This window comes from Typha angustifolia, chromosome 15 (genome assembly GCF_048772165.1).
Source record: "Typha angustifolia cultivar Huaian chromosome 15, ASM4877216v1, whole genome shotgun sequence".
Taxonomy (NCBI): Eukaryota; Viridiplantae; Streptophyta; class Magnoliopsida; order Poales; family Typhaceae; genus Typha; species Typha angustifolia.
In genome coordinates, this window is record NC_133253.1 from 10,714,849 (window position 1) to 10,786,937 (window position 72,089).

Consider the following 72,089-nt stretch of genomic DNA (forward strand, 5'->3'; position numbering starts at 1 on the left):
AATGGTCTTTAGATTATGTGAATACCTTCTAAGGACTTGTGGGACGTCCTAAGAGGATCTAAAAGACATAACTTGGGAAGATCCATTTTATTTAGAGATTTACTCAGCTCTAACTTGAACTTGGCATGTGTAAGCTAGAAAGACAATGGAATTTGAAGATAATTTTCTTGAAAAAGATCCTTTTGTTTTCCATGATATGATTATATACAGTGAAAATTGACAATATCCTATAGATAATAACATAGACTTTTGTGGGTGTGAGAGCTGAAGCTGAGAATATTGGCTTGTTCTTGTTAGATCTCAGTTGTGTGCCTTCATTTGTACGAAGAAGATCTGTTAGAGATCAATGGTCTGAATCTTTCGATTGAAATCTGGTAAGAGTTAATCATGTCATTCTTCTAGCAGTTTGTTATATTCTGGCTAATGTTCGAGTACTAGCAGTGGTCTTGATGAGTGCGATGCCTTGATGGCATCCTGCCCCTAATCCAAATAACACTCGTGCACAATTGCGGACAGAGAAACACATATGCATGAATCAGGAATCTTTTCACAGATTTCATTAATTGTTCACCAGTTCTGTGCTTTCAAAAGTAATGTATCTTCATAAGAAAAGCCTCAAACTTTTCTTTGAATTTTCATTTTCCCGAATTTGGAGATTGAAATATGTTGGTCTATTAAAGTTTGTTTCCTTTTGATGGAACAATGTTGTGAAAAAGCATGTGACTGCATAGCACCTCAGGTGCATATGCAGTTTAGCAATAAGAACATTAGAAATAATTTATATACAATTTATATATATTTGATGGAAAACTCAAATTGGGTGCTAACAGGTAGACAATCTTTATTTATTAAATACCAGTGATGAAACATGCAACTCTGCATGTCTGAAAGTACTGATTGCTATCAGCCTTCACCCTCTGTCCGGATCCAAACTTCAGCTTCATTAATTAGTAATTCACTCTAGTTCTTCCATATTATAGGACATCTTTTGGTTCTCTAGGATGCAAGGAGGAATGGATGATCCTTTTTTTTTAATCTCTGTAGTAACACTGGTTACTTATCTTTCAGTGTTCATCTCTATTTGTTGTTTCATCATGGTTGACTTCACTCTTCAGTACTTAAGGAGGCTGTTTATACTTTGGCAGCTAATAGTTAAGCTAAATGCAGCTTCTATCCAACAAAAAGTGAAAGTGCAGCTTGAATGGTTCGAAATTGAATAAATAGAAACTTAGTTTTTTCTTTTTAGTTGCATATTATTTTTAGTTGATGTTTTACCTCAGAATACTGTTGGTTGTGGACTCTGATATTCCCAGCTGTCTTTAATTTAATGCGCTTTTCTTTATCTCTGTTAGGTGTATTTAGTTATGCTCTTAATCTCAAATATTGGTAAAGGATGATAAATCTCAATCTATAGTTGACTTGGATACTTTTTATGAAAATCAGTTCCCTTTTATTTCTCTATTATGGACCCATTTATCTGTATTTATGCAATCATGATCTACAAGTTATGTCCTGATTTTAGTTAGATTTTCTTGTTTCAATGGAAGTATTGTTTCTTCCAAATCAAATTTCTCTGGTTAGGCAGGTCTCTTTACTATCAGTTTTTACTACTGTGCTATATCCATTTAGACTCAGAAGTTGTTGCACTGTCTTGTTTTCAGTCGGTTCTTGCAATGCAGAGGACCATTTGCTCATAGAAGACATCCTCTAGTGGATGCCACTGTAATTGCTGAAATAAGAAGATGCTTGGATGAAGGGATTGAGTTCAAAGGTGATCTGTTAAATTTTAAGAAGGATGGCTCTCCATTGATGAACAGACTTCAGCTAAACCCAATATATGGGGATGATGGGGCAACAACTCATGTTATGGGTATCCAGTTCTTCAGTGATGCAAAAGTTGAATTGGGGCCATTGCCTGGCTCCGCGATGAAGGAATCTCTGAGATCTACTCATTTCACTGCTGACAACTCTTATCGACCTATTTCAGCAGGCCACGGCCTTATTTGTCGTGAATTTTCTAGCATTTTGCAACTGAGTGATGAAGTGCTGTCGCAGAAGATCTTGTCAAGGTTGTCGCCTAGAGATATTGCATCTGTTGGTTCTGTGAGCAAGAGATTGTATATGCTAACAAAGAATGAGGATCTCTGGAGAATGGTATGTCAGAACGCATGGGGCAGTGAAACTACTCGAGCTTTAGAAACTGTTCCTGGAGCAAAAAGGTTAGGATGGGGAAGGCTAGCGAGAGAGCTAACAACCCTTGAAGCTGCTGCATGGAGGAAATTAACTGTTGGAGGATCGGTTGAGCCATCCCGTTGTAATTTTAGTGCTTGTGCTGTCGGTAATCGGGTTGTTCTTTTTGGTGGGGAAGGCGTTAACATGCAGCCGATGAATGATACCTTTGTATTGGATCTGAATGCAAGCAAACCAGAGTGGAGGTATGTCAATGTAAGTTCTGCACCTCCTGGTCGATGGGGCCACACACTTTCCTGCTTAAACGGATCCTGGCTGGTTGTCTTTGGTGGCTGCGGGAGGCAAGGATTGCTCAATGATGTCTTTATATTGGATCTGGATGCACAACACCCAACATGGCGTGAGATATCTGGACTTGCACCTCCACTTCCCAGGTCATGGCACAGCTCTTGCACTCTTGATGGCACCAAGTTGGTGGTTTCTGGTGGCTGTGCTGACTCAGGTGTACTTCTCAGTGATACTTATCTGTTGGATGTCACCATGGATAAACCAGTGTGGAGGGAGATACCTGCATCTTGGTCCCCGCCTTCTAGATTGGGTCACTCGCTATCAGTCTATGATGGCAGGAAAATACTAATGTTTGGTGGTCTGGCCAAAAGTGGGCCTCTAAGGCTACGGTCAAGTGATGTCTTCACAATGGATCTAAGTGAAGAAGAACCTTGTTGGAGGTGTATTACTGGGAGTGGAATGCCAGGTGCTGGAAATCCTGCAGGGATTGGACCACCACCTCGACTTGATCATGTGGCTGTGAGCCTTCCTGGTGGTAGAATTTTGATATTTGGTGGGTCAGTGGCTGGTCTTCACTCAGCGTCCCAGCTTTATCTCTTGGATCCAACTGAAGAGAAACCAACCTGGAGGGTACTGAATGTACCTGGTCGTCCCCCACGATTTGCTTGGGGACACAGCACTTGTGTTGTCGGAGGATCAAGAGCTATAGTTCTTGGAGGCCAAACTGGAGAAGAGTGGATGTTAAGTGAACTACATGAGCTGTCTCTGGCAAGTTCTTTCATTTGAATTGCTGACCCCATATTCTTTGTCAAAGGTTTATGGATCTTAAAAAAGGCCTCTTGTCATGATTACGAAGTAGAAAATTTTGACATCAACAGCTTTGGAGCTAATAATGGTCTTAACACAATGTTGGAATGGCTTATGGAGGTCTGTCATATATTATGTTGCAACCGATGGTTGTCCTCAGTAGGTTTATAGCTAATTCAAAGTCCCGATATTTCTTCAATTCACCTTTCCCTGCCTTGGTAGGAACAGTTTCCATTTATATATCTTTGGATTTGATGTCAGATAAGAAAAAAACAAACATTAATGTAATGCAGATCATATGGTATGTAATTTCTTCTGCTTCTGGTATGTAGTATTATAGCAAAGAATGTTTCAAGTGTTTTTGAGTACTTTTCTCCATCTCATTGATGTTCATTATGATGTTCTGATTGGCTATTCCATCTTTCTTCTTGTCATTTGTTTTTTTTTTTATTTTCCCAATTTCTATTTGCATAAGTACATATCTGAAAACTTGGTTTTTATTTTTGGGTGTTTGCAAGCATTAGCTACTTTGTACAAATAAACTGAAGTACTGATTTGCTTTGGTTTCATTTTCTTTTTGTCTTGGTTTTTTTTTTTTGAATCTGGTGCAATTTTTGGAACGCAGATGTTAATGATGAAGGAGAGGCGTTAGCTATTTTGAATATGGTTTATTTTGCTTACTCTAGCTAGCAAGGATAGGTTTATCAAGGTCTTGTTCCAATTTTAAGAGGCCAAAGCATTAGCTTGATCAGAAGTAAGCAAAGTTCTTTTGATGTAAGTATTCAGGGTCCTGACGAGTACTTATGTACAGCTACAGAAGCTCCAGATAGTGGGAAGGTTAATAGTGAATTATGTAAAGAATATCACGATGCAAGAGGTATATGTATTTCTTTTATGATATTTCCTTCCTTTTTTCTTTCTTTTATCTTTTCCACTCTTGTACTTGTGGCCTTTGGACTTGTACAAATAATTTTATTTCCTATGGTTCTTTAAGGCCAGTGCGATTACAAATATTACAATCTAAAGGTGTATAAATTGAAAATTCAGGGGATATAAAGATTCCTAAATTTGATTAGATTTGCAGATATGGAAAATAAAAGAGTAAGTCAAAAGTCAAAGATCATATCCAAATTGATTTAGGAAAAATTAAATTCTACGAGCTTTAGAAAATTGATTAAGAATTAAACTTTAAATCGTAGGAGTTAGAAATCAGAATACTATTCTAATAATGAAAATTGAACTCAAGTCGATTATTGAAAATCCGAGTAAGAGTACAAAATAAAAAAGCTAAGAAAAAATAATAATAGGAAATAAACATAACAAACACGTGATTACGATAAAGTAGACATAGCAAACACACGACCACGATTTTTTTCACATAGAAAAACTCTTATTCTGTTAAGAAGAAAAACACCATGAATTTACCAAAATCAGATCAATTTATATTATATTATTCATAGATATAAGTACTTGCAATCCTTAGACAGTCCGTCGTCAAAATTTTGAAATTTGTGTCTCTTGCTTGAAGCCCATGTCAATTAACTATTCTATAATTAATTTGTCTTCATATCTTGTTCGCAATATATCACTATGATTCATACTTCAAACTTTTCATATGAGTAGGTTTAACTCTTTCGGTGTGTTAAAATCATCTTTTATTGAAGCTATCACTTAGACATATATAGAAGCTCTCATCATTATAGGTAGGAATTTAACTTTATAAGAAAACAAAGAAAGTTTTAAATTGAGACTAAAAATTTCTAGAGTTAGCATTAGATAAATATCTCAACCTCTAAATCTCAGCCCCTTAAAAGATGTGAGAAACATTTATACTTCGTGCTAGAACAAGCCACCAAAAGAATATCCAAAGCTATTTTTAAATCTAAACTTTTTTTACTTTTGGTTTTCTTGCACACTTTGTCTGAACACCACTTACCTTATACGGACGTCATTTAAGTTTCCTTAATTTATGTATTTTGACCATCCCAACGCTCTTAATCTCGTTTAGACAAGATGCTAAAACTTTGTTTTCTAAATTCAATTCTACATTGATTGATTTAAATTTTTTGCACATTCCGACATTACATAAGTTATATAAAATTTGGTCATACACTTAAATCTAATTTGTACAATTTAATTAAATGTTATTTTGTTTACTAATTTGTCATTACAAAATATTGCCCTTATAGTCTCCCACTTTGTGATTTCATAACAAAACATAATTCTTAAACAATTCTCTAAAACACACTAGCTTACTTCATATATTTGTAATTAATCACTACAAAGACCACAAACACTAAAACAAATTCTAGCAAATCAATTTTAAACAAATTAATATTCTTCACATCATATACGTGACTAAGTCAAAAGATGTAACAAAATAATCCTAACAAATATACATATAAAGTTGTTTAAAAAAACTAAAAAGTAAGCAAGTAAATTTCAAACTTGATGAATCATATCGATGACCAATCACTTATGGAATAAGGCTAATTTTAGAAAAATTATTCTAATTTTTAAAATCAAAAGAAGAGACGTAACATAAGTATAAACTATTCTAATGTTTAATTAAATACTAATATAATAAGTATAGCTACATCTGATCTGATATAAAATTAATATTAAAATACCAAAGAATAGTAAATTTATATTAGGAATCGCTCATAGTTCTTACAAGATGACAAAAATATCTTTAATTGGAAGTAAAGTAATAGTAGTAATATATTTTTGTCTAAAATTATAATATTGTTTATTACAACTACAAACTTAAAATACTCCATATATCAGCACTACATTGTATTTAATCGCTTCCCCACATTGTAAACAAAAATATATAAATGTTCAAATTTTCCCACACTAGTGTAGTAAATTGGCACTTATCCTTACAAACATCCCAGCACTACCTTCACTTTTCTACATTTCTAAGTATCTATAATAAAAATATTTTTTACACTTTCCCTATCCTTAAAAATAAAAATTTACAAGTACACATCAACAAGCTCAGTTCTCCGCATCAGCCATTTTCCTATATCATCCCCAACTCGCATGACAACCTTGTTTGATGATATTTTATTCGAATGATAAAAATACCCTTAATTGAATTTAAAGTAATACTAATATTTAAATTTATTTGTTATTATTAAAATGAAGAGAAATAATTATGCAGTGCATATTAATCCCTACACTATATATATATAACCATAAATGCTGATACATAACTCTTTATTGTGAATATATAATCTAGCGCATTTGTTACGATTCAACTAGTTCTAACTTTTGTTTACTTTTATTTTAGAAATAACTTTTGTTTACTTTTATTTTAGAAATAACTTTTGTTTTGGAAGAATAAGATTTCTGACAGTCACGTTCAAATGCTAGGAATTGCGTTCAAATGTGACTATCGAACGCCTGTACACGTTTGCAAAAATAGAGAATGTGTTTAGTGTGTTCGAACACATTCGAATACGTCGTTCCAATGCATGCGTATGTTTGCAATGATAGAGAACGCGAAATTCGCATTCAAACGCAATCAGTGAACTGTATTATCCTAAGGTTATCTTTTAATTATTTTTTTTTGATAGGTTAGCCTCTAAATATGTGGAATCCTACCTAATTAAGGATTATTGATGAAATATTGGAGTTATCCTTCCCAACCCTCTCTCTTTTCTCCAACGGCATCCAATCTTGGACGTCGTCTTTTTCCTCCCTCAATTTGACCGTTCCCCCTTTGTCTCTCAAGGATCAGTCCACTCTCTCCCCCTTCATCTAGCTCAATGCTCTACCTCCCCGCAGTCACCATTTTTCACAAAACCTAACCATGAATTCCTTATTCCATTACTCACGTCCCCCACGCCACTATCTAACCCATAGTCAGTATTTTCCCTATAACTTTTGATCTACAAGTTCGATCGAGGTCATCTTAGTTGTATTGAATTCCTTACTTCAAGAAGAACAATCTTCTAAGTTACAGATCTATTGGACGATTAGATCTCCCACAAATCTCCTCGAAAATTATGCTCGAAGAAGAATTTGGACAGATCTTCAGATTGTTGCAACCCCATTGCTCCTGATCCTATCAAGTTGTATCAGAGCCAAGTTGTCCTCAAATGTATCATTGATGATGATGACTCAAATAATGGCTTCTAGAAGGCAAACGAAAGATCTAAACATAACGAAGGAAGGTGCAAACATCGAAACCCCAAGGCCTGAAGCACGGAGAATGGATCTTTCTTTGGAAAGTCTAATGACTAGAAAGGCCTCGTGTTAGCATTGATGGTTGCCTTGGCACCAACCAACATGATCTTAGAAAATTTGTTGAAGGCTAGTGACGAGAACAAGGAAGATCACCGTGCCACTCGCGAAGCGATTCATGGATTGATGTTGGAATGTGACTAGACCTCAACACATCGACGTCAAACATCGGGTCTAGCTAGCCCTATCAACGAACATGTCATCCACCACCACGAGCTGATTGTTCCACACCCATGGTACAAGAGGCCCTGGTTATTCCTAGACCGGTGCAACCAGAGGAGAACCCTAGGGCTCGAGTGCAAACTTTACATGAAGATGATGAGGGGTGGGTGGAATATGACGTGGTAGAACACCAACGTGATTTCATATAGCGGAGAAGGGATGCATACTGACAACAACAACACTCTCCCACGGCTAGGCCGGGTCAAGGCTACGATCCTAACAATGATTTTGGTGTACAGGGTTGATCGATACATCTTGATTTTCTAAAATTTCAAAGCGGTGGTCCTCTTGATTGAATATACAAGGCCAAGCAATTTTTTGAGTTTCAAAGGACGCCAGAAGACTCCAAAGTGATGCTAGCAAGCTTCTATTTTGAAAGAACAGCCCTTCATTAGTATCGAGGCACCGTAAGGAACAGGCAGCTTGAGACATGGGTTGACCTTACAAGGGGCATTGTGAAAAGGTTTGTGGCTGCTAGATATAAAGATTTTGATTCTCTTCTTACCAAGACGGTACAACAAACTACAATCATAGCGTCCAAGAAGAGTTCGATTGGATTAGTGCACGTTGTGATCCACCATGGCCGGACGTCTTGCTAAAATCTAACATTTTAGTTGGGCTGCGATGTGAATTGCGAGCGGATGTTGAAGCCTCGCATCCAAGAACCTTAGAGGAAACATATGAGGACGCCATCATTATGGAGAGGAAACATCAGGGCTTGAGGAACCAAGGTAAAAACTCACAGTCCACCCGAGAACCACGACAGCCTTACCGGCCCGTTGAAGTAATTGGTACTGCAACAATGACTCCAAGGTTGGCTGCTAGAAATTCAGGACCGAGAACTCCATTTTGGCCCTCCGCTGATGTGAAAACTATAGAACTCCTGTTCAAACTCTCACACCTGCCTAGGTAGAAAAGCGGAGGGCAAAAGCTCTATACTTTAGATGCGATGAACGTTTCAACCCCGGTTATCTAAATTCCGCTCTTCCACCTATACTTTAGGTGGAAGAGAAGAGTAGGTGTGCTAAAGCGACAAGAAGCATTATGTTGATTGATGGTCAAGACGATCCAGAGGAGGAATTGGCCAAGGAAGAGCTCCTTGAGGAGGCCCCGGAGGCGTATGAAGAGAAGGATATGCAAGCTAAAATTTTAATGCACACCTACTCCGGAATCGTTGCACCAAAGACGTTTTGGGTAGATGGGTTGGTTAAGAAGTACTGCATGCACATCCTTATTGATTTGGGGAGCACCCATAACTTCTTAGATGAGCACTTGTTGAGGAGGATTGGGTTGAAAGCTGAACCAACCAATGTATTTGATGTAGCAATTGGTGATAGAACAAAATTGAAGGCTGATAGTTTATGTCGTCGAGTGGAAATTCAGGTCTAAGGACACAAATTGATTATTGATTTGTATCCACTTGCCTTGTAGAGTGTTGATCTTGTCCTAGGTACTTCGTGGTTACAAAGCCTAGAGTCGGTGATGTTCAATTTTCGCGACATGTGGATGACATTTCGAAGAAATGGCAAGGTGGTGCGGCTAAATTGGGTGAAAACACAATCTAACCCCACATTGCAACCTATAGCGGGGCTACCACAGCCAAAGGAGTTGGCCTATCTTTTTCAGATATCTCCAGCAGAAACGAAGCCTCCCTTAAGCTCGTGTAAACCCCAAGAATTGTTACAAATATTATCTAAATTCTCTATGTTATTTGAAGAGCCATAAGGACTGTCGCCATGCAGAAATTCAGACCAAAAGATAACCATTGTACCAAGAGTTGAGCCGGCTAATGTACGTCCTTATCGATATCCTCATATACAAACAGAAGAAATAACAAAGCTGGTTTCCGAGATGCTTGAATAAGGAATCATTCAACCAAGTAATAGTGCTTACTCCTCATCGATTTTGCTTGTGCGCAAGAAGGATGGTTCATGATATTTTTGTGTCAACTACCAAGCATTTAATGTCATAACCGTTAAGGACCGGTACTCAATACTGGTGATAGAAGAATTAGTGGATGAATTGATAGGGCTTCTTATTATAGCAAACTAGACCTTAGAACTAGATCTCACCAAATCCGAGTTCATCGCGAAGACGTGCACAAGATAGCTTTTCGAACCCATGACGGCCATTATGAGTTTCAGGTCATGCCTTTTGGATTGACCAATTCTCCCGCAACCTTTCGAAGTTTAATGAATGATATATTCAGGCCACTCTTGCGCTGATATGTGTTGGTGTTCTTCGATGATATCTTGGTGTATAACATCCCATACCATTTTTAAAATAATAATAATAATAAATTTATTCAAAAAAATTACATGTGAGGGGCACATGCGCTACCTTAACCACTGCCATAACCTTCCCTCTCTCTCTCTCTCTCTCGTCGTGCCGGAGAGCCGCCAGAGTTTTTCTCCCATGTTTCCTTCCTCTCGGTTTTGTCGAAAATCTAGTCTACCCGCGGCCTCGTGCCTTCCGCCACCAATCCCAATTGTTCCCTCTCGCCGCCTTCTTGCCGGTGATGCCCTTCTTAGTGGGCTGTTTCATTCCTAATGGAGGCTACACGTGGTAGCCTCCCCTCGTCAGTTTTGAGCCATTCTTTCCGACCATCGCCACCGATTTCTCCTCTCCTTGGCCGTTCGGGAAGCTTTCCTTCCACAAGAGGAAGCCGATGGCACATTGCTTCGGCGCCCTCGTTGCCCGAGTAATGGTGTAGGCCAACTCCATGGCCGTCGGCCGTGGAGGAGCTTCCTCCCTCGTCGCCAGCCATCTTGGCCTGCTACATGTGGGCTATGCACACTCCCCCGACCTAAGAGAAGGGGACGGTAATGTGTTGGTCAGCTATTAGCGGTGGTGTTCACCGGCAGCCACTCCCTTCCTCCTCAACCTAATTTGGGTGAGGAAGGGGGTGTTGCATGGTTGGGTTGGGCTAAGTGCGGCCTAGCTTAGCTCGGGTTTGGTTGGGTTGGGCTGTAGGCAGCCCACCCTAAGTTGTGGGTTGGGCTGCGACCCAGCCCAATTCCTTGGTTGGGTTGGGTTGCAGACAGCTCCCAATTCTATTGTGAGTTGGGCTATGGCCCAGCCCATATCTGATTTTGGTTGGGCTATAGCCCAGCTTAAGTGGTAATTTTAGCTAGTTTAGGCTTGGGGCCCAACCTCTATGTTAGTTATAGTCCAACTCATCACTTTGGGCCTTGGGCTAGTCAAATAGATTAGTTGATCTTAAACTTATTTTAATATAATTTATTTATTGTATTTAATTATCTTTGTCAATCTAAATCTCAATCATTAATCATTTTTTAGAGGATAGTTTTGATTAGTTATAATAATTGTATAAATCAATATTAATAAATGATAATCATATTTATTATGCTTTAATATTCAATAAGTAAGTTAACTAAATGAGGTCTATTTTTAATTTACTTTCAATTAACAATTATTAGAGAATAATGATCATGATGATAATTGTATTTAATAACCCTTAATAGCGCGCCATACTATCAAAAATTAACATACTAACTCTACCTGATTAATAAATGTAAAGATTCTTAGGTGAACATACCTCAAAACCGTAATAGATATCTAGATTAATTAATTAATTAATTTAGGTAGTCTTGTGCTTATGTATATTATTTTTATTATTGAGGTAGATTCATTATCTCACGAGGATGATCTGTGAGACAGTTAGAGTTAATTAACTTGGAAGCAATGATAGGTAAGTTAATTCTCTATAGTCTAGGAATAGTGTAATATTGAAGTGATGTTTTATTTTATGAGTTCATTGCATTCATATTATACATAGGTAAATATTTATTCACTATTCAGAATAATTATTCATGGATTATTAGAGTATTTCTTATTATGATATCTTCAATGTGCATGCCTTATGATTGATGATATTAATCACTACACCATCTGCACGTATCATCCTGTGATTAAGTTTCGTCTTGGTAGTGCTTGTTTACCCGCTCAGCCCAGAGTTAGGGGGCATAGTGTATATTTATTATCTATATTTATATCGACCAATACCTAAAGTCATTGGGTTAGGAGGGGACTATCAGGCACTGCGTGCGCCGATTTGAGCAGGCATAACACTGTCAAGTATTGAGACTAGATACTAAGTGATCTGAAATTATGATTGAGAGGTAGGGGTTGTAGACCTAGTAGTACCCGATGACGAAGGGTCAGGGTGTTTATTGAGCTATGAGCTCTTTTCCGCTGTATACGATGATTTTGCTTTATACAATGATTTAAGTAATGATTCTACTATATCCGATGATTTACTAGAGCGGTGATGATATTGATAATGATAGGCCTACGATTAGGGTCCTTAGTCTAGTGGCCATAGATAACCAGTCATATGCAGCATCGCTAGGCATATATAGGCGGAATTACTGCTAGTTGTCTACCCTTTCTTGATGTTTGAGATGATATGTGAGCCTATATTTATTATGTGGTAGATAGCTCTTTGAGCATGTTATAATAATTATGGCTATGGCTCAATGTGAACTTGGTATAAATGATTTGTGAGCTTGATATAAATATTTTAATAGCTTAAATGATACATATCATATGAATATGTTGCATGGATACATTACAATAATCATGTTGCATACATATGTATCATTGGACATCCTTCGTTATCCTATTTTTAGATTGTAGAGATATATACTTGCTGAGCTTTATGCTCACCATCTTTTGGTGAAAATATTATAAATTGTAACCCTTACGTGGGCATTGTCTCGATGACGTGTATGGATACGTATTTTAGAGCTTGTTACGGCCTGTAGTAATACAAACTCCATTTAGATTATTTTTATTTATAAAAATATTGGATTTATCATGTATATTATGTATAAACATTGACCATCAGGTCACATGGAGACCACATGGGATCTGCCCACATGAGGAGCACGTGTATTTGGAGGTGGGTGTTACAAGGTGTATAGTAGAAGTCTTGAAGATCATATGTGTTAGGTTTTTTAATTGTTGGCAATTGTGTACAAAATATTCTAAGTGTATTTTTATATGTATATGAGCTTTATACAAGTCTTAAAAATCTCTGGTTTGAAGAATTGCAAAATTATTGAAGCAAAGTTGATGAGATCAAGTCATACCAACGAAGTTTGAAAATCTTGGACTTTCATGAGTACGGATAAGACTCGGATTTGGCTCTATCTTGAAGATCATGAGTACGGATAAGACTCAGATTTGGCTCTATTTTGAATATCATATATAAGGATTGTGAAACCCTATCTCTAGGGTGGTTGAAGAAATATTATTAAAGAAGACTTCTTGAGGCTACATCGGTTCTTCAACTAACAAGGTTTCACTCATCTATAAGAATTTAATCTTTCATCTTAAGGGCTATCTAGACGAAAGATCAATCTCAAGGGCTACTGAGATTTGACTTCAATCACGAGAAGTAGTGAATCGTGGGTTCTAGCGATCAAGACTGAGAGGAACAAAGTCGTTTGGATCGACGGGTTGTTTTGTAAGTCAGTCTTGTAACTGCTTCTATCATAGTGATTGGTTTTGATCCGAGTTTGGATCTGTGGTTTTTTTCCCGTTTGGGTTTTTCCATGTTAAAATCTTGGTGTTCATCTCTACTTTTATTTTTAATATTTCTTCTGACTTTTACTTAAGTGAACGAACGATATCATTGCCTAAATGTTAGATACATACGTGTGTCTAGGGATTTTTTCAATATGAAACATTTACATGAAGTACTAAAGCTAATTGAAGAAAACTCTTTGAAAGTCAAAATGTCTAAATATTTGTGGTGTGATCATTTCAGTAAAAGGTGTTGCAGCTGATCCAAGCAAGGTGAAGAGTATGACCGATTGGCCAATTCTGAGGAATATCCGTGAGCTGCTTGGGTTCCTTGGGTTAACAGTTACTACTGCAGATTTGTTGTTGGATATGATAAAATTGCAACACCACTTACCGCCTTTTTGAGGAAGAATTTCTTTGTGTGGAGCCACAAGGTGATAGTGACCTTTGAAGAATTAAAATCTGCTATGATTTGAGCCCTAGTTTTGGCATTGCCAGATTTTCAAAGGGAGTTTGTTGTTGAATGCGATGCATCCGGAGTGGGAATAGGTACTATTCTAATGCAAGAGGGCAGACCTATAGCATTCTTGAGTAAAGCTTTGTCCGATAGATCACAATAGCTCTCAACTTACAAGAGAGAGAGATTGATTCTTTACATCGTGACCATGACAAAGTGGAGGCCGTATTTGGTGGGACATCACTTCATCATCCGCACTAACTCGAGAAGTTTGCCATATTTTATGAGTTAGTGGATACACACATCGGAGCAACAGCGGTGGGTGACAAAGCTTTTGGGGTATGACTATAAGATACAATACAGAAAAGGAACGAAGAATCGAGCGGGGGATGCTCTTTCACGCCAGTCGATTGGAGCTGAATTGGCGGCTTTTTCCATGCCTTTTTTTTCCTTACTCGAGGAGTTAAGGAGCGCAAGTGCCGCTAACCCGTGCATAAGGGGTTATTGCAGGACATTCGAGCTGATCTGGAGCACCATCCCAAGATGGAGGACAGAGACAGTTTATTACTTGTATCTAAGTGCCCGCGGATGCATCATTGCGATCCAAACTGCTGGAACACTTCCACAACACTCTTGAAGCAGGTCATGAAGGTGTTCCAAGGACTTATAAGAGGCTATCTTATAGTTATACCTGGGCCGAAATGAAGAAGGACGTCAAGGCACACGTGAGGGCGTGCGAGACATGTTAACGAGCAAAGACGGAGACCTTGAAGCCGGCTAGATTTCTATAATCTTTGTTGGTATCGAATCGTGTTTGGGATGACATCTCTATGAATTTCATAGAGGGGTTACCACTGGTACGTGGGTAATCGGTTATCTTTATGGTGGTGGATAGGTTGAGTAAATACACACATTTTTTAACCTTGGCGCACCTTTTTTCCGCCAAATCGGCAACTGAATGTTTCATCCGAAATGTCGCCAAACTGCATAGAATGCATTGCTCAATTATTTCGAATCATGATCATATATTCATTAGCAAGTTTTGGATTGAATACTTCATGTTGCAGGGAACAAAATTGAACTTGAGCTTGGCATACCACCCATAAACCGACGGGCAAATGGAGGTGGTTAATCAGGGAATTGAACAATACCTTCGGTGTTTTGTCAGTTATCATCCTAAACGTTGGTTGGAGTATCTTCCATGGGCTGAGTGATCGTATAACACTTCTTATTCGAGTAGCACCGGCATGACCCTATTCGAGGTAGTATACGGACAGACAGTACCGGCGTTACGAGGGTATGATTTGGGGGCTTCGTCAAAACGGACTGAGGTTGATATGGCATTGATGGATCGTGATGCTACTCTTAGGAGGTTGCAAATGCATATGAGAGTAGCCCAGAATTGGATGAAACAAATATATGATCAGCATCATCATGAGAAAGAGTTTAGTGTGGGCGACATGGTGTTTGTACGAGCTCAGCCCTATCGTTAAATCACCTTACGCTTGATCCAAAATCAGAAATTGGCATTCAAATTTTTTAGTCCATTTCAAGTTTGTGAGCGTATTGGACCAATCGCTTACAAGCTTGAGCTACCAGAGAAGTCTAGAGTACACCTAGTGTTCCATGTTTCGTTGCTGAAGACGAGGATTGGCCAGATCAAGTGGCGGGGTCTGTTCTACCCGAACTCGAGGAGGATTAGCATTAGGTGGAGTCGATACGGGTACTAGCACGATGATGGAGGCGACATGGCTCAAGGCTAGAGATGGAGATCTTAGTTGAATGGTTAGGCAAACCATCCGATAAGCCGTCATAAGAGCTTGAGTCCGAGATTGTCAATCGATTTTTTTGACTACACACCTTGTGGGCAAGGTGAAGGAAGTGTGGTGGGTTGTTACGATTTAGCTAGTTATGATTTATATTAACTTTTATTTTGGAAATAACTTTTATTTTGGAAGAATAAGATTTCTGGCAATCGCATTCAAACTCTAGGAATCGCGTTCAAACGCGACTATTGAACGCCTACACACATTCACAAAATTAGAGAACGCGTTTAGTGCATTCAAATGCGTTCGACCATATTTGAATGCATGCATACGTTCGCAACAGCAGAGAACGCGAAATCCACGTTCAAACGCAACCGGCGAACTGTATTATCCTAGGGTTATCTTTTAATTATTTTGTTTGATATACTAGCCTCTAAATACGTGGAAGGCAACCTAACTGAGAATTATTGATGAAATATTGGAGTTATCCTTCCCAACCCTCTCTTTTCTCCAATGGTAACCAATCTTGGATGTCGTCTTCTTCCTCCCTTAATTTGACCATGACCCCTTTGCCTCTCAAGGATCGGTCCACTCTTTCCCCCTTCGTCTAGCTTAATGCTCTACCCCACCCTGTAGTCACCATCTTCTACAAAACCTAACCATTAATTCCTTATTCCATTACTCACGTCTCCTACGCCACCATCTGACCCATAGTCAGTATTTTTCTTATAACTTTTGATCTACAAGTCTGATTAACGTGGTCTCGGTTGCGTTGAATTTTTTACTTCAAGAGGAAGAATCTGTCAAGTTCAAATCTATTGGACGCTTAGATCTTCCATATATCTCCTCAAGAATTTTGCCCTAAGAAGAATTTGGGCAGATCTTCAGATTGTTGCAACTCCATTATTCCTGATCGTATCAACATTACACTACAGGGAAATAACCTCACAATGTGATGTTATCTATCAGTAGTATAAGGTTATATATCTACAATGCAGAGTGTAATATGCCTGCGAGGTTACCTATTAGTGATGCGATGTTATATATCTATAGTGTAGGTTTATAAACTCGTATTGCGATGTTATTTTTCTACATTGTGATAAAAAGTCTGTATAGCCTTATTTTGCAAATTTACATAAAATATCTTGTACTACTGGGAGGTTGTGATAGTAGATCTATTTCTAGAACAAAAAAAATTTAGTGGAGAAAGCAAAAGGTGGGAGGGTTGAGCTCTTGTGCTTTGGGCATCGCAAGTTGTTCGTCGATCTGAAAAGATGCCTTCATTACTTCTTCTTACTTGCTCGGAGAGGTTGGAGAGCTATCTTATTAAAATGAATGTCATCCAGTGGGTAAAGAGATTGAAGTAGTAAGGGTCATGTTCACTCATACTTATGGCTAGAGAGAGAGAGAGAGAGAGAGAGAGAGAGAGAGAGAGAGAGAGAGAGAGAGAGAGAGAGAGAGAGAGAGAGAGAGAGAGAGAGAGAGAGAGAGAGAGAGAGAGAGAGAGAGAATTTAAATATAGATAAAGTGATTGATTATTAAGTATTGCCTTCTCAAGAGACAAAGTAGTCTTCTTACTTTTCTTCCTATTCTATCTCTTAAATTAGAGATAGTGGTGAGATAATTATGATTAGATTTTAATTTAACACCCTAACATTATTTTGGCTAACTAATGTCAACCAAATTACTAAAATACCCTCATCATTCTTTCTCAATTTTTATATCCCTTCATCATCTTCCCTACCTATCTCGTCTATCGTTGTCGCCGCCGGTACCATTTTTCCTTATCTTCTCCCCTCCCCCTCCTTCTCCTCCTCCTCCTCATCTTCTCCTCCTTTCGTTCTTCTTCTTTTTTTTTGGGAAGAAAAAAATAGGATGAGAAAGATAAATGTAATTTAGGTATTTATAAATTATTTTATATATTATAACTGAATATTTTTTCTCTAGTACCATCTAAGTTAACTTAGGGTGTTAAATGAGAATTATAGGAAAAAAAAGGGGCTGGGTTATAAAATTCTCAAAGACGAGATGCGAATAATAAAATAGGTAAAATATAGGGTATGATTTATAAAAGTCTCTTAACTTTATTATAATTATCTCACAATTATCTCTAATTAATATATTACTTTATTAATTAAAGAGTGATTAAATAGACTTGTATAGAAAAAATAGAGAACGATTACAAGATAAAACAAGAAGAAGAAAAAGTAGATTAAGAAGAAGCAACAGAGAAGAAAAAAAAAGAATAAGAATAAATATTAACAACCTTCACAAATATAATAATAACTTTTATTATTTTTTTTATACGCTTTTTATACACTACAGAATCTACGCATTTCACTATTATAATTTACATATAAATAAATAATAATTATGCAAAGTCATGTTTTTGTTATTTAACTAATCTTAATTGCTCACAATTATGTCCGATTAATTTCTTAATTTAATAATTAAATAGTGATTAGAGAGACTTGTATACAAAAAATAGAGAAGGATTAAGAGATTAAAATATTGAGCAATGAAAGAAAAAGAAGAAAAACAACAACAACAACAACAACAACAACAACAATAATAATAATAATAATAATAATAATAAATAGCATCAACATATAAGTAGAAGATGAAGATGGAGATGAAAGAAGATGGTGATGATGATGATGATGATGACGACGAGTATAATGTCATTTCTCTCTTTTATAATATCCCATCACCGTTTAATGAGGCATTAAATAACAGAAGTGCAAAATTAAAAGTAAGGTGACCGAAAATGGATATAATTGACAAAGTTGAAAACTATATTAGTTTTTCTACAAAACAAACCCCTTGTTTTTAAACACAATTATTTGTGTTGTCTATAATTTATATTCTGGTTGCTTGTTTTTTGACACAATTATCTTTGTTACTTATAATTTATATTTTGGTTGCTTATTTTCTGACACAATTATTTTTGTTACTTGTAATTTATATTTTAATTTTTATAATTATCTTTGTTACTTATAATTTATATTTTAGTAATATTTATATCTTTATAGTTAAATTAAACTTTATTTTAAGCTATATTCAAACCTAAATCAATTCAAGCTTACTCACGCTCGAAAATGGCTTGAATTGATAAGGTTTGAAATTGCTAATCCAACCATGGCTCCATATTTGGAGCTAAAAATGGAGCAAGAGCCCGGTGCACTCCAACACACCGGACTTCATATTTATTAAAATAATAATATAATATATATTATTATATTAGCTATTTTAAATTACTTAATAGGTCATCTTAGCGTTATTATTTTTTAATAAAAATTATATGGTTAGAAAACTCTCATCGAGATCTTTAAAATAAGACTAATATTCAATAGTTTTAGAAGTAATTTTAAATTACTAATTTTTTAATTAAACGCATCAAAATTATATTACACGAAATAAGCATTATATGTTATTAACTAAAAATATCAAAATTACATTACATAAAATAAGCAGAAATTAACCAAACATAATAAAAATAATAGATGTTTAATAGTCCAGTAAGTTATCTCTGTAGCCACCAGTTCCAGTTCCGTAGCCACCTTCTCTTTCTTGACTGTATCCACTTTCTTGCAATAAACTTTTGACTTGAAAATGAATATTATTTCTTTTACAAATTTCCTATCTTTTTCTTTGAAAGAAAGCACGTTCATCCGGGAATGAAGGAATATAAATTTTAATATAATTTTTATTTGATGTATTTCATATTTAATGTATTTTATGTTTGATGTATTTCATATCTAATGTATTTTAATATTTAATATTTACATTGGGAATAATTTTGAGTAATTATATTTTGGGACACATAATTTATTAGACTCATATTTATAAATAATAAAAAATTTAAAATTTAAATTAACTCAAAAATTATTTAATAATAGACTCATTTTAAAGGTCTCGATGAGCCCTTTCCAATGGTATTATTTTTATTAAATACCGATTAGTAAAACTAATTATATACTCAGTTTAACTATTTATATTATTTAATAAAGGATACAAATGGAATTAAAATTATTGAATGTAATAATTATTGGGCAATTTTGGTATTTTCAAAGGGTTGAAATGACAAATGGAGTCGGGCTCCATTTTCATGGTGGGGCTCCAAATTTGGAGCCCCACTATTGCTAGCTCCAAATTTGGAGCTAGCTTTAGAGGTTTGGAGCCCCACTAGAGCTAGCTTTAGAGCCCGGTTGGAGCTCAATCGGATTCTAAATTTAAAATTTGGAACCCGATTAGAATTACTCTTAAGTAGCTCATTTAAACTCGAGCTTAGCTTGAATTTGAAATGGCTCGAAATTGGTTTGAATTTAAAAAAATATTAGAAATAATATAACATTATTTTAGCAATAGCTATCATTCTAGATTAATGATTCAAAGTACATTTTGTGGAATTTTAATACAACAAATTTATTACTATGTTCAAAATATTTCTAAAATTTTAAATGTGACACCTTCAACTATTTTATGTAAAGTTTCAAATGATACTGAAGATAGCAACTCTATGATGAAGTTACTTTATTACCATTAGTATGTCCTAATAATTTTTTTTAATGTTCTTTATATATTTAGAATAATAATATTTTATTATGTACGAGTGATACGATTCGGACTCCATCGACGTTGTCTCGAGCATGGATTCACTTTAAGAGTGTTTTTATTTCATGTTTTAGTGTTTAATTTCTATTAAAATAAGTTTTATGTAAGTCGCGTTCGAACGCGGATGGAGTGAGTTCGAACGCGGTTTATGAATGGGGTTGTGAACGTGGGTGAAGAGAGTGCACTATGCGTTCGAACACATTATGAACGCCTGCATCGCGTTCACAAATACTGAGAAGCACGTTTGATCGTGCATTCGAACGCGGTCGGGCGAGTTTGAACGCGGTCGGCGAAAATTATGTTTTTAGGGTTAAATTGAGTTGTTGGTTAGCCTATAAAAGGATGTGGAAGGCAACCAAAGTCATTATTGATTATTGAATATTGAGATTGAGTTTTGCCTTACCTCCTTCGTCTTCTTCGCTCCCGTTCTCTCAATCCCCGGCGACGCCACTTCTAACTTCCCTCGACCGGCCAATCATCCTAGTCCCTTAGGGGTGGCCCTTTCCTCCCCCTTCTTCCAATCTATCCAACACTTGCCCTAACCCTTCTATCAACCATAACCCTTCCACCACCACTTTTTTACCGGTGCCACCCCATTAACGCCAGTCCTCCACAATCCACCATTACCTAGAATCACATGTCTCCATCGACGGATCCAAAACAGATCATCCTGACATTCGTCCACTAAACGGACGATATCTCGAGATCCCCATATCCGATTCGTCTAAAACTAGATTTGTTGGAAAGCTCTTTTCTGGGTCTACAACATATCAAAGTTTCATATCGATCCGACGGCAGCATATTTTGGGATCTTATTTCTAAGTTCCGTGCCAAATCTAGTCCAGATCAGAAAATTGGAAGAGATCGAACCTTAGCCTAAGGGGAGATCGTACCAATTTGGTATCAGAGCTCCATAGCCCGAGGTGTGATCATATCAACGAGTTTGATTCATTTGAGAGTTTTGAGTTTGTAACTAAATCACAAAAGTGGCAATTAGAATTGTATTTAGAAGAGCCTCAAATTGATCGAAATTATAAATTGGACATTCTTAATTATTGAAAATTCAATCAATTTCGATATCTAAATCTTTCTCTCATGGTATAGACTTTGGAAGTTTTAATTTGTACTTGAGATTAGTTGTTTCATAGTAGAGGTAAGCATATTTTATTATTTTCTTATATAAATATTTAAAAAGTTTAGTCTACTGACTATTTTATTATATTATGGCAAAAATTTGGTAGCATTGGAGGAACTAATAGAAGATATTATAAATTTGGACTCAATGACTAATGCAAGTAAAGTCGTAGAATTCGATGAATGCTCAATGACTAATGCAATTGAAGTTTTTTTTCTCTATCTTATATCTTAGTTATTAACATTCTCTTTTATTTATTTTGATAGGGTAATAATCTTTAGACAATAAAATGGAGAGCTTAATATTACTATTTACTTATTATAAATTATTTATAATTTATGATGGACTGTAAACTTTAAACTTCATTTTAATTATTAAATAGATCATTACATTTGAGAGTTAGAACTAAAATTTGTTGTATGGATTTATTTTAAACATTGTTCTAAATTTTATTTCATCTAATTTGTTGTATGGATTTGGGCTTAGATTTAGAACTTTGTTCTAATTTCTAAATTTTGTCGTATAACTTGTTGTATGAATTTATTCTAAATTTTATTCCATACAATTTGTTATATGTATTTGCGTTTAAGAGTTAGAATTATGTTTTAAACTTTAAACTTTATTTCATGAGCTTTTATTATGATGAATTATTAGAATTGTAATTTTGATGTTGTATGAGTTGAGTTAGAAATAGATTATTTTATTTGTATAAGAAATTAATAAAATATTAAATTTTATATAGGATTTATTAAATGGGTTAGAAGGTCATATTAACGGGTTGTGTAAACGGGTTGGACGGGTTATGTTACCCGTTTAATAATTAAGTCATATTTGGGTCTACCAAATATAACTCGTTTATTAATTGGGTCATATTTAAGTAAAGTTAACCCGACCCAAACTCAATCCAAATCCGACTCGATCTAAATTCGCTTAATCCGATAGGATTGGCACCGCTTGCGATATCCACAAGGTAGACAACTGCTGTTCGAACTACATCCTAAAAGAAAAAGAAAAGGAAAAAAATCGCTGCTATCCATTTTCCGCTTTTGAAGTTACTGGTAAAGTAACCAATTCGACTGTAATTTACAGCAAAAACCCTCCGTTCTCCCTCAAAAGTGCCTCTCTCCCTCCCCGTTCCCTTTTTTTCTTCCACATCCCAAGATGTCATCCTCCACTCGATAAATCCCCTCCCTTCTCCCTCCAAATCCTCTCTCTCTCTCTCTCTCAAGAAATCCAAAAACCAAACACATCCCTTCCACCCGCCCACCCCCTCTCTCTTCCGTCTATGGCATCCCTATTCAGGGCTCGCCGGACGGAGGAGGGCCGATCCGGCGGTAAGATACTTCGCGGCAGGCGGGTGGTGGCGGCGGCGGCGGCGGCTTCCCCCTACGCTCGCCCGCAAAGTCCACCCCTACTACCTTCTCCTTCTCCCACTCTTCATGAGCAATCTGTAAGCCCTAAGTGGCTCTCGGGTCTCATTTCGGGTGCTGGGAAGTTGATCTCCTCGGTGTTCGGCTCCGATGGCGGCTCCTCGTCCTCCTCTGGCTACTCCTCAGATGAAGACGTTTTGTCGAGCTCCAGTGAGTTAGCAAGCTTTTACTTTCTTAGTTGTTTTGCTGCTTTCTATCAGTGGATTCTCTTGGTTCTTTTGGATTGAAGTTTCTTGGCAAAGAAAGACGAGCAGTTCGATAGTTAACTTAATTGATTAGTTTCTCTTGTTTTTTCAAATGATTCTATCCCAAAGGGAAAAATTGGGATTTGGAAGAGCGAGAATTGATGGATTGGCATTGAAATGAAGTTGATGGAAATGTGGGTCTAGCTTAGATATGTTGTTTTCCACGATACTTGTTTGGTTAAAGGTGCAATTGGGTGTCCGTGCTAGGGCTTATAATGGCCTGATTTTAGTTGAGGCAAAAATAAGGTGGAAGCCTTTTTGGAAAGACGCTAGAGCCTAGATAAGTTAGATATTACAGGAGACGTTAGAGGAAGTAAGCTTACTCATACAGTCTTCTTTAACTATAAAAACTTTGTTAATAAAGATGGCAAAATGACTTTAATAGTTCATTCAAAGTCTTTGCAGAATAATGATTTGTCTAGCATACAGAAATGATGTCTCATAACAAGAGCTAATCTACATTCTATGATAACTTGTGAAAGCCAACTAATTGTCCTGAACTTGTCAACTTTTTTTATAATAGTCATAGTTCTTCTTTATATTTCCTTGAATTTTTGGATAAATTTTATAGTATAGGCCTATAGCTTATGCCAGGATGGTGATTGGGTCCCTTCAAAATTGCTAAGCTGACTAGGGTCAGCAGAAAATGTCACTGAGTGATGTGTGCATAAGTCTCTTCTAGTATACATTGAGAGATCAGAGTGATCATGAATGATCGCCAAAAATATCTGTCCAGGCTATTCCCTAGTCCTACTAAAGTCACCAAGAAAGTCGTTTATATGATCGAAGTTAGGAATTTCTTCCATGGAGATTTTCTGCTCTCTATTTAGAATTTTGAGTAGCGTTGTCAAAATTCGCCGAAGCAAGCAAGAATCTTCCTTTGTCTTTTCAGATTGGTATTATTTTTACCTTCAACAGTATCATAAACTGAAATTCTCATCTTAAATCATATTTTTTCATTTAAGGTCATTTTTCATTACATTATTCAAAATAAGAAACTTCTTGGTAAAGTTAATCGTTTATATTGATACAACAAGCACAAGTTATTATGAGAAAGATAGAAGTTAATTTTAAATGTGATTATTTAGTTGTGAAATAGGTTTTAATTGGAATATCATACACAATTTGCTAATTTACTTTTTGATTCATGCCCATGAAACTTATTAGCAAGATTCTAAGTACCAATATTGGTCATTGAAGAACACGATACATATTGTTAGTTTTGGGCGTATTAGCCATTTCAGCTGTTTTAATTTTGAACTATTTTTTAATTAATTAAATTCTAAAAAAATAATATAAACATGGAAAATCATTGAAATTAAGGACTATAAAGATAAGAAAATTTAGGTTACTCACATAAGATGGTAGCAACATAATACAAAGAGCGAAAAATACTTAGAACAATCGAACTCTAGAGCATTCAATAAATACTTGTTCATCGGCATCATCACCTTTGCAATAGATATGGTAGGAAGCGTCATGTAGATGAGATTAATGACTTCCTTTGCAATAGAGGTGAGTATAGGGTGTTAAAAGGAAAACTAAAAAAGAGTGGAGTGAAGGAAAAAATTGCAACAAAAAGAAAAAGAGAGAAAAATAGGAGAAAATATGGTGCTTAAGACATCAAGAAATCAAAAATTGATATCCCAAGTTGTATTCAGGTTAGTTGCAATTTATACTATATATAGTGTGCACAAATAAAGAACAAATCTAAATTTTGTGTTTACGGCTGATACGATCAATTATACGTACTACCTGATATGGTTAATATTGTACTGGAACTAAAGGAAAAACTAGTTTCAGTATTGGTTTTGGATTGGTAAGGCCAATACTAATATGTATCGATATCAATCGATACTTTGAACCATACCTTGTCGTTGCTTCACCATACCGTTCGTGTTTGCCTATCATTGTCGTATGCTAGCAATAGGAGAAAGAAAATGATGCCAAAATGGGTCAAAATAAAAGGATTCGCAGAGTGGATCTAACTTAAATAACGGATCAAGGAGCAGTAGGGAGAGTGATAATGACGGCGAGGGCGACATAGTAAGTAGTCTCCCTCTCCCTCATTTTCTCTACTTTTGGGCTAGCAGTGGAGCCTCTTTCTCAAGGCACGTGACATGATGTGCCATGCCTTGAGCATGACAATCTTTAATCAAATCTACTCTTAATTGGGACATTTTTAATTTATCATTACAATCCATGAGATACGATTTTTTCTAAATAAGCTGTAAACATCAACTTTGCTATTCTTTTCCTATTTATCATCATTTTCTAAAGTTTCTATCATATTCAAGAAAAAGTCTATTTATAAGCTAAATTGTTTTGATGCATTTTTTTCCTTAATTATGAGTGTCCTTATCAGTGATGGCCGTGTCACTATCGGCGCTCGGCATGCCCCCCCGTGCTAGTGGCACGCCCCCTGTACCAGTGGCACGTCCCCAGTGCCAGTGGCACGCCCCATATAATATTTTTAATAATTTTTTTAGGATATTTAGAGATGTTTTTGGATCTTTGGTATGTCAATCTTTAATTTTTTTTTGTCTAAATATATGTATTAAAATTTAAAATCTACATTACAATGTTTTATCTTTAGATTATTTTTGTAAATAACCTATTTTATTAAAGATAAAACAACAGATGAATATAAATATTATTCAACATATAATATGATTGAATACATTCATTAAAATTAATATTAGTGATTAAACACTCCATAATATGATTGAATACTCCATAATATAATTGAACACATAATAACATTCAATACATAATTGATAATAGTTCAATAATTAAAACTAATATCTAGTTGAACGTAGAATGACGAGGAGGATCAAATACTTCATTTGCTAGCACAAGAATAACATAGAAATGTTGCGTTAAATACTGTTGATATTTTTCAAAACTTATCAACTGATAATATTGCTCGTTATAACGTCTCACATAGTCTTTATAGAAATAAGAATTTTATAATTCTTTGATAATATGATATGGATATTGAATATATACGGGAACGACCGGCATAGGCACAGGCACACCATAAGCATATACAGATTGTGGATATGGAGTATAACAAGGGTGTTGTGGCTTTGATGGGTGTGATTAATATGATAGTAATGATGATAAACTCATATCATCCTGTGGGCGCACCTCTCTTGATGTCCTGCTACCTATAGCTCAAATCTTTCCCTCATTTGACTATAATCACATTAAACTTGAGATGGTTCCTTTCTTTTTTTTCTGTCTTTGATAAATTTAGCTTTGTGGTTATCTAGGTTTAGCAAATGAATTGCCATTCCAATTTTAAAAAATGACAAATGATAAAAGTTAATTGATGGAAATAAGAAAAAGTTAAAAAAATGGGTTTTATATGTTATATCATGTTTGTTAAGAAAATAAGTAAAGTTGATTTGATAAAATTGATGGAAATAGAAAAATTTAAAAAAAAAAGTCTCTACATTGGCACGTGACCGGTATGAGACTGTGCCGAACGGCATGTGGCTGTGCTAGACTGGCACGGGGTCGGCATGGCTCGGCACGGGGATGTGCCACTGGCACACCCCGTGCCAAGTGCCGTGCCTCTACTGGCACGGCCATCCTTGGTCCTTATACGAAAGTGAAGATAAATTGGAGAACTACCAAATGATATTTGTCGGGAGCAATGAGGAAGCCAATGATGACGACTACTAAGAGCATTTACATCATACAAGTTTATTTTATTGATACTAATTATTTAGGAAATATGAATTTTCCATTCACATTAAGTGAAGGATGCAAGTATACTACTATACTCATTATTGTCAACTTCTAGATTGCTTTTCTGAATTTTAGAATAGTATGAGAATACCACTTGAATATCAAAGCATTTTCTCAGGTGAAAGTTGTTGTTTGGGTTTCATGCCTCTTCTTACTTTCTTATTTTCCCGCACTGTCTCGACTTGTTACTATAAATATTTTAAGAGATCTCTTTTTTTTTCTTACTTGTTCTTTTTTTTTCTTCTTTCACTTCTTTTCCTCTGTTTCTATCAAGGTTCCGAAACTCAGTATCGGAATCGGGATCGGGATCGGTCGTTAGAGAAAATGATATGTATCGATCGTATTGGCTGTACCAGTCGTATCAACTGTCATATCGGATCGGAATATTTTTAATTATGTAAAATTTAAATATTGTTTAAAATGCAGAAAAATTTATAAAAAATAACAGAAAAATAAGAAAATAAAAATTAGTCATAAAGCCTAAACGAAAGGAAAAACTCACTCAAAATTATAATGAATTTTGACTTAAATTAGATAAATTTTTATGCTCGTAAATTATTACTGCAGAACAACATGAAGAGAGAGATCTCTCCTCACTGTTGTTTTATAGTGGGTGAGAAAGAGGGAAAAGAGAAATGAGAAAAAAAACTTATTCGAGTTCATGAAAGTGTGGACTAGCCAGAGGGCTCATCGGATTGGCCATCGGATAACCTCGGTGAAGTGTGAGAGTGGGAGGAGTGTGTATGTGAAAGATAGAGGGTAAAAACTAAAAATTTGAAAAGAAGACTGACATCAATTACTAATATCTCCTAGGTTAGATATATTTTAAATTCAATCTGAATCTTAAAAAAATTTTAATTTCAGCCGATATTATTGTTTACAACTAATAGTTTCGGCCGATACGGTCGAGATAGATTGGTCGATATGGCTGAAACTGGCCGATCCCAGACCGAGACTGGTTTTGGGTCCAGGTCGCAATCAGTTATGGCCGATCTTGATCCGGATCAACCAATTCGACTCGGGATCGGCCGATTTAGGGATACGTGGTTTCCACCTCGCAACTTTTTCTCTTCTCTAGTTTTGTCTTTTTGCCTTATTTGTTTTTATAAAAAACATCGTTTGAAGCTTTGGTTTTGGTTCAGTTTTTTCCTCTAGAAAAAGTGGAAAATTTGGCTTGAATTAGAATGATTAATAGCTGGCATCGGTTTGAAACTAAGGTCAAAACCAACAATCTTGTTTGTTTCAAGTTTTCAACCTTAACCAATGGGTTTTGGTTTTAGTTTTAAGTTTCGGTCTGTATTGTTCTGTCTTGATTGAAACTCCAAACCATGTAAAACCTCTATTATAGTAACCAAAATCCATCTCTCTCCTCTTTCTTTGCTCTCTTCTTCCTCCTCTTCGACCATTTGCAATAGAGGCACATCATACCCTTTTTTGTTTCTTTTTTATCTTCTCCTATCTTAGTCCTCTTCTTCTCTTTTTTTGTGTGTGCTACCTCTGCACATCACCTCTCCCACTTTTTAAAGATGCAAATTTGCTACTGACATTTCAAGCAAGCTTACCCACTACTCTTTTTCTTTGTTAGATTATCTTAGTAGATTTCTGATTGCCATTGGGCTATTAGTCCATCCTTCTCTTTTATTAGTGTTTGGGTGCTGATTGTTGAACATATAACAAGATACGACACTAATAAACCAATACGACACCAATGTGACATTGATTACAGAAATGCCAAAAGAAATATTACTTTTAATTATTAGATAAGGCTTGGATCTGTCCTCGTACATGCATGATATGTCAGGATACGGTGTGGATATATTTTCAGATATTTTTTGGTATAGAGGATTGGGTTCATATCAAGAATGGGTTATGCAGCTATTAACGTAGGTAACTACCTGTTAAGGGTTAAAATTGGGTGACACAAAAGCTTAGATACGAGAAAAATTCTTTGCTTAGATGACAAGCGGTTCAGGATCGTCAACAGTGCTGCCCTCCTCTCCCTATCTCTCTTTCCCCTTTAGCCGTCTCTTTCCATCCCTCCGTTCCCCCTCTCTCTCTACGAACTTTACCACCCACCTCTCTCCTCCGGCTTGTGATCGACGAGGGCTTTTTTTTGCAGCATTTCACTATCATTCATTCACTCTAATGACCCATCTTTTCGCCTCACCACTACGTGGAGCACGAAGGGCTTTCTTTCCCGTTTGGACTTAAAAGGATAAGGCAAAGGTCTTTCTTTCCCTTTCCTCTTCTCCCTACCTCACCACCATATCGACAATAGATTGCATATATAATTATATATATATAAATTATCAATTTATTTATTGCCGTATCCTTGCCATATTTGTATCTTATTTTTTGAGGATTTGCTATATCCTCAAATTCATATCCTATTTTATTTGTAATTGTATCGCATATTTGTGCTTCATAGGGAAGCATTTATAGACAAAGGTAATTTTAGTGCAAATGTTCTATCATCCATATCTTATACATATAGCCATACATTTTCCAATTCTTGCCTACACACCTAGGGAGCATGGATACTCCATTTTGGGCGATACGACCCGGATTCGTTTTCGATACGTTTTTAGAGTAGTTAAAATTAAAATAATTAATTTTTATTTACAGATATGGGGTGGATACATTTTTGGTTTTAATGGGTAATTGGGGTGGGTTTAATTTTATAGACCTATTACCCGATTACTTACCCCCCTGGCTCCCCCTTTCGTTCTCCCCTTCTCTACAAAATTACATGCCTTAGCCCTTTCTCTTGGTGACCGATGGGGCTGCTCTCCCTCTCTCTTGACGAACAGCCAATGACGACACCCTCGACGCCGATCTTCCTCTCTCACTCTCTCACGTTGGTATCTTCCTCTCTCACTCTCTCATGCCGGTATCTTCCTCTCTCACTCCTACAATACTCTCACAGTATCTTCTCGAAATTTTTCTTCTCACTCTCTCATGCCGATCTTCCTTTCTCACTCTCTCACGCTGATCTTCCCTCTCTCACTCTTTCATGCTATTCTCCCCCTTTTCTTTTTTTTTCTTCTAAATTTTCTTTGTTTTTCAGAGAACAAAAATTCTCTGTAAAACAGAGAAAATACTAGGTTTTCTTTGTTTTTCTCTGTTAAATTAGTAGGTAAATGATTATATGAATGCAATGATATTTACTATAGTTCTTTGAGGAACAAAGAAAATACTAGGTTTTCTTTGTTTTTCTCCATTAAATTAGTAGGTAAATGATTATATGAATACAATGATATTTACTATTCTCATATTGCTGCATTAATTGTTGTATGTTGATTTATTCTTTGTTTAATTGTCTTTGGTATCTACTACTTTCATTTTTACTATTAAATACTTATATAGATAATAGATATATTAAAATATTGAATGCAATGTTATGTGTAGGTTGTCATTAGAATATAATTTTTTTTGTACATGCACATGCATAGATTGTCGTTAGGATAGAAATTTTTTTTATATAATTAATTGCCGTATCCGAAATGTATTGTATCATGTTTTTTGAAAATTTGTCATATCCCCATGTCAGTATTGTATCTTATCTGTATCCTGTATCTTGTATCTGTGCTTCATAGCTACACACCCTAGATCAGATCTAATCCAATAGTCTCTGGGAAAGCCATCAACAGACTCTGTTTCTTTCAGATCTATTTGACTGGTTTCCAGTAATAACCTTACTATCTTTCTCCAATAGATCTCTTTTCCACTCGATTTACTTCTCTGAATCATTTCCTGGTTTTTAACCTGTTGCTGTAGATTCCAGTGAATTTGCCCCAAAACCTTTCACTCAATGTTGCTGGTTCGTTTCTTCAGATCCAGATCGCTTCTGTTAGATATTCTTTACCTAATTTTGATCTAAGGTTATTTGGTAACTACCTGGTTATGTTTCACTTTAAGCAATCCTATGGTTTAAAGTCTGTCTGATAACTAACATAGAGTATTTCTGGGCCAAAGAAAAAGAAAAGAAAAAGGAAAAAGAAAAGAAAAAGGCCTCAATATGTAGAGTTGGAAATGTATGATTTAAATCGGGATATCGTTAACAGCTATAGCTACACCTTTTAAATTTCAGTTGTGGCAAATGGTATATTAACAACCGTTTCCAGTAGTTCTTCAACTCCCAAGGGCATGTATACTTGATGTACATGTCAATTCTTTTTTCATTTCACCTACTTTGAAGTTGACCCTGTAGTTGGGACTTTGGATTATTGTTTACATTGTACTTTTTAGTTTTTACTATTTGGAATCAAATTGAGATAGATTCAATTGATCTCAGTTCATCAAAATCTAGAATCTAGTTAATTTCAAGTCTGAAAAAATTTCTTGTTTACAAGTAAACGAGATTGCACTGTATTCCAGTCAACCATGTTATATTGGAAATACATAAACCAAATTGAGCTTGTGACTATGTTCCATTTCCAACTCTTAACCTTGGTTTGGTGCGCTCAATTTCCAATGTTAACCTTGGTTTGGTATGCTCAATTTCTAACTCTAACCTTGATTGGTAAAAAATAATAATAACTGTGATTATTACTTTGACCACCTCTTCTCTTGTAATGCATCCCCTTAATTATATTATCTGCACCTCAGACATAATTATCACTTTAACACTATGACCACCAGTGCCATAACCGTCACTATGATGGTAGGCATAGTGGTGGTTGTGGTGCCAACAACAATGGTAGTGCCCATAGCACTACTAGGATGAGGGAGTGAGAGGATCAGAGCATGGTCCTCAGAGTAATGGCAAGAGGAGGGGGAGAAACTCCAGTGAAGGAATTTTTTTCGGAAAATTGATGAGAATCAATTTTCAATCTCTAGTCAGCAGGTTTGTTATAGATCTAGTCAAACCCACTGAAATAAATTGAATCTAATCATTTAAAAGTTCCAAACTATGAATTTTCCTGATGAGCAGATAATATGCATATTGTTTTGTACATCTCTTACCATCACATGGAAAATGAGCAAGCTGTAACATTTGTAGGATTTGCTGTAGCTTCTTTATTTTTGTTTCCAAGTTTAGGATTGTTATGTTTACAGGCAGTGAGATTATGGTTCCCATTCATTGGTTTTTGTCCTCTTCATTTTGTAAAAGTAGTGACTTTAGTGATAATATAGCTGGATCATTTTTACTTAGCTTATTGGTGGCATCTTAATCTACTTATGCAGACAAAGGGAATGATGCTGACGTATCTCAAGGAATGCTTCAGGAATCAAATCAAGTAATTTCGATATTATGTTCTTGCATACAGAATCACTTAACCTAATATAGGTCGAGCATGAATGTAATGTATTATCTTAATGATGTTAATACCAATGCATGCTAGTTAAATTCATACGTCAATTTATTATATTTCATATTTGGGCATCTCATTGTGTCAAGGCAATGCATGCAACTTTTGGAATTTCTCACTACAAGATAATGTGTGAGAATTTTCTCAGTTGACATGATGGATAATTGCACTTTGTTCATGTTTGAGCAGGGAACAGGGTTAATCAGGGGTCATATGGAGTCAAAAGCAATTGTTCCTATAAGTGACTCTAAACTTGCTATTGAGCAGTTGCTTATGCAAGAAACCTTCTCGAGGTAGTTAAGAAACAAATCCTTTCCTGATTTTCTGTTCTTCTAGATTTGTGCTGCTCTGATCTCTTTTTATAACTCCCTTTTGTGCTAAACTGGAAATTTACATATGCCTTTCCCAAGTGCTCAAGTGTCATTTTTGGATGCAAAAGATTTGTGTCCCCTTCAGTTTCTTCTTGTATGCTTTTGCTGCATATTGAACTGTTCATTCTTTGTGCATGAGATAAAAAGCCTATGGTTGTTTATTGCTAGTTTACTATAAAATTATCACCAAATCATGTTATTATGTTTGGCTCTACCATTATCCTCACATCTAGAAAGAGGAGATATCGAGATTGGTTGCTAAGATGCTGGAGCAGGGTATTATCCAACCGAATTGGAGTTCTTATTCATCTCCAGTGCTGCTAGTGCGGAAGAAGGATAGGAGTTGGCATTTTTACGTGCATTATCGTGCGTTGAACTCTATCACCATCAAGGACCGGTACCCGATACTCGTCATAGAGGAGTTGCTGGATGAGTTGATAAGAGCATCATATTTCAGCAAGCTTGATCTCCGCGTCGCCTTAAGATTTACTTTCTGTGGTAATCGTGTGGTAAAAAAGAAGAATAATTTCAAACATGTTGGGTTTGCCAGGTTTGGGTTGGGTTGGTTTCACTGGGTTCCGATTGGGTTAAGGTAATGCAAATATGAACACGACCATTTATTAAATAGGTGAAAAATGTTAAACATGAACACGACCCATTTAACCTATTTAATAAAAGAGTTGTGTTCTTTATACCACATGGTTAACCCAATTACACAATTATCACAAAAACTTGGACAACAAGATTTAGAATATATACAGAATTTTATAACTAAACTAACAAAAATAAATACAACACAAATCTAGCATATATAAATATTTATCTTACAATATCTTGGTGATATCTACTAGACATATTGTTTATTAGCAACAACATGAAATACAATAAACAGATTACATTTCTTTTAGACTTCACATATTTCCACAAATTTAGCATACAAGTAAGCTTCAAAATTGACAACTCATTAAAAGATACATATTGACAATTTGAATGGAAGACAAAAACTGAAAAACCAAATGGAATTCCAATTTGCCAACATCACTAAACTAGTGATGTGCGCTTCTCCAATAAAAGGGATCTGAACTGCACAATATATAGATATTCCTCCTTCGAAACTTCTTTCCTGTTACAGTTATCTGTAGAGAAAAACAATGTAGCTGGATTAGAATTTTGTAACTAGATCAGGACAATCTTTCACATATCAATGTATAAATTAATAAAGCTGGATCAGAACAATGTATAGCTTGACAATAACAAGCTATACATTGATATGTGAAAAGTTGTAGAATGACTTTTCTTGGATATATATTTCTCTTTTGAAACTTCTTTGCCTATACAATTCTATGTAAAAGCATTGAATGAAGGAATGATTGACAATAAACCAAAAAAAAAAAAGAAGCTTAAACTTGCCAATTAATAAAAAGTCAATGTTGAATTCATGTATGTAAGAGTAATCATTAATTGGTAGGGTTGTAAAGTAGATTCCACTGCTAAAAATGTCTATCATAATCTCATACTAGTTTTAGAGGCAATTAAGTGTGCATATGATATTGAATACCATACAGTTCTAATTCGTGAATATATGTGATACACCTTACTAAAGTCTTTTCTTATTATATTAGTTGTTTATTTTCAAAAAAATAAAGATTTTATAGGTCGCGTTTGAATGCAGAAAGGGGCGCGTTCGAATGCCTGCATCAGTTCGCATTCACAGAGAACGTATTTTGTGCGTTCGAACGTGGTCGACCCCGTTCGAACGCGATCGACAAGAGTCCACTAGTATTAAGGTTAATAATTGTTATTTTAGTTTGTTGGTTAGCCTTTTTAAAGGTGCAAATGACAGCTAAAATTATTATGATGAATGAATATTGGTTTCAATCTTCCTCTATCTTCTCTCTAGTCTCTCCATCCTAATCTCCCTCCTCCCTCTTTACCAATCAGCCACCTCTACTATTAGCAAGGTCTTATTTATCTTCTAATCTCCCTCGTCTGTCGAGGCCTCCCTCCTCCTTGGGATCTCGGCTACTTCTCCCTTTTCATCATTCTCCTTGAAACTACATCAACCATCCATCCTCATCTCCATTATCATCCATAATCCTATCATCCTCTCTGCCCGTCACCACCACCATCACCCCCACTCTAGCGTATTTTCGTCTCAGTTGCAATCCTAATCTGCGAAAGGCGTAAATACCAAAAACGTAGATTAGGAAGTTACGGATTAACCACCCTTGGTTTCGTAATTTTTAGACTATGGGAGAATATTTGGTGAATATTTTCTCTCGGTTGCGCGGACTGCTTCCTGCAATTAATCCAAATATTAAAGTGGACGTTCCGTAACTTATCAATATGATATCAAACAAGCTTTGAAAGACCAATATAGTGGTATGCCCATTTGACATCTACTAGCAATTGGGTGATTGGGTCATCTGGAGCAGTCCTAGGCACCAATTAAGTTGGATTCTCCAAAGAATTCACAGAATTAAAGAACCAGCACAGGCTCATCATTCTCCAAAGAATTCATAGAATGACCATACTAACTAATACCCCACCTAACCATGTCAGTTTCACAAATTAATCAGAGGATTGATATCTGGGTCATCTGGAGCAGTCCTAGTCACCAATTAAGTTGGATTCTCCAAAGAATTCACACAGAATTAAAGAACAAGCACATGCTCATCATTCTCCAAAGAATTCATAGAATCACCATACTAACTAATACCCCACCTAACCATGTCACTTTCACCAATTAATCAGAGGATTGATATCTTACAGCAGTGTTGTCTTGCAGTCTCATTCATATTTCGTCATTCTCTTTCCTTAAATCATCATAAAATTCCATGACCTTCTCAAGATCTCGTTCATATGGACCCCACGCCCTCTCTAATTTAGTGCATTGAGCCACCAAATCATTTTTACCCTGAGATGATCATCTCCTTCTTGATGCACCTCCTCAATCCTTGGGCATTCATGCCCCTTTTCATCTATCACCTACATCAAAAGAAAAAAAAACCTCAAACAACCTCAAATTAAAAAAAGGATAGAAAAACCTATTAGAGAAGAAGTAAATAAAGATTGAACAAAAGAATAATAAAAAAATCAAACCTAGTATTGCTCTAATCGACTTTCAGCATTGTAGAGGTGCTCTTTGATGAGAAAGATTTGATCATGGAAATATTAGATAAAATGGTATGTTCAAAGGTGGCTTTGTACGAGAGACTTTCGACATATATTGATTTCCCATGTATTTTTGCTGGCGAGAGCTAGCATCTCATTAAAAATGAGGAGGCGCTATCTATTTTTACTGCAATTACAAAAGGAAGAGGAGAAAAATGAAGAGATAGGGTTAGGGCAAAGCTATCTAACTTATGTTGGGTATATGAGATGAATTAATCGGGTTAGCAGATTGACTCAACTCAACCAGTATAAATAAATGGGTCAAATAGGTTAGTGTTATAAACCCGAACGTGACGGATTATTAATCGAGTTAGGCTTATTGATCCTTTTATGATTCAAACCCGATTAGACTAAACCCAAGATTGTTTAAAAGTCATGTTATTAGGTTGAGTCAACTTTTGCCAAGTACATTATTGTAGGGAAGTTATCCTATGCCAAGATTATTTATTAGCTTCAATGGATGGATGCATTCTAAGAAAGGTTGTGTTGACACCCCTCAAAACTAATGAAGGAGTTTTATTGGAAGTTGATAACTTATAAAATATATAGATTTTTAGCTGCTGAAAATGTTCTGTGTTTCAAAATCCCCGGGGAGATAAAGTTGCAAATGATTGAGTAAGTTTTCCAACACATCCAATATAATATCGATCGGTGTTCATATGAGAAAGATGAGCAAAACAGTGAACAAAAGTGAATTATATTATTTAATAACAGATTACGTCAATTATCAACATATTATATATGACGTTATTTTTCAACATATTACATTATTTTCTAAACTGCTATCTTTTGACAAAATTTTAGCCATAAAAATATTGAATTTGAAGATTACTCATGAGAGATGAAGTGATAGACGATCATATAAGCTTTTGATTTGATCCAAAATAATATTGATTGGATTTCATATGAGAAAGATATGACGCAAACAGTGAACAAAAGCGAATTATGTATTTAATAATAGATTACATTAATTATCAATGGATTACATTATTTTTTAAGCTGGTGTCATCTTCCAACGAATATTTTGTCCTCAATAAGGTCGAATTGAGAGATAAAGTTTTAGTGGATTGAATAATTTTCCAACACATATAAAATAATATTGAGCAGAGTTTGTTTGAGAAAAATATAACTAAAACAGTGAGTAAAAGTGGATTACATCATTTATTAATGGATTATATTATTTTTCAATGGATTACGTTATTTTTGTAAGCTGTTATCTTCCAACGAGCTTTTAGCCGTTGAAACGGTTGAATTTAAGGATATTTTTAAAAGATGAAGTTGTAGAGGATTGAATAACTTTTTTAATGCATTTAAAATAGTACCCATTGGAGTTAATATGAGAAAGATATGACCAAAACAGTGAACAATAACGAATTATGTCATGTATTAACGGATTTTGTTATTTTTTATGCTATCATCTTCTTAGAACTTTTAGCTACTGAAAAGATTGAATTTGTGACAGCTTATATTGTAGAGGATTAGATAATCTTTCCAGAGGATCCAACATAATACCAATTGAAGTAACAAGCAAAAGATGTGAATAAACAATGAACAAAAGTGGATTATGTTATTTAATAAAATTACATCAATTATCAGTGGATTATGTTATATTTTCAAGCTGACATATTTCAATAAATTTTTCGTCACAAAGATCTAATTTGAATATACTTGTAAGTGATGAAGTTGCATGGGATTAGATAATCTTTCCATCGTGTCTAAAATAATACTGATATGAGTTCATATGAGAAAGATATGACCAAAACAGTGAACAAAAGCAGATTATTACAGATTGCAGTATTTTTCTATTTTTTTATGTTGTCATTTTGCAACGAATTTTTAGCCCCTTGAATAAGTCAATTTGAAGATGCTCATAAAAGAGTAAGTTGTAGAGATTGTATAAAATTTTTAACACATCTAAAATAACTAGGATTGGAGTTTATATGAGATAGATATGATAAACATCAACAAATTATTCTATATAATAGAGGATAACATCATTCATCAATGAAATACATTATTTAGCAGCAAATTATGTTGAATTTGAAGATTCTTATGTAGATAAAGTTTGAGATGTTGGATAAATCTTCTAATACATTTAAAATAATATTGATTAGAGTTCATACGAGAGTAATATAACAAAATCCAAGGTTCCAAAACTCGGTATCAGAATCAGCAGCTTGTATCGGATCAGACTATTTTTTAATTACATAAAATTTTAAATATTATTTAAAAATGCAGAAATAGTTAAATTTTTTTTTAAAAATGATTAGAAAATAATGATTACTCATATATGAAGTTTAAAAACAAAAAGTGCATTAACCTACTCAAAATTTTGATGAAAACTGAATTAGCTATCTCTTCTTTTTCCCCCTCTTTTTTCTCTCTTTTCTCTCTATTACTACCAAGGCATATATATATATATAATTCCTTTCTTCTCTCTCCTTTCTCTTTCTCTCTTATACAAGGTAAATTTATTTTTCTGATTTTATTTTTTTCATTTCTTCTCTCCCTCCTCTTCTCTCTCTCTCTTCCACCCTCTCTTACTGCCGCAAGGCAATTATTTGCTCTCATTTTTTTTTCATTTCTTTTCTTTCTCCCTTCTCTTTCCTTCTCTATCTGTTACTCCCTCTCAATCTCTTCCTCCTCTCTCTCACTCTCCACTCTCTCTGGTCTCTCTATCTAACTCTCTTATTGCAGTAGAAAAGAGAGTACAAAGATTAAATAAGAGAGACAGAGGAAGAGAAAGAGGAAAAGGCTAGAGAGAGAAATGAGAGATGGGGCAACAGAGAGAGAAGAGAGAAGGAAAGTTTGAATCGGGCGAGATTGGCTAAAACTTGGAACCATGACGAAAACACTAAACAAATGTACGTTCTTTTTATAAGTTATTATCTTGTAATGAATATTTAACCCTGATAAAGTTGAATTTGAAGGTATTTATGAGAGATAAAGTTGGGGAGGATTGAATAATCTTTCTAATCCATCTAACAAATATTGATTGGGGTTCATATGATAAAAATAATACCAAACATCGAACATATGTGCATTTTTAAATGTCATAATCCACTGTTATAAATAATTTAATATATCTTTAGGTAAATATTTGAATACTAAGTAACATCAAATAAAAAGTAAAAACTGATAAGTAGGCTTATGAGCTCATATAGGCTTGTGAAGACAATAATGACAAGTTTGTTTAGATAGAATGTTGGTAAAAGAAAGATGATCAAGAAGAAGAATATTTAATTATTGAGTTTAAAAGTGCTGTTTGAAAAAATTAATGTTTTCTTTTGGAAAAGGACAACTTGACATTAAATGAAAAGCATAATTTTCACTCTCTACTAAAAAATAAAGCAAAGACAAATTGGTCTAGAAACAATGAAATTGGGTGATTTGGAAACATAAAATGAGAGAAAGTTGCAATAAGAAACTTATCTCAAGTTTATCTTGCAAAATGCTCAAAAAGTTTTCAATGAAACTCATGTAAAAAACCAAGGACTGCTGTGTTGCCATCGTCGACTCATGAGAGAGACAGAGAGAAGGAAAGATAAAGTACCTATCATGTCCGGGAGCCTCGACTGCCAACCCCATGCCTATCTATCTCCTTGCCAAGCCCTCATTGTTTCCCTAGCCCTCTCCTCTTCAATCACTGTTGCCCTAGCCATTCTTCACTTACAGGAATGAAAAGGATTGTAGAAATACAAAAGATCTGCAAAGAGAATCTTACTTAATAGTATAGAGCCCTTCTTAAAAGTATGTGGATCATCCGCTCACTTTAAGTTAGATCTGCTTAGGGTTTGAACCTAACTTAAGAGGTGATCTGCCTGAGCAGATCATTTTCCTCATCTCTCATCGAACCCTTTATGGCATGACCACCTTCTCCATCAGTCCATCCCCTTTGCCTCCATCATCTGCCCTCTGGTTGCTAGAAACACCTCTGTGGGCTGTCCTCTGCTGCTAATTGCCTCTAGGAGCCACTTTGCAGCAGTGGATCGCTGCTATGAGGTGAGGAGTCCTGTGTGGCACTTGTCGTGTCATGTTTGGTACTATGCTAGCATGCCCTCTGCCTGTCAGGGCAGCAATACATATAAAAAGCTATTTTCTTTTATATCAATCAAAGAATTCTGTAACAAAGAAATGATGAGAATGAACTTTAGCTCTCTGAATTTATTGTATTGGACTAACTGGCTCTAAATTCTCCAGTTTGTTCATCACTATTGCTAAGTCAGTAGTCCTGCTTATATCTAATTTCTCATTTGTCTTTTGGTGTGTCCTTACCCTTACTGAGAGTTATAGGATTTCCATGCTTTTCATTTGACTATAATCATTGTATTTGTTATCAGGGACGAATGTAATAAATTGATGAAGATAATAGAATCACGAGTTGTAGACCTTTCATCTGAGGAAGTGGTTGAATATGGAAGGCAAAAGGAGTTATCAAACAGGACCGCAGACAATGCTGGTGTTTTTTCAACTGCTTGGCATTCTGTGAGCAAGAACAGTGACCTACTTGGATCAATCCCATATTCCACTAGTAGACTTAGTGCTCTTTCACCTTCTCCCCTTCAAGCAGCACCTTCCCTTTGCAACACAGCTGTTATGGAGGCCAAGAAATGGTTAGAAGAGAAAAAGCTGCAATCAAGCTCAAGCTCAAGACCCGATAAATTTGGACCTTGCACTTTAAACACTGAAATGCTTGAATATGTCAGTGTTACTCTCTTCCCTGCTCAACCTTCTTTACTTTGCTTTTTCAAGTTTATTTTATATCATTTTGTCATTTCTAGCTACTTAGATGAAATTGTGAAAGCAGTTTAATTCCTGCATGACTTTATTTGTTTGTTTATCATTAAGTTTCACGTTAGGATTTTAATCTCACCTGATCAGGAATATTGAGAACATATTTGTAATTCCTTATCCAAACCTTCCCTAAGAAATTGTAAGCATATAGTAGCATTCATTATTAAACATTTTTGAACAGTTTGTCATTTGTACAAGAGTTTCATATTATCAAATTCAATTATGAGGATCACACTGAGCGCCATTCTGATGTGATTCGAATCTGATTGGGTCATTTCACGGGAAAGACATTGGATTGGCTATATCAAGCCATTTATCTTAGCTTGGTCATTTTCTATTTCACCTGCTATTTTAGTGAGCCCTAGACTTGGTTACCTGCTAATTATGGACTCAAGTAATTAAATCGATTAATGAGTATAATTGAGTTGATTAAGTGGTCTAGTCCAATCATAAGATGTATTATGAGTCCAAGTATTACTTAGTCTAGTCAAGTGGCTTGACATAATTAGAGTCCTAGTTTGAGTCTTCCCACTAAGTATCATATCTACCCTTACTACCATCACATCACCATCCACCCTATCACCACTATCAACGCCATCACCACCACTGATCACCATCTCCTCCCTTCACCATATCACACCTTCATTGCTCCAATAGCCACCACCACTGCACCTCTCGACCACCCTTTACCATCTTAAATCTCAGATCAACCCCTAACCACATCCTACCCCTGGTTGTCCCACAACAGCACCATTGTCACTGTTGTTGTACTAAGCTCATCAACAAACTGCATCGTTCTTCTTCAACAATTCTACTACCAACACCATTGCTCTAAACCTTAATCTCCACCATCCTTCTACCATCAAAACCCTCATAACTAGGGACATATCAAGTCGTATCAGAGCCACCGTTTCTTGGACTACCATGCGTACCACATCCAATCTATAGCTTTGCATCCATATGAAGGCACCTCCACAAAGGTGGAAGTGACAACTTTTGAGGCAAACCCAATCCCTAACTCACCAGATAGTTGCATCACCTTTGACTTCGCTAGGACATTCAAATTTGGTCCAGATGATAGTCGTCTTGATGGAGTTGCAGCGAGCCATGCAAGCCTCCATGGAGGCTTCACTCAAATTTTTATCGGCTCACAGTAGAACCCCTTGGTAACGGAGCCCCCTTCGCAACCAAACCTCTCCACCACCACCGGTTGATGGAGAACTATTGAGGAGTACACCACCGCCAAGGGAGCAATTGGTGCCCACCCCAGTAGTAAGGTGTCCCGAATCAGGCACCGAACATCACCGATCTCCATTGAGCCGTTAGTCTATGATTTTGAAGAGTGGGAAGAATATGAGGATCCAATGCCTCAACAACCCTATACTAGGACATGGCTATCTTTCACTATGTTCGAGCAGACTCGAGGAGAGAAGATCCAAGGGGAAGATCACCATCGACCATGAGCATCGGCCCTAGATCTACTGTTAGATTAGGCCAAAACTAAGGCGCAACTGTGTTGCCCCGGTCCGAGCAACGACTTCCCACCTCCACCACCTATGTTGTTCAGAGAAGACTTGGAGGAGCTCATGGACCCACATCCGTGATGCCTGGTCTTGCCCACACTAGCACCAAGCAGGACCAGTGCGTCGTCGGTGCTCACCCGATATCAAGCACCACTGGTTTTTGGCTTCGAGGAGGCTAGTGATGACTATTGAGGACGTAGTGCATACCCTCTAGTGAAAGAGTAGAGAATAAGGATCCAAGGGGAAACCATGCGGTTGAATTTTTCGGCATTCAATAGGGAAGATCCACTTGACTAGTTCTACCGTATCAAACAGTTCTTCCAATATGAGCACACACCTGAGGGCCAGAGGGCCCTGTTGGCTTCCTTCTATCTAGAGGAGATGGCAATACGGTGGTTCTAAGCAATGCAGCGAGCCCATCCATTTTAGTCATGGGGCAAGTTTGCGGAATCGTTGTGTATTCGGTTTGGACCATCCGATTAAGAAAACTTCTAAGCCGTCCTTACCAAGTTGGCTCGAAAAATCATAGTGTGAGTTTATCAAGAAGAATTTGAGAGCACTAGCAATCTAGCATTGAATAGTATCTTCATCAGTAGGCTCCGGTGTGACTTTCAAGTTGAAGTCAAGGCCACCTGACCACTAGAGGCCTTTTTTGTCGCACAAATGTTGAAGAGATAATCTTGGAGCTGTGGATGACGACAAAGACCTACTGGACCTAGCAGACACAAGGTCTAAACCTCAACCACCCATGGCCATTGATGGCCCTATTGAAATAAGGTGATTTCAAGCCCCTAATGCTCTCAGAAGTAGCAACTATATGAGACTTAGCCATGCTTAAGTGGAGGAGCGGCGTTCCAAAAGGTTATGCTTCTATTGCTATGAGTGATACATATAGGGTCATAAATACACAAAGATTCCAACAGCAATTATATTGCTAGAAGAGGTTGACGAAGACAAAGATAAGGGACCAGCGGAAAATATGATTTGATACCAAATCGGCGTTGCCTTGCGTTCGATGGTAGGGTTGCTTAAGCCACCCTAGATGGTTTCGGACACGCGGGAGATGTCACGGCCATTGGTAGCTCCACTCGAGGATTGCTTCCATGATTACTCACTTTGAGGACATAGTGAGTAGATGCATGGTGGAATGATATAATTTTGTTCTTGTTGAGTCACCTCACTGGGGGATATTGGGTTTGCTATTTCAAGCCATTTATCTTAGCTTAGTCATTTTCCATTTTACCTGCTATTTTATTTTAGTGAGTCCTAGACTTGGGTACCTACTAATTATGGATTCTAGTGGTTAAATTGATTAATAAGTCTAGTTGAGTTGATTAAGTGGTTTAGTCCAATCATTAGATATATTATGAGTCCGAGTATTACTTGCTCTAGTCAAGTGGCTGGATTAGTCTTTATATATATATGTGGAGAGCAATCCCTTAATGTTTATCTGATCATAATTGTTATCTCTAAAACCTAATCACCTACCCTCTCAATTTCGTCCTCCCTACCCCTCGTGTTTTCCTCAAGCCACCAAAGCCCTTCACTAAGTGGTTGAAGCTTCTCCTCCTTTCTTTCGTCGATCCCTTAGATCCTTAGGGCTGACCAGCTTCTCCCTTATCTTTCCCTCTAAGTATCATATCTACCCTTACCACCGTCACCATCATCTTCCACCTCATCACCTTCACCGACCACCAACTCCTCCCTTCACTGCATCGCACCATTGCTGTCCTACTTCACCATGCCACTAGCCACCACCACTCCACCTCTCGACCACCCCTAACCACATTCTACCCCTGGCTGCCCCATAACAACACCATTGTCGCACCTAGCTCATCACCAAACTGCGCCATTCTTCTCCGTCGATTCCACTACCAACACCTCTGCAATAAATTGTAATCTCCACCATACTTCCACCATTATAACCTCTCCTAACCAGGGACACATCACATTTAGTAGTATAAACAACATTGATAAATTATTTCTAGATGGTGGCAATCAAGGTTCGAAAAATCGAGATCAGGATCAGGATCAGCCTTCTAAAAAAATGATATGTATTGGTTGTATTGGTCGCTTAGATCGGATATTTAAAAATGCAGAAAAATATCTGAAAATTTAGAAAACATGACAAAAAAAAAGAAAGAAAGTAATAATTATTCATATATGAGCTTAAAAATTAAACAAAAGTACTAACTTATTCAAAAGTCAAAATTTGATGAATACTGAGTTGGCTCTCGTAAATCTCTGTAGCCATCATCATAATTACCATAAGTTTGAAAATAATGATATCTAGGGTCTGGTGCTTCAAAAAATAATTACATTATATCATTCATATCAAATGGATCTTGTTATCTCTAGTAATCATTAAGTGGATCTTATGTCTGAGGATATTGAGGAGAATATTAAGGAAGATAATAATAGCATATGAATTATGTAATTGTTTCAAATAATGAATACTTAATGAACCATAGTTCATTGGAGTGAGATTTACATTGCCGGAGTTAGTCGAAGTTCGTTGGAGCTAGATATCTCCGTTAGAAAGTGAGAGTGAGAATAAAAGGAAAAAGGAGTGAAAGAGAGTTAGAAGGAAAGAGTAAAGAGAGAAAGGGAAAGTGCTTGGGGACATCAATAATTGATGTCTCCGGATCGGATCCGGGTCAGATCCATAATAGATCTGGCCCGGTTTGATCAAAATTGGTCGATCCTAGGATCGGCCATGGATCGGGATTGGGTCTAGCCGATCTGGATTCGGATCGGTCGATCCGACGAACCTTGGTGGCAATAAGTCTTGGTCTTCTTTAATCACTTTTAGAAATTAGGAGCAATATTTTACTCAGGTTAATTAGGATATTGATTATAAAATTATCTTTTGAACTACTAATACGAATTACAGATGAATTAAGAAGGGCTTGACACTGCAGAGGATGAAATTTTAGTGATGGCTACTTGCAATTAACTAGAGGATCAATTTTGTCTTCACCTTCTTATCATAGGGTTTTCACAAGATTCTTAATATACCTACTTAATATTCAAGTCTTTTGCATTACATATGTCAAGGCCTATCAGTTAGTTTAGACCATCATCAAGCACCTGCACATAGCTACAACTTGTATGAAGGATTGAGTTGGTCATATTCATTGGCTTATTTGGGTTTCTTACTACATTTGGTGTCGTACTTCATTCAGGTCCTCTAGTTGTGGACTAAAGTGTCCTAGACTGCTGCCTATGGAGGTGCATTTATTTCATATACCTTATGCTTATGTACAATATACCAAAATATGCCAGCTGTTAGAATGGGTATTCTTACAAGCAAATGATCTTTACCAAATATAGATAATGGGAAATTTCATCTTGATACATGGCAAGTAAGCTTTTGAAACTCAACAATTTCATGTGATAATTACGACCACATGACTTTTTGTGAGCGAAATTAAGAAAATATATCTTTGTCAATACCTGTTTGATGTTCATGAATCATGTCTGTTCATAGTTGAAGATATATTTTTTCTTTTATTTTGGAAATACAATAGTACATAGTATATACAGAGGGCTAACATACTTTAGAATTTTGCTATTTGGATTATTATAGTACAGCTAATTTGCAGTAAGTGGATATCGGCCAGTGAGACGATGGGGGATAAGCTTCATCGTCGAGAGGGAAACAGCCCGGATCACTTTTCCATTTTTCTTTTTGAAAACATTAACTTACCTCTATCATTCTACTATAACGTTTACGTTCCGCCATTTTTGGTATAACCCAAAACCTGGATTTGGCTAAAAGGACCTATTATTCTTATTCTAAAGTACCATTGGAGCTCCTTTTCCCGATTTTGACAAAAAGCATGCTATCTACACTGTTTTATGACTTCCGAACCAAATATAACTTTATAAGTGACCTTTTACATCTACTTTTCCATACTAGTATAATATAATATTTACTGTTTTTTGCGGTTCTTGAATAAGATACATATTGGATATGACCAAACTACTTCGAATGTATCATTTTCTATCTTTGCTTTCAAAAAAATAAGATGACTTTTGGCGGGCACATTCAAATGCGGCGTTCGAACATTTGAATCGTGTTTGCATATTCAGAGCCCTATTTTTGGTCGTTCGAACACGATTGAAGGGCGTTCGAATGCACGTCGGTTAATTTGTTTCGTATTAGGCTTTGTTTAGGGTTTTTGGACTGAAACTTACGTGAATCCTTAGGTATGCTATGATACTAGGTGAAAAATGTAAGAAACGCCCTAGGAGATAGTGCACACGATATCGATAATAACATGCAAAAAATAAAGCGTGAAAAAGACGATTGTCAATCCAAAAGTTTTTATGTGGAAAAACCCTATTTCACTGATTGAGCACTCTTGTGCCGAAGATGAATGGGACTTGGTAAAAAATCACGGATCCAAACTCGGATCAAAACTAATCACTAAAATCTGTAATAGTTAACAAGAAACTTATAGATCACCCGTCGATTTCCACGAAGCAATTTGTACCAACCTTACTTGCTAGACCCTACGACACACTGCTTTCCGTGATAGGTTTCCAAACCTCAGTGACTTTTGAGGTTGATCCTTTCGTCTTAATGACCTTCGAGACGTAGTTCTTTCAGATCTGTTATAGATGCGTAAAGTTGAGAACAATTCAGCATGTTTTGTGTAAAGTTGAGAATTGATCTCTAATGGCCTTCCAAAAGATGATCTTTATATTATGAATGATGGGGCTTTTCTGAAAGATGATCTCCAATTTAATACTTGATAGTCCTTCTCTTAGGGTTAAATTAAAACCCTTATATATTTCTTAGAGATAAGATAAATATCTCTTAAAGAAAATTAAATATTTCTTAAAGATAAAATAAATATTCTTTAGAAATAAAATAAATATCTCTTCAAAGATTTTCCATGGATTCTCTTAAAGATAAGATAAATACCTTTTAGAGATAAAGCCAATTTTAAGTCAAATTAGGTCTCATGTAACTTCAGAAATTGCAAATTACGTGGGTGCGTTCGAATGCGGCCTGAGTGTGTTCGAACATGGTGACTTGAAGTGTGAATGCGTTGTGAATAGCCAAATATGAATCTCTGTATATGTGAATGCTACCTTTGTATGTGTGAACGCCTGCACAATGTGTTTGAACGACCAAAATAAGCTTTCTGTATGTGCGAACACGGTGTAAATGGTTGCAGGGTGCCTTCGAACAGGCCTGGAGTGCGTTCGAATGCGCTATTCAAACGGCAAACTAAATAGGTGAATGTAGAGTGCCTGTTTTTTGTGCCTTTAGGTAAAATTTCACTTCTTTAACCATTATGACACCGTTTAAGCACTTCAATAATGATTCTAAAATTATTTTGAATACTTTGATTTTAAAATTAATCTTTCACTTTAATATTTTTCATCAAATATCTCATACCTTGTGCATATACTTATACGTAAAAATCTAGACACATTATATGAATATAAATTATATTTTGAAATACAATTTGACAATTACATAAGTAAAAATAAACCTAATAATATCTTTTGATCTACTCGCCTAATTGACGAGATTCTGGTTGCGTTGAATTCCTAAATTTTAGAGGAACAACATATCTGAATCTCATATCATTCCAATGGCTGGATTGATCTCTATTGCCTTCGAAAGATCTATGTTGAGTTTTGTCTAGATTAGCAACTCGGATAGATAATCATCTTCCACGAGGGCGACCGTAACTCGGATAGCCTATTCCCTTGTGTTCCATAATATCTGAATTGAAGCTCTAACACCACATATTTGCAACAAGAAGAATATGTTGGGATATATACTAAGAAAAAGGATATATTTTGAATGTTTACTTATGGTAGTGAGCGAAGAATGATTTGCGTTGGTATATATAAAACCACATGCACCATTCTTCAAAGTGATGTTTAATTAAGAATGCATGCAAAGGAAAACCAGTTAAAGTGAATCTTTTTATTTGTAATGAATTTTAACTAATAGCCCATTAAAATTTAAAAGTGACTTCATTTGTACAATATTATAACCTGCTATAACTCCAGATTTTAACTTATTGATAGCTCTCTTATTAAAGTCTTTTATATATATATATATACATATGGATATTTGTTTATTCCTTACCCAGACTGTTTATATAGAAGCGAAGCTTGTTTCACTTTTAATGGAGGAAAATTGAAGAATACTTCTGGTTAATATTATTTCAACATTAAAAGTTCATGCTTTTAATGTTCTTTTGCAGGGTATCGAAGGTGAAGTAGGGTCACCTATTGATTTGGCTAAATCATACATGCAATCATTGCCTCCTTGGCAGTCTCCATTCATAAGTCCTATAGGGTTTAAGACACCACCACCAAGTGGGATACATCTTTACAAGGATGAAGCCACCCATGCAGTTTCCAACTATTCTTTGCCTTTGTCTAAGGTATATTTTATCGGCATTCCTAAAAGTATCATAGAAGTGATAACTTGTGCCCTATTAGCCTGTTTGTAGGGAAATTTACTTGTATGTTTTTTATTTTTGTTAAGTTTGTTATTGTCATAAAGGTAACCAGTATGTATTAGCTGCAATGCCAAAAATTCTAAATAAAAGATGTAGTCAAGTTAGATCATATCACACACCTCATATGATGGAGAGGGAGTGATGAGAAGCCAGTATGTTGAGTTTATAAAAAGTTCAAGTTATTAAGAATTCAATATTTTATCATTTTTCTCTAGCATCGCAACTCTTTCCAATTCTAAGAGAACTTTTGTAGAGCTGCTCCTTAGTTGCATTACTTGCATGAGTCTAAGTGCGACAAATAGGTTGGTATTTTACCTACCAATTGGCTTTATAATTTCTTGACAAATCACTCTCTGGCTTGATTTTCAAGCCTAAAACAAGACCAATTCTTTTAGAAGTTTAACATTGGGTTGACAACAGGTTGTGAAAGTTCCTTGGTTCTTATTAAGAAACTTCTTGGATATTTGTGAGGATGATGATGATGATGATGATGATGATGATTTTATTTACAAACTATGAGCCGGAAGAAGCTAACCAATATTATTTGAAGTTTGAACTATTGCAATAGCAAATTGACCAGGTGATGCTGGTAGGATAACCAAATCTTCTAAGTGAATTTAAAGAAAAACCCCTTTGTTCTGAAATCTGAAGCACATTTCTTTTAGGCGCTCATAGAGAACAAATTCTTATGTGCTAACATATGTCTCAGAAACCAACTGAAATTGGTCTGCTTCAGTCAAAATGTATCAGTTTCCAAGAACGTGCCTGAAGCTTGAATTTGCACAGTGTTTATAGAAAAATTTAATGTAGAATACAAATTAAAAGTGCACAGTACTTGCATGAATGTATGTATTATGCATCAAATGTGCGCCTTGCTACAAAGATGTATGCATAAAACTTTACAAATATATATTTCCTAATCTATCTAGCCAATATATAAGCAAGCAGAAATGATAGAATTTGACAAATTTTCAACATTCAATACGTGATAGATATAATCAACTATCAAAATATTATGTAAAATACTAAAATATGGAAACATTTGCAAATAGCATTTGGATGATGTTTCTACAAATTGGAAAATAAAACTATGGATATTCTAGTTTTCATCTTTTGTATCCTAGTCAAAAGAAAAAGGAAAAAGAATAAAAAAGAAGTTTCATCTGTAGGAAAGTTTTGTAATCATCTACAGCCCTGAGTGTAAGAATTTCTAACTAGTTATCATCATTATTTTAAAAAACTCCCACTTAAATGCGTAGGCTCCCGTCTTAGATAGGAGATAGCTAACCTTGCTTAGATCCCACCTAGGTGACTACCTTAGCATCTCGTATCACATTTTAATTTGTATATTGACTCTGAAATTCAAAATTATTGTACATGATGATTTAGTGGATTCTAATAGCTTACTATAGTTCTTAATAAGAATGGATTAGTATATTGTTTAGATTGTATTAATTTTAACTTCTCTAACTATTATTATTTTTTATTTATTTATTTTTTAACCGTCTTGAATTATGGATGCTCACCTAGGCACCTGCCTAGCGCTTAGGTGCTACATAATCCCTTGTCTGCTCATCAACAGCCTACGGTTTTTTAAAATGTGTTATCATTATTGAGATAAGCTTATATTCCAATAAAAAATTTCAAAGAATTTTGTTATCACAAGATAAGAAATTCATATAAAACTCTTTCAAGTACAGATTGAATTTAATTTAACAGATACAATTGTTGTTTTTTACTTTGATTCAAGAGATTACAAATTGAGAAAGGGGGGAAATAATTTAGTTATTATTGATTGTGCTGAAAACAGTAAAATGAGTTGCCATTTAATCCGCCATGGTGGGCTGCCACCTGTTAAGGCAGTCGCCACAGCCCCAAAATGCCGTTCCAATCAGCTACATCTTTCCAATCTTTTAGAACACTGGTGGTAGCTTGCATATATGGCAAACTACCAGATCCTTGTCATTTTTTATAATAACATTAAAACTTTGACAATAGCTTGATTAATTGATATCGTGGTTCTGTTAGTCGACTTAGCTATAATAAGAAATTATATTTGACAGATTCTCTGTGCCTCTTATAGTGCATTAGGCTTCTTAAAAAGACAGCTATTTTGATTAATTACTATGGATTATTACTTGTTAGGCAAGATTTTGATGTACACATATAACTCCTCTGAGGAAGAAGAATGTTGTTTCTTTGGAGTTAGGCTTGAATGTCATTACCCTTTCTTTTATAAGTAGTTATTATTGAAGAAAAGTTTGTCTAGGTAATTTTGGATGGGAGAAACATTAATCATAGTGCTTGAAACGTTCTTTTGGACAACTATATCTTGTAGGTCACCAATCTAGATCTTAATGGCCAAACTTTCTACTTATGGTGGTATTAGTGTTCCAGTGTTCCAGAAAGAATGTGGTGGATACATTATGATAAACGGATCATGGGCACCATGGTTGGTGGCACGAACCCAATTTGGGCCTTGAATATATTTTTTTTCTAATTTCGTTTTAATAAATTGTCTATATTTCATCAAGCACAATCATAATTAGCATTAAAGAACTACAGTCTACAAATCACAAAAGATGAAACAAGTAAAGTTAAAGTTTTATTATTTAAAAATAAACCTGATTAAAGAAGAGATATTTGACATAACCCCACCAAAAAAAATGATTATCTCCTAAATATTATGTCTAATGATTTCTATCTGGAACATAATATAACTAAAATACATCATATTAAATCAAACTACAATACGTTCATCAGAATATTTGAATCGTTCTCCTCATAACCCTCTAATGCTCAAACTTCATCGCTTCAATTTATTCTGTTGTTGCTTTGATTGTGTGGTGGATTAAGATCCTGTTAGGTGTAGACCTTCTCACACATATTTGGACGATTCAGTTTATGTAATATGAGATGTTTCTTTTTTTCCTTTTGCCTTCTTGTAAATTGGTATTATAGTTTCTTTTAAAAGAAAAAGAAAGGTACTACAGTGAAAATTTGAACATGTTATATCTCTTTAAAAGCCACTAAGAGCTAGATGTCTGACTTATCTTTGTATAATGACAGTGGTCAATCTGAAGTATGTTTTAAAAGTTTTACTATCGGTTGTCAAATTGAATAATTACTCCTAGCTTGTATCTTGGTATATAATCTTATAACAGTTGGTTTCTTTCCCCTTACTCTATCATTAAGATTCTCTTATTTGGAGACATTTTTTTTCAGTTTTCATCTTTAAATTTCACTTTTTGTTCTTATCCATTATTGATCTTTCACTTGTACTTAAACCTCCGTGAACTTCTTTGCAGGTTCTGAAGAGGAACTATCTTTCCACAGGGCTGTGGGATGCTTCAGAAGAATCTCGGAGAGTTCGTTTGAGGTCATCTGAAGATTTACTGGATATCCCTAAGTTCAGACAAGTTCGTTCTTCCACTAGATTATTTGAAAATGGATCTTTGAAGATCTCGTTAGCAGATGATGGGAAGGTACAAGAAGTTTTAGGCACTCACCAAGATCCAAGTTCTTTGGAACCTATAGAAACTTCTGGGGCATCTCTCAAACTATCAAATGAGTTGACTGGAGATGATCATCGCTCTCATGAGACCCTCGGATTATCTTATGAAAAAGCTCCTCAAACTGAACCACCAGAGATAGGCCAAGCAATTCCTAGCAACACAATATCTGGGCTTAAAGAAGCTGTTACTGCGATAAAACAAACTGACGGAAGTTCGTCGCCAGCTTCTGTCACTTTGGAGCATATACATACTAAAACAGAAAGTGGACCTAAGTCCCCTGGTCATGATGTCATCATTTCTGTTGAAAGAAATGTAAGTGGAATTAGGTTTAGTGAATATTCTTCGTATTCAATTGAATTTTCTTTATAACTCTTATTTATGATGAATTTCATAAGAGATAGCATAAGTATGTCAGTATAGTACTGATATGCAATTATACATCTTTTATCACCTTTTAGGACATGAAGGAGCCTTCACAGAATGAAGAAAGAGATGTCAGCAATTCTGCTACTCGTAAGTCTCTTTTGTAGCTTCCATATTTATAGAGCATGCTGGTTACTACTATTTCTTTCATACTTTGAGAAAGTAATGTTATGCAATGCACCTGGCACTTTTGCCTTGCTAATATATAGATTATTGTAAACCCAGGGGAGAACTTATGTGAAGAAAAAGTGATGGCATCAGAGATCAGATCTGTTCTACCAAGGTTAGTTATTTATTGCATGGGTTATAATTTTAGGTTTAACATGCTCTTTTGGCAATTGTAGAAGCTCTTCATTTTGGATGATGAAAATAAATTTGATGTGTCTCAACTTTAACTGTTGTGACGCTTATATTGGTTAGATTCGTAAGCCACATCATGGAAAATGCACATGGATAGAGGATGTAGATTGATGTGATATCGATGCACATAATTATGAAAATTTAGAAAAGTAGTTTAGATACAATGATATATGGATTATATGACATATTTAACACTGCTTACATATGCACCTTATTTATGTAATTTCCTTTTCTAGTTATAATTTATGGTGGCAAATTGCTTACGCAACCAATGTTTTAGTCATCAAGAAAGTGCCCATTCATGACAAAATCTTATAAGGAGATTTCGTCTTGCACCTTGCTTTCTTATCTTGATCTAGTTCTACATCTATCCTACCTATTCACTATTTCTGAATTGAGTCCTGTATTTTCATAAAAGTGTGCAAATAAAGCTGCACTTCAGCTGCAGCTAAACAGATCCTAACATAAAGTCTTAAATGCACCATAAAGGGGATATTTTATTTATTTTTCAATATTTGTAATTTTAAATCCCCTTACTTGTTTCTCTCAGAATATGACGATTACATCCTTTTTTTTCCTTCAAATTACTATTGGCATTTCAGCTAGGATGCGTTTGATTGATTTAAGTTAAAATTTATTTGTTTGATTTTCATCAAGTCAAGCTAAACAAGGGTATTTTAATAATTTAAACAAAGTTAACCAAGAGCTAAGATTAAACAAAGATTTACTGTTACCTAGACAAATGGTGGTTTGTTACATGAATAGCTTCAGGAAATGTAGGACTTGATTTAGAAATTCTGAAAAGGAAAGTACAGAGAATTTGAACCAGCAAAGTCAATGTAGAATGAAAATGACAGTTTCTGTGTTGAAATTGTACTTACTACTAAGAACTTAAGATTCATAAACAATTAAGGCATGAACATATTTTAATAACGAATGACCATGACATCAAATTTTTTACTTCGAAATACCATGTCCTAGTAGTTCTATGTTGTTGGTTTAGTATTAAGTTCTGTAAAGTCAATGTTTGAAATGAAATTTATTACAAGAGCTGTCCCTCAAGCAGTCAGTGCAGCATCTAGTTTGACTATCTTTTGAGGCCTTGTTGTTGGCATAGAGTCAATCAATGGAAGTTACTGAGAAGTTAGATCTTTGCTCCATTTGGATCTTTGGCTAGGAAGTATATTTATTAAAAGAAAAGCCTATCAACATCTACAAAAAAGTGTCGCTCCAGAGAAAGCAGCGCTTTTGTGTAACATGCTATGGCCTCAATGCCCTTATGAGATAGTGACAAGTTTTACTAACTGGAAAAAGACATAAGTATTAATGCTATTGTCTAGTCTTTGGTAGAAAATTTACTATATATAAAATTAGTGAGTGCAGGTAAAAAAGCATCTATAATTCGAAGAGCGTTTGCAGTCTTTTCTTCTCTTTTTTACCTTATAAGTTTAAAGAATGGCATTTGATAATATGACTTGCTGAGAAGCCAGATTTCTTGTAGGTTAGGAGCAATTAATCAGCACTCCTAGATACTTTTGTGGAGGTCTCTACTGCCAATATTTGATGTTTACAGGATGTTGGAGATAATTTGGGTGTTAATAGAAAAGAGCTAGTTGGTTGGAGTAGAGATTGGATAGGAAGGAGAAGAGACTGAAAAGAGAAAAGGAAATTAATGCTAACATTGAGAGGGAGAAATGAGTAGGAAATAATGGAGGAAAAGACGGAAGGAACCTTTGAAAGGTGAACAAGTATAGCTAACTATTTGTTTCCTTTGCACGTTCCCTTTAAGATTCTTTGGTAGTTTTGGGCACAGGGGCTTGTGGTGCAATTTGGTGGCATGTGCATCATGGATCACCATGTCAGTTAGCCATCGACGAAGTACATGCTCACTGGCACTGTTGGTGTGGGACAGCACATCCTTGGCCAAATAAAATTTGCATAATTGCATGAGTTGACACAGGATTTTGCACAGGGCAATAAGACAAACTGTTCTTCTGTCAGATGAGTATCCAAAGTACAAAAGGACTTTGGTGTGTGGAAATTTTGTTGCCTAGTAATTCTCTTATGTTTCACAATTTGTATTACTATTACCTCTTTCTTCCTTATCTTCCTAATTAGATCTCTTCCCCTTGCCGTTCTTTTTATCCTGTTCAATTATTAATCTTGCAGCCATTTATGTTTTTAGTTGTTACGAGGTAGACAGTACCTCTAAGTCATGGTGATTATCTGCTGTCTATCTTTGATCTCCTCCCATCTACTCTGGATCTACCTGTACCATATTTGTGTCATGTTATTTACTCATCTCCCTTAGTAAGATAAGCAGGAAAGCTTCTCATCCTTGATCAAGACTAGTGGTGTTGAGCTTGTTAGCTCACGAGCTGCTTGAGGAAAAAGATGAGTCACTTTTCAAGCTTGATAACTAAACAATCCAATCATGAGCTGAGCTCAGCTTGCCTCACATGCACACTTATCAGTGTGAGTATATCTCGAATCTCTATAAATTATCTCAATCGCTGTTGGAAGATGAAGATAGAGGTCCAGGAAACTAGTTAGGCTGTTGATTGCAGGAGTTTTGAGCTGCTGTCTGCGATCTCTCAACAGCAGAAGGCAGTCCTGAGTGACTTGTTTAGATGAGATGTAATACTGGGCTCTTGGATTTGAGTCCCAACTCCAAGAAGTAGTGCCATCTGCTGTCGCGTCACCAAGCACCTAGATTATAATACAATTTTGAGCCTAACTGAAATTGAGCTTGGCTTCAACCATTTTCAAACCAAGCTGGGCTGAGCAAAGCTTGCTTGATGTTGGCTTGTTTAGACCCCTAAATATAGCATTTTTTGCTTAATAGCCTACTTGTGCGAAAAATGAGCTTAAGATACTATTATAGGGATACATAAGGCTAGATTGTCTAAGAATGTCAGAAAGTAACTAATGTTTTTCTCTTCTTGAATGCATTCTTGACATGGTTTCGTCACAGGTTCTCATCGGTGAGATAAGATTTGAAAACATGCATGATGCTTGTTCATGGCCTTTTTGGTTAATAGTTATCGAAGATTATCAGATACTCGGGTGATTTCTGATCTGGCGTTCATTTGGATTCTGATTCTTTTTATAGATCTGGGCACTTCTAGAAATTCTGCTCAGTAAGATCACATGTGGAACTAATTTCCCAAGGAGTTTTTTCTTCCTCTACTACTTTTAATCTTTTATTTCTAAGCTTATATGTAGTTTTATAAAATAATTTTCTGTAATTCTTTCACATGATTTTCTGTCTCTCTCTCCATTCCCTTCTTGCATGACTCTCTATTAGAATATAGTAATATTACTCACTTCTTAATTTTCACTTGCAGATCCTTATATAATTTGATAAGCAAGACATCCAGCTGAGAGTTCTCATGAAATTTTCTTTATGCTATAGATATTGCCATATGTCCTTAGTGTAAGACACGTTTAGATTGGTGTCACAAATCACAATCCATCGACACTTGGTGGATTAAAGCAAGTTATGATTCTTATGTATGCTTTGAAACTCAAATTAGCATTCAGTCTCTGCATGCATTTACAGATCTAATTTTCTCTATTTTTTTATTGCAGTGATGCAGATCATGTCACCAACTGTGATGATGAAAATATCCCAACTACTGACAGGAAAACAGTTGCTGATCTTGGAGGGACGTTAGAAGTCAATATGCCATCTGATATAAATTTGGACTCAGCTGTTAAAGAAATGCATTCTGTTGCTGGTATGTAAATTATGATATTATTAAAATAAGTCAAGCAATTATTTTTGTTAGATGTTATATATATATATATATATATATATATATATATATATATATATGTGGATGAAGTTTAGGTCATGGATTGCAGTGCCAGTTGGTGTATTGTGCCAATAAATTATCAGCACAGATACGGAGGGAGTACTTTGATACTCTCTCATGGCCACCATATCTATGTGTGCCATTAGGAATTTAGCATATCTTACTCTAAGCCAACCTAATTTAGGGACTCTTTCAGTTTTTCTTTATTTTTTTATGTCTTTGTATTTCAGTGCTTGATCTATATAGATTATACTTCAAAGTTTAGAAATCAAGAGGAAATTTTGGTTGTCCCTAAGTTATTTAGCTCAACTCAGAAGATCCAAGAAAATTGGGAAATGTCATGAAATTAGAATCTAATTATCCTAAGTAGGTTTAAAAATTATTTTTTCAATGTATGCAAATGGTAGACTGACTCGGCACTATACGTGCTAGGGATAAGATGCTGCTATAGTGATCTAATTTAAAGAGATGGTTGTGTAACTTGCTTCTGCTTACTATGCTGTTTTTATGAGTTATTATTATTTTAGTTATCACAGCTTATACTTTGATGACCCAAGATTCCTTTAAGAAGGAAGAATGCCTTTCTATGTGTGAAGGTTATGTATAGGTAAATGTCCTGCCAGCTTCACATACTAATGGAATTGCCCAATTGTCTGTAAAAGTAGTTTCTATCCTTGTCACCTATTTCTTACCTCATCAGATCATCTATGGCTTGTTCCTTTTTAGTAGGCTTCTAGAATTTCTAAATTTCTAATCCTCAGTAATGTTTAGTACTGAAAATGCTCGACATTATTACCTCTGTGAAATTCCAATCAGAATAGTCGTCTTAGAGTTGTACTCTATGGAGATGAGGATAAGTAATGCCCATTTGAAGTTTGAAGTGCTTTTTGGTTGATCTCATGCCACCTGTAACAGTTCTGAATCTGTCCATGCATTTGTCTGAACTCTCCATACATGATCCTTCTATGCTGATGAAAACTTGGATGTTGATTGAGTCAGTGTCAAAGATGTTTTCTCTAGGTTCTTTGTGCAACTTTTTTGTGTATCATTAATTGCTTCCTCTAGTTTTCTTATACTTTGTTTCTTTTCTGAGTTAGATATCTTTGAGGTTTTTGTGAATTATTTCTGCCATCATGTTCCATTTATTATATGCTGTTCTTCTGATTTTATAAATTCCTTGTGTCCTTATATAAATCATTAGGGAAAAGACAGGACAGCATAAGGGGCCATTGTGGCTTCTGAAAAGTTATTCTGCCACATGACTGAAAATACTTGTGCACCATTTGGTTTGACTACACCCTGCTTGTCACAGAAAAATGCTTTGGGGCCTGAATGGTCACAACTGAGCACTTCACACATTGGGCTTGCTTGTGCCAGGGTTGTTTGGCTGGAGTTCGTGCCAGATTGTGCTATGTTTAGAGCATAAAGCTGCTGGCCCAAATCAATCCTTATCCTGACCCATACTTGCCCCATCTACACTTGTTCTAAAATTCTTGTTCTACTACTAAAATAGAATTTTTCAAAGACATGCTGAGTTTGGAGGTTCATGTGGTTTTATACTTTTACTGTCATTCATTAAGAGCAAGGGTAAGGAAAGAACACAATGGTACTTGCATGAATTGAAGTTTCACCTTTAGATGGAATAGTAGTGGCAAAAAATTATTGAAAACTAAGACCGAAACTCATTGGTTAAGGCCAAATCAGTTTTAACCAATGTATTTTGGCCCAAAATTTTGTTCTCTAGGGGTTAAAGCTGTGAAACCAATTTAAGCCGAAATTGAATCTTCAAACAATAGTACTATATAGTTGCCTGGGCTATTTCAAATGAGATTCTTATGCTTGCCTTGTCTGTCATTTTGTTTAAAAGTACTAAAACTACCTTGTTTTATGCTTCATATATTCATTAACCTTTTTACAGTGAATGAATAGGAAATATTTTCCTCTTTTGTGACAGTATATAATGGTTTTACTTTTTCCCTCCACAGATTCAAGACTACGTGATTCAGATCCTCACTTACAGAATAATGTCAACGGTTTACGAGACAAGATCTCTACAAATGGGTAAGAGTAGTGTGAAGACCTTTGTTTGCTTGCTACTTGTCCATTTTTGCATGATTATGCTGACATAAAGTGTTCCATTTCTCCTCAGTTCATTGGCACAACCGAATGCCAATTCAAATATTAAATCCTCTAGCAATGTAGAACCCAGCCACACCAACTCCAGCAATGCAGCAGTCATTTCTGATAGTTGTGACCTTGTAAGTGGTGCTCTGCTTGACAATCCTGCTGTTCATGAGACAAATGAAATTTCAAGGCAATCGCAGAATGGTACAAAGATGAAATCTGTGGAACGGATGCTTACCGAACCTAAAACCACTGCTGTTCGGCGAGGGAGGAAAAGAGTGGTCAAGGCAGGAAGAGGAAAATAACAGAATTGGTCACAACTCGATCATTGTATCTTAGTTATCTTTTGAAAGACTGTAGGGCAAATACAAGGTTTTAGTTTCAATAGATTGGCATCCATTGTTAAATTTGGATGAATTACGATACTGTATATCACGGTTGTATGCTTGTTGTACCATTGGTAGGTCTAATTAATTATCAGGCACCTAGATTGATTCTTGATCGCGGAGTCCCATATTCTCCGTTTATTGCATGTGCAGCTCAACTCCATATTGAAGCATCATTCTGTAATGTTAATTGTCATATTTTTCTGGTGGATTCTCTTTTTTCATGCCCATTGGAAATGTACGATTTGATGAATGACAATAGAGAGATGATTCAAGATGTTCTAGTGGTGAATTTTAAAGTTTTCTAATTGCTGAAAATATTCAGTCTAAAATTAGTTAGGTACCGAAATTGTGCAATGTTGAGATTATTCAAGTGTTGTAGTCATTTTGCCTTTTGTTTTGAGTACAGATGTTTTGGAACTTGGTTAGTGACACCTTGCGAACAGCTTTTTTTGAAAAAAAAATTAAACTAAATTCAGTCCCAATAAATAAATAAATAATTATTATAAATTTTAATATATAATTTTTAAATTATTTTTAACATAACTTAAATCTATCGATTTAATATTTTGTCAATATTCTCTTCTAAAAAAAAAATTTCATTATAAAAGAACTCATCTTTTACTTTGGCTCACAAGAAATAACTCAAAAAAAAATTGTACATATCATTGGAAAAATAAAAAATTGATTATTAATATAATTGATTGATAAGATAAATATGAGTTTAAAATGACTTATTATATTTATATTTTATAAATTTAATAATAATATTTTAGTACTATTTGCATTATAAGTACTTAAATTTTCTAAAAATAATATCAAAGTAATAATTATACTACTATTTTAAATCTTATTTGCTCTATCTCTAATATCTCCAAAATAAATAAATTTTTGTCTAAAATAAATCTATAATAAATTATAGAGTGGTTGCATGCTTAGTTAGTTTTTTTTTTGTAAAGTAAAGGATTCATTAAAACTTAGGCAAGAAGCCCAAAATATTATATAATGCTTGTCAAAGGCATCCTTGCACAAAATTGAAGTGAACTGAGCTACTCCACAAAAATTTATAGAAATTTTTCCTAGAATAATTTGCAATCCAATTTGTAGTTTGGTTGAAAAGCTTGAAGTAGCTCCTGATATCATTTATCATGCTTATTAGCGTTTAAGTCCATGATAACTCCCCTTTTTTTTATACAATACAAAGAACCTAAAAATATTTTCCATAATAAGATTAAAAAATAATATAGTCTTACACGTAAGCTTACAAAAAGAAGTAAAAGAAAATAAAAACAGTAACATGATGTTATTATTTAAAAGTAATGTTAATCTTATTTTATTTTAAAGAAGATTAAAAATTAATAAAGTAATAATATATTTAAGTATATGTACACTTTAAACCCATTTATGGGCTAAGAAGCATATGTGGTTTTTATTTGAGATATAGATTGAATGTGACCAAATCGGTTCAAATTATATTATTGTGTCTTTGTTTTAAAAAATAATATAAGTTTCGACAAGTGCGTTGAAATGCCTTATTCATATTCGCATATCCAAAGCCTTGTTTTTAAACGTTTGAATGTGATCGAGGGGCGTTCGAATGCACGTCAGTTAAATTATTTCATATTATGAATTGTTTAGAGTTTTTGAATAATTAGCTAGCCTCCAAATATGTGGAAAAGTAGCCATCTTTGGATTATTGAATATTGAACATTATTTTGCATCTAAGCCGGAGCCAAACTTCTCTTTCCTCCTTTCATTCTCTCGATATCTAACCAAAGCTTCTTTTTACGGCTGAGGATAATCCTCTGTCACTTCTCCTTCCTCACTCCAAAGACCAGTCATATATGGAAGCTCTCCTCCCACCTCATTTTGTTCAAAATAATAATCCATCCACCAAAGCCTTCATCATCTCCCATAATCCTAGCCACATCATCCACATCCATCCCACCATCCCTTAATCTTTTGTCATTGAAGAGGTGTTGAGTTTTGTCCAGATTAGCAACTTAAATGTACAATCATCTTCATCGAGGTCGACCATAACAAGTTGGTATCAGAGTCAGCCTTCCTTGGCACGCATCAGCAATAGTGCCAACCACTAGATCTATGGCAGCACGAAGAAGAGAAAAATGGGAGACATTCACGCGCATGGAAGAGAGGAACTCTACACCTCCACCAATGGGTAATAAAGGGCAAGAGGAGCACGGGAACACAGCGTTGCCTCCCACACCCAACAACATTGACCCAAACATACAGATGCTATCAAGGTCTATTGAAACTTTGAGACAAACTTTCTCCACCATCCTTACCCAAACCATTGGAACCTTGAGTCAAATGATCGCACCACAAAATGCTGGTTTGTTGCGGCAATCCAAGAAGGGCTAAACTGAAGACATGAGGTACCAAGATCTTCCACACTAGAACCCCCCGTGATGGTTCCACCGGTCGACCAAGGGCAAGGAAGAGAAGCCACGTCTGAGCAGGGGAAATGTGGACCCCACCGACGAGCGTTTTTTGTTGACGAAGATGATGATGATATTTGGATTGAGAGGGATGAAGAAGAAGATAATATCATGGCTACTAGGATGCCATAGAGAGAGGTAGAGTGGCCCAAGGAGCATCCTCCCCCTATTAGAGCTGGAGCTCACTTCAATCCAAACCATGACACCGATATCCGTGAATGGACGGTGTGGTTGGGCTTTCCCAAATTTAAAAGAGAGCGATCCGTTGGATTGGCTTTACCATATTGAGTAATTTTTTGACTTTCATGACACCGAAGAAGATCAAAAGGTGCTCTTTGCATCTTTTCATTTGGAAGATACGTCATTGCGGTGTTATCGCTCGACGACGGTGCATAAGGAAAATAGCAACTTGAGCAGAGTTCTACCGTTTGATCTACAAACGGTTTGGATCATTGGGATACGAGGACTTTGATGCTTTATTGACGAAGACAGTCCAAAAGACGATAGTGAGGGCATACCAAAAAGAGTTTGAGCAAGTGTCTTGTTGATGTCTACTGCTTTTGACAAACCGGCAACTCAAAACCACTTTTATCGTAGGATTAAGGGAAGAAATTCAAGCTGATGTACGTGCCTTGCAACCTCTAAACTTGGAGCAAGCGGTGGAGGACACTTTGCTCATGGGGGACAAACATCGAGCACTTAGAGGGCATATGAAGCATCCATGGTCTAACAAGCCGTAGATGAAACTGGGCACCCTAGCAGCTTGAAAATAGACAACGACCTACCTTTTGCACTTCCTCAGATGTGAAAACAACTCCTAGGACCCTTGTACGGACTATCACACATGCCTAGGTGAAGGAGTGAAGAGTCAAAGAGTTGTGATTTAGGTGCGACAAGAAGTTTACAGCGAGACATCACTATGCGTGACAAACCGATTCAGTGATGCTTATCAATGGGGAGGCTAAGGAGGACGATCCGATAGATGATAAAGGTGTTGCAGAGGATGAGATAGATGAGCCGCAGCAAATCGAGGTAGAGGAGGCTGAGGCGGAGGAGATTAGAATGGGCATTTCTCTCCATGAGTACTTCGGAGCTGCGACACCTTTGAAGACCCTTCGAGTGGATGGTTTAATAAGGAAGTATACCGTGCGTATCCTCATTGACATGGGGAGCACGCACAAATTTCTTGACAAGCGACTAGTTTGAAAGATTGGACTCACTTCCGAGCCGATAGTGAGGTTCAATGTCACCATTGGAGATGGTACAATGCATAGAGTTGATGACATATGTGGTGCAATTTAGGTTTGAGTTCAGAGCCATACCTTTGTCATGGACTTGTACCCAATTACACTCCGCAGTATGGACATCGTATTGGGGACATAGTGGTTACAGAGTCTCGAGCCCATGACCTTTTATTTCAGCGAGATATGCCTTACCTTAAGGCACAATGGCCGACAGGTCCGATTAGATAAAACACGTCCATAATAGGGTGCCACCTTGCAACCTCTCTTGGAGTTGCCAAGCCATACTAATGATTCTTTTATGATGCAACTGGCCCCTACTGATCCACCCAAGTGCAGATGCCAAGCACATCAGCTAATTTGAAGAGTTTGCGGCTCTTTCGAAGAGCCGAAGGGATTATCGCTAGTACGTGATGCCGATCACTGCATTGAGATCATGTCGGGAGCTAGATCAGCAAATGTGAGGCCTTATTGGCATCCTCATGTGCAAAAGGAGGATTTCACATGGATGGCGAAAGAGATGCTTACACAAGGGATTATCTAGCGTAGCCGTAGTGTGTATCCTTCCCTCGTTTTGTTGGTGCAGATGAAGGATGGTAGCTGGAGGTTCCGTGTCGACTATAGTGCACTAAACTCCATTATCGTCAAGGATCGATATCTTATTTCGATCACTAAGGAGCTTCTTGATAAGCTAGCAAGAGCTACATACTTTAGCAAGGTCGACCTACACGCAGGCTACTACCAAATTTGAGTGCACCCAACGGACGTGCACAAGACCACCTTTCGAACTCATGACGACTACTATGAGTTTCGAGTTATGCGCTTCGACCTGATGAACACACCAGCGACATTCCAAGGTTTGATGACTGATGTTTTCTGACCACTTCTCTGTCAGTATGTGCTTGTCTTTTTCAATGATATCTTAGTTTATAGCAAAACTTTGCTAGATCATTTACAACACTTGAGAGAGGTTTTGGACTTATTGCAGCAACATGAGTTGCAAGTTAAGCTATCCAAATGTTTAAGGGGATAGCAACAAGTGGAGTACCTTGGGCATATCATCTCATCCCATGGCATTACTGCTGACCTAGGGAAGATAGCTTGCATGACGAAACAGCTGATGCCGATCGTGTTGTTAAGGAAGGATGGCTTCATCTGGAGTGAGAAGGCCATGATAGCCCTCAAGACCTCTATGGCTGCAACTCCCGTACTCACATTGCCTGACTTCACCAAACAATTTGTGATGGAATGTGATACTTCTGGGGTTAGCATAGGAGCAATGTTAATGCAGGAGGGATGACCTATTGCTTATCTTAGCAAGGCTTTATCTGATAGCTTGAGGCATTTGTTGATATACGAGCATGAGACGTTGGCAAGTTTGCATGCAATCACCAAGTGGTGATGTTACCTCATCGGTCGATGCTTCTTGATCCAGATGGACCATCAGAGCCTCCCCTACTTCTTGAGGTAATGAATACATACACCGGCACAGCAAAGATGGGTATCCAAACTCATGGGATACGACTACAAAATAGTGTACAAGAAGAGAATAGAAAATAGGACTGTCGATGCCCTATTGCGCAACTCGAAACCGGCAGAGTTAGCAGTGTACTCCACATCTGTTTTTTTTTCCACTTTACATTTTGTCTCATGCTTGCTTCCCACGTTTGATTTTATGTATGCAATATAATTTATATTGCTTTTGAAAGCGACATTAAATTGATTACTTTATATGAATATTTTGCTTTGTGGAACTCATATCTAATTGTTGTGAAGTGTTTTTTCATTTATTCACATCTTTAAAAGAGAAGTTTGAGATTTGGAGCTATATAGATATAGATTCTTGAAATTTGAATGATGCAAAAATTGATAGCTTTCTTTATTATTCTAAATGTCCATTTAAGAAGAGAGCTTAATTTCATGAGCAAGTAAAAGTGTGCATCTTAAAAAGACAGATTGAAAAATCTCAAAATCAAAAAAAAGGAAAAGACAAGTTGAACTAACCTTTTTTATGCACTATTCCTCTTTCTATATCTTTAATGTCTGCCCTCTTTAAAAGATGTCCAAATGTATGGCATGCTAGGTTAGTCTTTTGAAATAGAAGGTTTCTGCTTTGATATTAGTGTTATTTTGTCTCAAATTATTTGGATTCAACATTTAGATATATGATAATGAAACTCAGGATGTTACTTATGATTTTCCCCTTTCCTTTTATTACTATGATGTATAGGTTGGTCATATTCAAGCCGTTGCCAACAAAATTAAGTTCGATGAGGCGAAAGACTCGAAGGTCATTGAAACAAAAATGAGATGTATCTTGTGTTAAGTTTAGCTTGTATTTCTATTTCCCCTTTTGTTTTTTCTATCTTCGATGGAGATATAATGAAGAGCTGAATTTTGGTCAATTTTTTTATTGTTTCCCTCTAGAAAATAAATGCACAAATAAAAGTACATGACTTTATTCATGCTAAAAAATCTTAAATACAAAACAATTCATACTATTTTATCTTGGCACTAGTGCTGTAACTCAATGCCAGTCTGAGATTACATGGGTGTTGTATTAAAATTTGTCTTTCTGGGTGATTTCATAATATTTATGCCAAGCATGGAAATATATACTTCACAAAATTTTTAAGCTTATAGTAATTTTATATTTATATTTTTCTATGTTATATTTTGAGAGATGTGGGAACCTACCTTGACAGCAATTTTTCTGTAGCTCTAAAATATTTGAGTAAAAATATCAAGGTTCACTAACATCTACCGAGCTAAACATGATGGGTCCTAATATTCTAATCCAAATAGCACCTTATCGAATTCTGATCAAATAGTTCGACTGCTCAAGCCCAGTTTGCTCGAATAATAATATATTTGAGGATTTTATAACATATTCTTCTTTGTCTCTATTATATTATATAACACTGTAAATTAGTTAAATTCAATTCAACTATTTGTAAATAGAAGAGGTCGGATCGCAAATATGTCAACCCCCTTAACCCGTTTAATAATTAAGTGCTTGGATTTATACTTCTGACACGTTAAGTATACAAGTCGGGTCAGACCCGCGAACCCGTTATATATATAAAAATCAAAACCCTAACTACTCTATCCTAATCCACCCTCCACTCTCTCCAGTCGCCTCATCGAAACTTTCGGAAGGGCAAAAAAATTTCGCCCGCCTGCTGCGGTGCCTCTGTATCCGCCTGCCGTCTGCCCCGAGCGGTGCCTACCGACCCTCACTGCCGTCGAATCTCCTCACCATCTGAACCTCACGCCGCTGCCTGCTGAGCCCTCCTCGTCGCAGCCGCCGCCGCCTCTTGCCGAGCCCTCAGCGCCGTCGCCGCCGCCGCCGGCCGAACCCGAGGTCTTTTCCTTAACATTTTGTTCCAGTGAATCTCGTAATGCCTTTCTTTTTTTTTTTTTATTACGGGAAAGAACAGCATAATAAGTCTGTCAGTATAGTAAAGATGAAGTTAATACTCTTTCTGTTGTGTTTAGATAAGAATACCTTTCTTTCATCACAACACGCTAACTATGTCAAACAGCCAGATCTGTTAGTAGCCTAAGTTGTGTTTTTTTTTTATTATTATTATTTTTTATTTTTATTTTTTATAAGTATTTCTTTGGTTAATGATGTTTTGCTAACTTGTCATTTGATGCCTCTATGCTAAAATTCGACTTTCTAAAGAGAGACATGGTTATTCACTTATTTGTGCTAGACCTTGTAAGTTCAATAGTTATGTTCGTGAATCTTGATGAAGTTCTTCAAAAAGGTTAATGTTCCTATTCAAAAAGTTTAATAGTTATATTTGTGAATCTTGAAAGTTGGAACTAAAATTTGTTGTATGAATTTGTTTTATACAATATGTTGTATGGATAAGAGTTGAAATTTTTTTCTAAACTTTAAACTTTGTTGTATGAATTTGTGTTATGGTAAATTATTAGAATTGCTATTTTTATGTTGTATGAGTTCTAGACGAGGATTTTTCCCGCGGTTGAGATTGAGATCCATATCGAGAGGCGCTTCGTGGTTCTGAGAGCTCAAAAGAATCCAATGGCGGACTCAGATCCCACTGTACGTAGGTGCCGTCAATGCTTTGGACCTCTCTCCAAGAACATGGTATCGATTCTGGATCTTTCTCATGCTTATTTTATCCAAAGATTGGATCTTTATTGGATTCATTGGATTAGTTGTAAGTTCTTTCTTTTAATGCCCATCTGGAATTATTGAAGGAAACCAGCAGTTGGACTGTTGCGCCGTTGATCCGAGACAGCTTTTGCATGGTTCGTGTCCAATCTCCATCTGTTCTTTGATATTTGTTCTTTTCAATATCAAATCTGATGCTTGATAGTTTAAATTATGATCATTTTTGCTCAGTATGAGCCCTTTTCCTTTTTAGAAATGTTTTTGGATGTTTTCTATTAAAAGTTCCCTTTATTTTTTGCTGTTTCTCTTGGTTATGATCATGTTAGATTAAAAGTAACGAGGACAAATTAACTTTTGTCACCATTGGAGCCGCCCTTATTGGAGAAGGGATCATTAGTTTCCGTTGATTATGATGATTGTTATATGAGGTTATTGTGTGTTATTCTCTCTTTGCAGATAGGTTCTGCTGTTGGTGGTACAGCTAGTGCCTTCTATGGTTTTAATCATGGTATGATATTATTTCTCAAAAGTTCACTCTCTTTTTTTAGTGATTATTTATTGGTTACATGCTTGATAAGTTATGTAAAAAGATTAAATTGATAGAGTAGGCACTGTACAACCCTCAAGTCCTCTAACCCTCCTCTAATTCATTAGATCTCCTATGCCAGAACATGAACAAAGGAAGCAGTTGGTGTAGTTCGATGAGGTTAAACCTATTTGGAATCAATTTCACTAGAATCACTACTATCTAACTGAATCTAATCCAATTACACCCCTTGGTCCCACCAACTAGCCTTTATCTGAATTTGGATCTCAGTACTTTCAAAAGATTTGGAGCATTTGTAGCTCTGTCGCAGGATATGTTAGTTTCTTACGATGTTCTCTTCTGAAATGATTGTGAGGACATAACTCACAAGTTTGACATTCTTTTTGACATAACGCTATTTGGCTTAAGCGCAAAAGAGTTAATTGTTTATCATAACTGATATGCATAGATTATCAAATTTAGTTCTCCTATCTAATTGCACTGCATTTTAAAAGTATTTGTTTTGAAGAAATTGATATGACCATGATGTAAATGTTAGATTTCTTTTAATGTTATGAATTTGATGTGACATTTTTAAGTCCTTAGCTATGGCTCGTGACTAATACAAGAGTCAGATTTTAGGCACACAATATTTTTCACAACCAATGGACCACAATATTAAAATGTGCAGACTAAGGGACTCAATAGGTAACATGCAATAGTAAAGGATTCTTACTATTTATGTACTGAAATATGATTAAACAGCTATATTAGTGCATGCCTTCCTATGCGTTTGTGTTGCCTTGGAGACAAAATATATAGATGTGCATGCCTTCTCTTGTTCTCTTATGTTTTATGTGCATGTCTGTTGGTTGGTCTTTATGCTGTATTCCTTTGTGGTATTTTTCTAAAATTAAGTTATTTGCCCATGCATAGTTGTTGGGTGTAACCCTTGTGCTGTTTTATCTCAATTGGGAGTTTATTAGTAAATTCAAAATTCCATCTAACACTATAAATTGTTTGAGTGTCACTATGTCCATAATGTATTTTCACTGTAAATTGTTTGAGTGTCACTATGTCCATGATGTATTTTCTATGCCAATACGCAACGGATAAATCTTATCTAGTCATAATGTGTGAAATTTGTTGCAGCTATGCCTATTGTCAAGCGGTTGGTGAAAGGGCCAATGTGGATGCATTTCCTTGTTGGTGTAAGTACAAAATAAATTTTAGCTTCTTAATATTTTTGTGACTCATTACTTTGGAGTTCTTTGTTTTTTTGGCTAAACATAGCACTTCCTCTAAATTTTAATTTCAAAATTTTTTATATAAGAATTTATAAATCACTCTCAAAGTGTTTTATATAGAAAAAAAAATATTTTTCAGTGTCTTGGTGACAAAGAAATCGTCTCTTGAGAGAGTGATTTATAAGTCGCTTTCTAGGAGAGTGATCTATGAGTTGCTTTCTAAGAGAGCAATTTACTAACCGCTATCTATGAGAGCATCTATATATAAATGAATGATTAAAAAAATGGTTCTCATTAATCACTTAAGAGTCAATATTTGAAATAATGATTTCTTATCTAGCAATATTAATGTGACGCATTGCTTTGGGGTTCTTTGTTTTTTTGGCTAAACGTAGCGGTTCCTACTTTGTTCTAATGCAGTTTGTGCTATTCTTCTAGCCAAGTTAATGAAGAACGTGCAAATCTTTTATTGTTCCTTTCTATAGAAAATCTACACCCTATGAAGCATAGATACTTTGTTTGCCCATCCGTACTAGGATTCGATATGTATTGAATACCAATACGGCTCGATTCGTATCAAATACGGCTAGAAGAGTATCCAAATTTAAAAATTAATTTTGAAATTTTCAATATGGCGTCGATACGGCTCCGAGACATTTCTTGATCATCCAATACTTTTTATTTTTTGTGTTAAAAAATGATATAAAATATTTACTTTATATGTATATACGATTATCCAATCCTTCATGTGAAGAATACATTAAAACTTTGTTTAATTGATAATGAATTAACCATATAATTTGAAAGCCATCTAAAGATTCAAATTAATTGTAAATTAATAGTTGAATTATGTTTCAATGTTTTACTAATATTTGAGTTTCATATTAGTTTCTATTACAATATTTTTCTAAAATTTTAGATATGTAGATACTAAATCTGCAGCTTTCTTTCCTTTTATCTTATTATTTCTACTTAAAAAACTATCTATAGATCCAAATTAATTGTAGATTAATCGTTGAATTAAATTTCAATGTTCTAGTAACATTTTGAGTTTTATATCAATTTCTGTTACAATATCATTCTAAAATTTTAGATATATAGATACTAAATTTGTAGCTTTTTTTTCTTTTTATCCTATTATTTCTGGGATAATCATTTTTTACCGTATGTTATATTGATTGATAACAAATTAAAAATATATTATTTATTTATTTATTAGTGTATCCATGCTGTATCCATATCATGCTTTTAAGAATTTATTGTATTCTTGTATCCGTATTTCTAAATCCCTATATCCTATTATTCATGTCCGTGCTTCATAGTCTATACCAATGGAAAAAAAAAACTTATTTCACCATTTTATGCTTAAAATATTTAAACCATATTGATTACTTTTGAGTCAATTTAATTATCTGGCTGAAATTTATTAGGTTTACTTTGTCAAGAGTATATGTAATTTGTTACCTAATATCAATTTTGGCTTTTGAGGTCAGCCTACCTTCAATGTGGAAGTAGTGAGTATCCTTATGCTGTGTTTTATGATATTCTTAAGCCAAAGCTCATGTCTGGAATCTGGGTTAACCTTACCAGGGTAAATGCAATGATAGTTTCAGAATTTGAATGCATATAATTAAGATTTTGATTAAATTGTGTATTATAGTTCGTTCACTAGGCCGTCTTAAGCCTGCAATTAGATTAGTGAGATGATAGTTTTTTATTTTGATTCGATATGATGAAGTAGTTATAGTTTACTAAGCCTCTAATTCTTTAGGAGGTTTTCTCTAAAATAATCATAATGTAGATAGGAAGCATTTCATACAGTTTATTCGATTAGAGTTTAATTGATGCAAAACGTGGTGGAGAGAGAGATGGGGGAGGAAAGTAAGAAAGAAAAAAATGGGGTTTCACACCTCTACTGTAAAAATGGTTTTACACTAAAATTATCCAGAGAGCAAAACCACATATCTTTCGTTAACCTCTAAAAAAAATATAACGGGTCTATATATAGACTTACAATGGAATTAAGCAAAATACACTCTATATAAAACATCCCAAATAAATAAAAATCATAACCAAATCCCTATAGAAGGGATCATCAACTATCGACGTCTCCTGCGCTGGTACACACACCATTGAGTTCTATCAGTAATGTTCACTTCATTAATACATGTGGATCATTAGAGGTACATGAATATTGAAAATTGCTGTCCTATGTATAAAGACATGACAGCTTAAAGTATGATGGGTTTGAAAAAGAATAAGGTAAATTTAAGTACTCAATCAACCTTTATCACCTATTTTTGTGATAGTTGTTTATCTCACCCATTTTATTCTGGGCTGTAACAGTGCCTAATAATTACTTAATGTTCGGCAACTGATTCTTCGTCATGGAAAAGGACTATGATTGATTAAAATTATGCATAACCACTTACTTTGGAACATCCTCTATAAACCCTTTTTTGCTATATGGGGAGCTTGACTTAATCACTTTGTCTGAAACGACCACCCAGATTATTTGTGCTCCTCTTTTTTATTAGAAAGAGGGAATATGACTTAAATTATTTCAGAGTCTATGATTGCTTATTTTTTAATTCATTTCTTGATATATGTTTCTTTTACTAGTTACTATTTGAGCTGATTGAAAAATCACCTCTTTTATGTATATTACATAGATACGCATGTACACATTTTTTGGTAACATTGTTGTACGATGGTGAGTCGATATATTACATATTATTGTTGTGGTAGTTCAATTAGAGGAATCTCAAATTTGTCCTATTATGTTTTGGTTTGTGCAGACACCACCTGTGATTATCTTCTCTTCAGCATGTGCTGGATTAGCAGGTCAAAGTTGTTTCTTTAATTAATTTTCGTTTTCTCTATATGGAATTGTTTGTAGTGATATTTTTTTAGAATTTTGAATTGTTGTTTCATAAAAATGTGAACTATTGGGTTATAGATGTCTTCATGTCCTGCCGTAAGGTGGTGCTTGTGTGTCAAATCCGTTCTAGATTGATGATAGTAGTGGTAGAGAGGAAAAGGACATTTCATATAGTTTAAATGTAATACCTTGGGAGTATTGTTAGACTGTTAGCTATGGACGATTGGAATGAGGACTTATTTTTGATGAGAAGTGATGACTTGTAACTGCACAAACTGCCACGTGTTGAAAAGGTAATGCGGTTCTATATAGGAAGCACTAAGCTAATCCAATTTTCATGTGGATGTTGACATAAAATTAACCAATTTGTTGTCACCATGTGCATTTGTAACCCAACATAGCTTTGCCATAAAACCAGGGGAATAGAGGAACCATGGTTGATGTTATGTTTGAGCATCAATGCGATTTAACTTGTCTTGCTGAATACACTCCTTTTAATCTAATCACATGCTAGGACTACTATTTTTTTTGTTCTATGTATTTTTGGAGGAGTTTTTGGAGGGGGGGTGTTTGGTTCGTC

The 72,089-nt window shown here is 35.6% G+C and overlaps 3 protein-coding genes across 3 annotated transcripts in view; all 3 read left to right on the top strand.

Annotated features, from left to right (window-relative positions):
• LOC140777950 (adagio-like protein 1) overlaps nt 1-3,653 on the top strand; it is a 9,677-nt gene extending 6,024 nt beyond the window's left edge. The window contains exon 2 of the mRNA XM_073122399.1: nt 1,662-3,653. Coding sequence (XP_072978500.1) covers nt 1,662-3,264 — 1,603 coding nt within the window. The 3' untranslated portion in view covers nt 3,265-3,653. The remainder of the gene's footprint in view (nt 1-1,661) is intronic.
• An 18,711-nt stretch (nt 3,654-22,364) lies between these two features.
• On the top strand, nt 22,365-59,285 carry LOC140778904 (uncharacterized). The gene is made up of 11 exons (XM_073123800.1): nt 22,365-22,860; nt 31,899-31,951; nt 32,213-32,316; nt 39,909-40,269; nt 48,122-48,304; nt 51,691-52,209; nt 52,356-52,410; nt 52,546-52,603; nt 56,272-56,420; nt 58,484-58,559; nt 58,648-59,285. The coding sequence occupies exons 1-11, from the start codon at nt 22,566-22,568 to the stop codon at nt 58,925-58,927; spliced, it is 2,133 nt and encodes a 710-aa protein (XP_072979901.1). The 5' UTR covers nt 22,365-22,565; the 3' UTR covers nt 58,928-59,285.
• A 6,534-nt stretch (nt 59,286-65,819) lies between these two features.
• The window catches only part of LOC140779170 (uncharacterized), a 6,702-nt gene continuing 432 nt past the window's right edge, over nt 65,820-72,089 (top strand). The window contains exons 1-6 of the mRNA XM_073124155.1: nt 65,820-66,072; nt 66,685-66,828; nt 66,942-66,992; nt 67,312-67,363; nt 68,534-68,592; nt 71,427-71,472. Of these exons, the coding sequence (XP_072980256.1) occupies nt 66,763-66,828; nt 66,942-66,992; nt 67,312-67,363; nt 68,534-68,592; nt 71,427-71,472 (274 nt within the window). The 5' untranslated portion in view covers nt 65,820-66,072; nt 66,685-66,762. The remainder of the gene's footprint in view (nt 66,073-66,684; nt 66,829-66,941; nt 66,993-67,311; nt 67,364-68,533; nt 68,593-71,426; nt 71,473-72,089) is intronic.

Excerpts from the sequence above, each read along its gene's own strand:
- LOC140778904 (XM_073123800.1), top strand. The coding sequence starts at position 22,566 with ATGGCATCCCTATTCAGGGCTCGCCGGACGGAGGAGGGCCGATCCGGC. Across the intron at positions 31,952-32,212 it reads TGCTTCAGGAATCAAATCAA|GGAACAGGGTTAATCAGGGG; the intron begins GTAATTTCGATA and ends ATGTTTGAGCAG. Across the intron at positions 32,317-39,908 it reads ATGCAAGAAACCTTCTCGAG|GGACGAATGTAATAAATTGA; the intron begins GTAGTTAAGAAA and ends ATTTGTTATCAG.